Source organism: Thalia democratica, chromosome 7, assembly GCF_965202585.1.
Source record: "Thalia democratica chromosome 7, ktThaDemo2.hap1.1, whole genome shotgun sequence".
Taxonomy (NCBI): Eukaryota; Metazoa; Chordata; class Thaliacea; order Salpida; family Salpidae; genus Thalia; species Thalia democratica.
In genome coordinates this window covers 10,886,033-10,958,121 of record NC_139171.1, presented here as the reverse complement: position 1 = coordinate 10,958,121, position 72,089 = coordinate 10,886,033, and the positions used below count along the sequence as shown (strand labels likewise).

At 23.5% G+C, this 72,089-nt stretch overlaps 1 protein-coding gene across 1 annotated transcript; it reads right to left on the bottom strand.

The window, feature by feature from the left end:
* Positions 1–54,656: 54,656 nt before the first annotated feature.
* Positions 54,657–55,070, bottom strand: LOC145841111 (uncharacterized). Its single transcript, XM_082948482.1, has one exon. It carries the CDS (start codon positions 55,068–55,070, stop codon positions 54,657–54,659), a length of 414 nt encoding a protein of 137 aa, XP_082804608.1.
* Between the last annotated feature and the right edge of the window lie 17,019 nt (positions 55,071–72,089).

The following is a 72,089-nucleotide window of genomic DNA, read 5'->3' as shown; positions in this document are numbered from 1 at the left end:
TTAGTTTTATACAAAAGCTATATGTGTATATAAACAGTATTTAGCAAGGGTATGATAAATTGGCAAAACTAGAGTGTTATTTAAATAGTTGTTTTGCTTGCTTTACATTTCTACTTTTATTACTTTAGCTTTAACTAACTAACTAAATAAAAACTTTTAGAACAACTAAGTTTAAAAAAGCTTATTTATAACAGCCGATCTTTAATGATTAATAATTATAAGGCGTTACGACCATGTCAAAAACAGCAAACATGCTTTAACGAAAAAACAGAGTTTTTAAATATTCACAACATCGCCCTTTAATGGGAAAATTTTAGTTGAAAACTGTTTTAAATCATTTTAAAAAGAAAATCTAAAGCTGGATAATGTAGTTTTATTATGTGGTGTATAAAATTAAGAAAATCTTTTTTCGTCAGCGATTGCTGGTTATTAAATTTTTATTTTAAATAGCTTTATTATATTGAGAAGGGTAAAATCGAATTACCTGTAAATACAATAAGTAAACGTTCACTAAAAGTATTATTCACTAAAGAGACCCCTAAACATCGGAGAGCAAATAAAAGTTGCTTAAATCCTTTTAGAGATCGATTATATTTAACAGCTACTAGAAAGCTGTTTGAAACTAATTACAAATTTAGGCTCATTACATTCTAAACATACTCGAAAAATAAATTTAAAGTCTAAATTACATGTTGCTGTTTAATAGTGTAACGTAGACAATTGAGAAACGTCATTTGCGTTAGTGATTAGTAAGAAGAGAAATTATATTATTATATTTTTAAAATGTTTTCTTCATGAGTATGTAAGTAGTAATGTTTGTAAATAGAAATAATTTTTAAAGTTTTGACAACCATGCCATGTTGTTTTACTAACATGTTTATTATATTAATCTTTTCAAAACACCTAATTTTAAATTTTAATGTTTAATTCAATTAATCTATGGCTTAATTTCAGTTGAACAATTTAATTTTTTTTTTAAGTTTTTTCATTTTCTCATTACATAAAATAACTTATATTTTAAGTATCTATAGAATAAACTTGTTAAAAATGTGTTTTTTGTAATATTAGTAGGTATAAGATTGTTTTTTTTGTTATTTTCATGAACACATCAATTAATTTTTTTATAAAATAAGTAAATTTCTTAGAACTAGTTACTTTCAATAAACATCTACTAGCAGAGCTTGTTCGTTTAGAGTATTTCTCAGACTTTTTTAATAGTTTCCAAGTTTATTTGTAAAATATTAAGCAAGACCGGACCAGCAACAATTATGCTTTTTAACAAATAATTAACAAACAACTTAAAAGGTTATTATAATTTATTTGTTTATTCCAGGTTAGGTAAATTCGTACTTGACTGTATATAAGCCTGCTAAAAAATGGCGCTGAGCACAATTCTATTTCAGTGGATTACAGCTACTAGAAAGCTGTATCAAATTTTGGAAACAGAATACTAACATCACTGAGTTCATCATCTTAGTTTATATACTTTTTGTTGTAGCTACATGTTATGGTTTTAAAAATGTTACGTAAGCAACTGATAGATAATTTTTATACATTAATTTAATGAGCTAACTAGCATTTAATTTATAAAAAAAAACTTAATTTTTAGATTTAATTTAAATAAAATTAACACAAATTATAAAAGTTGTTAGAATCGGAAAGAATGTTGTTTTCGATTCGTTTATTACTGTTTGTTTCATTAATACTTCTAAAATAGTATTAAGCTTCAGTCAAAATGGCAACCAAAATGATTTTGTTTTAGTAAATAACAGCTGTTAAAAGGCTGTTTAATGTTATTAAACTAGCTTGGAAAGCGTATTTTATTAATAAAATTGATTTATATGAAAAATATTCAAACTACATATTATACTTTTGTATTGTTATGTTAGCATAAGAGAGGTGTAATGGTTACTTTTACTAGAAAGTGTAGTGAGAAAAACACATTTGTTGTTAGTTTTCCTGTAGAAATATTTTATGATTAGAAGTGGGTACAGACATATACTTGTGTGAAAAAAAATAATATTTTAAAGTTTTTTCTTTGAAAAAAACCTAAAAAATAAAAGCTATTAACATTTAAAAAGTGTTATCATTAAGAAGTTAATATAATTGAAATTTGAAATCTAAAAGGTAGATTACATTCTTTAAAAATAGTTCGTAACAGCTAATAGAAAGCAGTTTCAAGTTTAGTTGAAAATAAAATGAATACGCTTTACGAAAGAAACTCGTTTTTGAATAATTCTTCAAAGTAACATTTTGTAGTACTATAATGTGACGTAGGTAATTAAGAGATATCAATTAAGGTATATGAAGTTTATATAAAATAGAAACTGCTGGATATAGAAACTATTTTTTTATTATTATTTTTTTTTTTTAATTATAAGTTTTAAATAAAAACCTAAACTTGTATAGAAATACTTAGTATTTACGCAAATAATTAATTTTAACAATATTTAATACTTAAAAGTTTTATTTAAATACATATCAAAAATCAATCAAAGATTGATCCTGAAGTTAAAATTTGTATTTATTTTAAACAAGTTAAACTTGAAACTTTTAATAGTAAAATTGTCAGTATAAACACACTGTGAATATAAGCATAAATATTGTTTATTTATAGTTTATATACTCATATAATTCTATATTCTTTTAAATATTTACAACATATTTTAGGTTGAGTTGAATTTAATACAATAATATATATTTAAATATATATAAACATAAAAAATTAGGTTTCTTTTAAGTAACATGTTTTACGTTTTTTATATAGGAAGTATGTTACATACAGCTCGTACATTATTTGTTATGTTAACTACTTTTTTTAACATCGATTTGTAAGGTTAAAACTATGAAGTTTTATGTTTATGCTTTTCAAAGACTTAAACACAAAATTAAGATTTTATACTAATTTCAAAGAAGTCTTTCTCAGTAAGTGTAAGTTGGTTTCATTTTATGTTTATCTATTAAATGAAAGACATTTTACTAGTGGATTTGTAAAAAGTTCAAAATAAATTATTGTGTTTTTCGTCAGCAATACCTTATCAAAGTAACAGTTATTATAATTTTAGAACAAAAAAATAAGAGAAAAAAATGACTAAATGTAATGAAAAAAATTGTTGCATTTAAATATGTACAGTATGGCAACTAGGTACGCACTTTAAACACGGAACAAAAAGGCGTACTCAGCCGGTAATGCGTACAAAGGAAATCTCAGTCTTTAGTTTGTTATATTGAGCCTAATATAAATTGTTAAAATCCATTAAAGCTTATAATGAGTGCAAAATCCCTTAAACAGAAAACTTTCATAATCATAAAAAAATACTTATCGGAAGAATGTTAGTAGTCTTAAGTATTTATTTTACACATGTATTTATGTATGAGTATCTATCAATGTATATAATTTTTAAGTAACTTACAACATACATCATTAACTATACAACTTATTTCAGTATACCTTACACAGTAATTTACTAAGGAATTAAAAAAATAATAGAAAAATACCTAATCTATTAAGTTTGATGCATATTAAGAAAATTGATCTAACTCAATAATCGAATGACTTTAAAACTATACTTTCATTAAACGGGGTACAAAATTAGAAAATAGTTAAAAAACATTTGAAACAATTTTGACTGCTTGATTTAACCACAGGTAATATTTTTTACGTTTACTTTTTTATATAAATTTTTCATTTATTTATCTTTAATAAAATTATCTATAGTATGAACATATAAGAAATAATAGTAAATTTAAACTTATATAAGCAAATTTGCACCAACATTCTTTTTCAATGTTTTGATAATTCTAGGTTATTGCTAAAAGTTGAACATTAAATTCACTAAAATTTACACTCTTAAGAAGGACGAACTTTAAGAAAACTAACAAAAAAAGTATTATTTAGTTTAATACGTTACGACACATTGTAGGTTTTCTATAATCGCACTTCTTTATTTAGCCTGTCTTTATTAGCAAGTAGGATTAATTCTGTTTGGTTATTTACAGCTTTTAGAAAACCGTTTAATATAAAAAAGTAAAGAAATAAAGTGAATAAAAACTAACAAACAAATTTTATATCCTACACATATAAAACTTACATGAAGTGACCTAACCATGTGATAGAAATTTTAATTACACCAGTAACTGCTGGTGACAAAATATATTTTATTGGTTGTCAGTTGACAAAATTATTAAGTACCTTATCCAAAATATTTTAAGTATGTACTGATTAGCAGCAACTATTTCTTTAAATATTTTTTTAAATAAAACATTAAATTAAAAAATTATAAGTATAGATGAAAGTTTTGTTTTATGCGTTGATTATTATTAGTTTTGTATTTGTTGTAATAGTAGTTTTGGATATGAGCCTGCGTCAAAATTGCAGTTGTTATATTTTATTTGTACAACTTGTTTTAACTACTAAAAAACTTATTGAAATTATAAAGTATTTGAGTTTGATAATTTAAATGATTTACAGTTATATTTATTCTAAACGTTCAAGCTACATCTTGTGAATTTAGAAAAAATTAAATAGATCAGTGAATTCCGCAGAACACAACTCTATTTTTAGCATATCACTGAAAATTGTTTTACAATTTGAAAAATTTAAGATTAACAAAACATGCGTGCGACACTGATTGAAACGTTGTTGTAAATTTAAATAAATTTGTTAAAATTACATTTAGTTAATTTGTGTAAGAAAAAAGATTATTTATTTCTGAAAATTCGAGTAAAAAAATGGTATTTTAAAAATGATAGCATGTTGATTTTGTTTACTCTACTAACAATTAAGTAATCTGCCAAATGAGTTTAGTTATTTAATTTTTAAATTTTTAAAGTTAGTTGGTCGATAAGTTTTAATAACTTAAAATCTCGTGGTACTATACACACTTTTCGTTTAAGTATATTATTTTAAGTATAAATTAAAAAAATAAATATAATCAAATAAATACTATATTGATTTTTTGTTTATTTATATACATACATATATCAAAATATGTATAAAATACTCAAAATCAAACCTGCTAATTTTAAATTAATGCAAAGATTTTCTATCTCATGTAAATTCTGTCTTTGAAAATAACAGTTTTCATCCTTTAAAAACATAATATTTTATAAATTTAAATTTGTTTTGACTGGGTACAATAGATTTTCTTTATTTTTTTAAAGTAGGTAGAGATTTTTAACATTTAAATCTCATTAAAAACAAGTTATCGATTTAACAGTTATATCATTTTCGTATGCGAAGTAAATCTCGTGATACAATGAACTAGCATTAACAACTTTTTGTTGGTTTTCATTGCTAGCTTGATTAGTTTTTTATTATGTTTTTAATTTACTAATTTTTTAGAAACTTTAAAATATGTATGTAATTTATGCTAAACCTAACTAAATTTTAACTATAAAAGTAATTAAGTTAATAAAAAAAATTTAACAACTGAAATTCATATTTATTAATTATTAAATTCATATTGTATAACCTACTGATTAGAAATTAAAAGGCTGTAATAGTTTATAAACATTATCGACCATATTGAAATTATAAAATTCTATTTGTACAAATTTGTATAAAGTTCTATTTATACAAAATAGTTTATATGTAAAAAATAATAGTTAGCTATAACATAGAGTTTAATCGTCTTACATGCCTGATAAAGTTAACTGTTTTTTTAATTAGTTTACTACTTTCTTAAACACTATTAAAATGTAAGTTAAGAAAAATTTTTATATTTATTGTATAGCTTAACTGGTTTAAACAAAAGACAAAATACTTCAAAAAGAAACTTACTTTTTAAAGAAACTTTTATTTTGTAATTAGCTTTCTGATTAGAACGTACTAATTTACATAACTAATAATTTTATTAAAAGCTTAGTTTCTTAAATACACATCCATAAATCAGCGTGAATACATACTAATACAAAGTGTACTTGAAATTTTAGAAGAATCATTTAAGTAGGTAAAGTTTCCTGTTGTCACACTTCCAATATGATTTAATTATTCTTTAAACTTGTTTTCATCACTAAATACAAGATAATAGTAAAAAAACAATTGATTTTCTATTCCTACTTGTTGGATTTTCTACTTGCAGAATGTTTATCTAATTAATATACAGTTAACAGCAACTACTCACACTAATTTAATTTTATTTCAAAAATTATAGTTACTGCATTAAAAAAGGTAAAACCGTCTTTTTCTAACAAAAAAAATTGTTGTAGTTTTAATATTTTAATTCCATTGCTAACTTTTATGTTTAAACATTTATGTATAATAATACAAAGTACATTTTATAAAGGTTTGATACTTCTATTTGTAAATTACTAGGTTTGTTGTAAAGTATATTTTGAATAATAAATAATTCTATTCAGCAATATTTATATTTATGTAATGTTTTTACCTTTTAGTTGTCTTTGTCAAGATTTAAGTCAACCTGTTGTAATAAAACCAGATTAAAAAGTTTATGAGATTTAATGCTAATAAGTTTCTTTTATAGAATAAATTTAAACAATTGAAAAGGACATGTTATTTAACTTAATTTGCTAATGGATTTTTTTTTCTTTGAGTTTTAGTGAAATTTGTACAAATTAAAAAAATTATTAAGAGAAGAACTTTAAAAACTTTATTAATAATTTAAGATAATGAAATTTAATGCACATACTTTGTAGTTAAATCAAAATAGAATAAATTTCATAAAGGTATGGTTGTTCTTAATTTGAATATATAAATTTTAATAAAACCTTTAAAAGTTAACTTTACTTACATTCGAAAAAGAAATAAATGGTTTTAATTTTTTTAAGGCTGGTTTAAATGATAAAGTTAAATTTTCGGAGAAGTTTTAACATGATTAAATAAAACTACAGCTTCTAGAAGGCTGTTTGAAATTAATCATAAAATAAAATTAGTTGAATTATTAAAAGATAATCGGTTTATTTACACAATTTTGTAGCTGGTTATTATGTTTTTAAAAAGTGAAGTAAAATAGTTTTTACTGATCACAAACTACTGAGAAAAACTATAATTTTTTTTTTATACTTATTTTGAAAGTTTTCAAAGACATGTGAATATCAAATTGTTTTATTTACTTCATAACTTTTTGTCGAACTTAAAAGTTTAATTAATTAAGAACACTGATGGTAAAAACAATACTAAAATCTTAAAATAAACTACTATTTATTCGTCATATCATGAAAGTTTCATTTCTAAAAATTCGAATAATGAAATCAACAAAAATTGTATAAAATATTTTGTGTAGTTGTTGTTTTTCGTTTAACGATTTAACATAAGTTGTCTGCAAATTAAACTCATCAAAAAATCTGAGCATATTTTTTATCTTTTTGCACTGAGTAAATGATGAAAATCAACTTCAAAATACATTTTACAGTTTTGAATAAATTAAAAAAGCTGAGTTCGAAAAAATGCTAATAACTGAGGCTGTTATACTTTAAATAACTTGAAAAATACTTAAAAAACTCTATGATATTTTTCAAAATATTTATGAGGATTAATTAATTTCAAGATATGCATTTTTACAACTTTTTAGTTAATTTTTAAATAAAATACAGCTACGAAAAATTCTTAAATAATATTAATAAGCTTTTATTTCAAAAACTCCACCCTAACCAATCAAACAGATCGTGACTCCTTATATAGTAAAATAAATACGAAGAAATTCAAAAGACCAGATTCTTTACTAGTTTGCATTGTATAAAGACTGCTTCAAGGTTTGTAATAAAGCAGCATAGCATATACATTCAAGCAAGATTGAGTAAAATAAAAATATTTGAAAGCTGATGTAGATTATAGAAAGTTTTTCATATTCAAGTTTAATGAATAAAACTCAACTTGTATTCTACACGTTGAAGCTACATACTGTAATTCTAATACATGATTTTAACTTTTTTAATTGAGATTAGGAAAGTGTTTTTAATAAAAAGTTTCTAGCTAACAATTAATAAGTTTCCATTCTGAAATTATTAACCAAAATTGACTAAAAAAAGATATCATATATATTTTAAGTTTCTTAGTGTTACAATGTAAATAATAATAAATAAAAGTATTCCACCTTGTTGTCAAGTATTAGTGGTATATTGTGTGTGAAAACTATTGGATGCAGTTTGAGATAAAATTTAATAAAAATTCAACTATGAGTAAAATACTTGTCTGTCAATTTTTTACTAAAAGTCACTTGTTTAGTAAATTCTTAGAAAATTCTTGTTTATTAGTTTTAAAAGTATCTGTCTTATATCAAAACTTGTTAAATTTTAAAATCCACTTAACGAATTTTATTTAGTAGCTTAGCCGACTTCGCTAAGTCTTAAATTTAAAAACGTAAGTATTAAACACTGATTTTATTTATAAATTGAACAAAAAAATCGAAAATCAAGTGAGTCGTTTCTTTAATTAAATGAGTAAATCGACAGCTAATAAAAAACTGTTTGAAACTAAAAGCAAAATAAACAACTTATGTTGTGAGTCATAACCGGTTTATATATAAAACGTAAAAGTTACATGTTGTGATTTGTACAATGATGTAGGCATCTACAGATACACTTTGAGATTACAATAGGTTTAATAAAAAAAGAAACTTAAGTGATATTTAGATGGTTTTTAATGTGACGTAAACTATTGAGAAATGTCAAGTTTATATAATATATTAGTTTCTGCTGAAGAGAAAGGCTATATGCTTTTTAATTGCTATCAAGTATACTAGGCCGAGTAACATTGTAAAAAGATTTTTTTTTAAATAAATCTTGTTTAATCATTTTGTCAAACTCTAAAAAATTATCTTTTTTTTAAGTTTTTACTTTAGAATTATAACACTTCTCACATGTAAATTTTACTACTCCTTCTAAAAATTTATACAAAGTTTTTAAACAATTTATGTTAGTTAATTGATAAATAAAATTTTTTAAAGTATATACCTACCTTCATTCAACCATTAAAGTTTGTTCAGTAAAATATTTTCAAGATAAATGTGTTGAAATCATTTTTTATGAAGTATAAAATGTTATATACATTATAAAAAAATTCGAAAATAAACCTCATATATATACAATTTTATTAACCTTGATGAAAATAAAACAAAATTAAATTTATTAAACAAAACTGTAAATGGTATTTTTTAATATCATTTTTTGATGAAATTAATACACATGTTTGTTTTGAAACTTGACAAGTATACAAATTTTAAAAATATAGCTACTAAGTTAATTAAAGTATTGACACTTTATGCGTAATTTTGTTTAATAAATGAATGGGAGTTCTTATACAACTTTAACAAAAAAAAATTTAAACTTAAGAATACAGATTCTTGATATATTTTGAATACAGAGAATATTCTGATAAAATAGGTGACTACACTATCTTAAAGTTTGCAAACTAACTTACAATTTAGAAAAAAGCATCATTTTTTAATGCACTTATAGTTTTAGTGAATAATCAACTATCATAAACAAATTATTATTTGATACTTATAAATACGTACACAGATATAAATTAATATCTATTTAATAGTAAATATTAAGAGCTTTAAGTAGAAATCCTTTGTAATTTTTTAGTAAACCAAGTTTTCGTTAATTTTTAACCTCATATAATTTTTTTTTTAATTCTTAGGATCACAGTTAGTTCGATTTTCTTTTACGATCTTATTATAAAATAAATTGGTATTGTTGACTTATTTTGTGTCTACATTTGCTGTTTACTGAGTATTTTTTTTGGTTAAGCTGCGCTTATCAGTTGCATTTTATGTACGAAACTGATATAAATTACAATTTTTAATCAATGTTAAAGTTTACTCGGTTCATCTACTACCCATTGAGGGTAGCTGTCAAATTTTACGAGCGTAAAAAATTGCATGAGGGGATGAAACTTTCTGGCGTAATCAAATGAAATCGTTTTGAAACAAACTAAGTAAACAACCTTACTTACAAAAACTAATGTTTTAAGCATAAGTGTTCTTTAACTTTAACTTTTATCTTTAAAACGTTATACACGTCTAGTTATTCCAAAAATTTTGTTGATAATAAATTAAATATTATTAACTTAAATAGAACAGTCTAACAAACAACAAAAAAAACTTTATACCCATTAAGCTTTTTTATTTTAATTCATCTAATTAAGCTCGGACTCAAAACATGAAACAAACAATTCAAAACCATATTTTATTGTGTGAAACAAAGGCTGTTATTTATATACACATATAGTATAATATTATTTCAAAATATTAAATTTTTTTAATTACAAATTTTAGTGTTATTTTTACACATTTATACGTAGCTATAGACTAATGTGTTTATTAAGTTTTATATATCAGGTTTTATACAAAAACATCTTAGTTTGTGCTACTAAATCAAATTTTTGAGATAAAGCATTCGTTGAATCAAAATCACGTCTTAGTTTTGTAATAAGCTACAACTAGTTTTCTTTATGGCTTGAATTTAACAGTTTAAGTGTAAAAGTATAATACTTTGTTTGTCATACACTTCTGTTATAAATATAGTTTCAGTGAATACTTTTTTCTGATTTATTTATTATACAGAGTATCAGCTCTAGCAAAGCTGTTTCAAATTACCAACTGTTTACAAGGATAGTTTAAAAATGTAGAGTATATATATTTCTGTTTGCAACTAGTTTTTTACGATTTTACAAAGTAACGTAGTCAATTAAGAAATTTTGATAGTTCTTAATTGATATAATAAACTTAATTGCTTTGTTAGTTGTAATTAGCTGCAGTTGTTGTATTTCTAAATTAAACATTAACCAAACTGGCACTAATTGAAAAGTTATTAGAATCGAGGATAGTGTTGTTTAATGTGTAAATTATTGTAGGTTATTGGTAGAAGGTAATAAATAATTCACACATAATTATAACTTTTAGAAAGATCGGATTTATATAAAGTATAATATAGAAATTTTATCAAAATTATAACATTACAAAACTTTGTTTGCCTGCTGATCTCATACTTCTGTTAGCATTAAATTACAGATAATAGTAAGTTATCTAAGATTATGAAGAACAGTATCAAAATATTACTGTGAGTTTTACAAATTTTAAGTTCTCACATCAAATCTACATGTTGTAGTTTAGAAAAGTGACAAAAAATTTGAGAAACTATGTTTGATTCAGTAAATAATGTAGAAAAAGTTAGGTAAGACTTTGTTAACACAGTCTTTTGCAATACTTGTATTCGAATAGATTAAAGCTACCAGAATGCTATTTGAAATTACCATGAATAGAGCCCCGGATAATAAGAATCATACATAAGAATATATACTACATATTGAAGCTACATGTTGTAATTTTAACAAATTACGTAAGCATTTGAAATAAAGTTCAAATACATCAGTAACTCAGGTTAACAAAAAAAAAAGATTTTAAATCGGTTTTTCCTGAATTTTTTCCAGGATTTTAAATCATTAAATTTTTCGGTTTTATTTTTAGTATATATAACATTTTAGGGAAAAATAGTCCAGTATAAAAATGTAAGCTTATATTATTTTCATAAATCTAGTTGAACATAGAATGTAAGCATACACGAACAACTTTGACAATATTTGATTGTGTAAAACAAGGAATGGAATTTATTTATACAAATAATATAATATCATTTTTAAATTTTCAGTTTTGTAAATAACATTTTTTGGTTTTTCCTTAATCATAATTTTACTTAAAGAGATTGGTAAGTCAGTACATGTTAATAAAGTTTATTTTTTTAGTATTTTAAGCTTGTGCTACTAGACCTAATTTTAAAAATATAAAATTTATTTGACTAAAAAATAAACATTGACTTTAAATGATTAACGTACAACTCGATTTCAATATGGTTTGACTTTAACTGTTAAAGTGAACATATTTAATATTTTGTTTACTCTTCTACCATGAATATACTTTGAGCGAATAATTCTATCCAACTGGTAATACTTTTGAAAGAAAGTAACGGCTTTAGAAAGCTGTTTCAAATTATTAACTATTGCGGTCACGGTTATAATTAGTAAAATAATCCAGTATATACATTGCTGATTGTAGCTACTTATTTAAAGATTCGGATGTTAAATAATCATTTTTTAAATATTGGTTAGTCTCAAGTAAAATTTTAAAACAAAATATCATTATTAATGTTTTATTATTATAAATATACTTGATATTTTTTTTTTACTTCAACAAGTTTGTGTTTATGTCTGAGTAAATAATTTTAAAGTTTTTTAGGTTTATTCAACAAAAACAAAAAAAAAAGCTCAAAACCCATTCGTTAAATCAAAAGAACGTGTTAATTTTAAATAATTCAAGCTAATTTACTATATGGGTTAAGTTTAAAAGTTTTAATATAAAAGTATAACTTTTAGTATTTGTCATAGAGTTCTACTATAAAAAAACTTCAGCGAATACTTGTTTCCATCTTGTATCATTTTTCGATAGCATATTAGTTGAAATAAAAACTCCAACAAAGCTGTTTCAAATTGGTAACCTTTAAACAGAAATAATTTAAAATCTTTTAGAATATATATTGCTGGTTGCAGCTAATTTTACTAATTTTACGACATGAAGAAGTCTTTTAAGAAACGTTTATTTTACTTAAATGGAATAATAAAATTAACGGATTTATTAGTTATATATAGCCCGGTAATTATATTACTTAATTAAATATTAACTAAACTAGCACCATTTAAAATTTTATTAGAATCGAGGAGAGTGTTGTTGAATGTGTTAATTATTGTAGGTTGTTGTTAAAGGGTAACAAATAAAATCAGACAGAGTTATACATTTTAGAAGAGAAGAGAAATATACAAATTATAGAGTTATTTATTACAATTATTTACCTTACAAAACTTGTTGGTTTGCTGAATTCTACTATTTTAAGCCTGCTGTTTATTAGCAATTAGCATTAAATTTTTTGAGTAGATTACAGCTACTAGAAAGCTGTTTGAAATTAGCATGTATCCAGTGTCAGATGGTAAACCTCGTTGATTAGAACAAGATTATATTCAACACATTGAAGCTACAAGCTGTGATTTTAACAAGTGACGTAATCAGTTGATATAATTTTTAAATACATCAGTAACTCAGGTTTCCAAAAAGTTAAAATGAATATCTCAAGTTTGTGCTACTAAACCTAGGTTTAAAAAAATGAATTCAATTAACCAAATGAATAAAGATTTTTTTCAAAAAATTAACTTACAGCTAGAATATGGTATGGCTTGACTTTAACTGTTAAAGTATATAAATTTAATATTTTGTTAACTATTGTATATATTGTTTCTGTTTTTAATTATTTGTATGTAATTGAAAGTATGATACTTGATCATATCTTGCTAAATTTGTACTTTTAAACTTCATCCGAAGTTTGAAGTCATGATAAAGTTTAACATAAATGAAATATAACAACTACTCGAAAGCTGTTACAAACTGCATGAAACCCATACAACAATACTTACGTTTACTAAACACAATTTGTATATTGCAATTTGAACTACATCTTGTTGTTTCGTTATCTAGCGTAGGCAACGTAAAAATATTTTATATTTATAACTGCTAATAAAAAGCCGTGAACTTCAAATCTTTACATTAATATAGTTTTTGTTTATTTTTCAAGTATAAAAGGAAACATTAAGTTATAAATGTTATAGCATTTTTAGTGAAGAAAAAACATTTAAGGGAACATTTTGCAAAAGATACTAAAAGTTAAAATAGCTCTATTAATAGTTAGCATTATTATATTTTTTACTCAAAAGGAAATAAATATTACTAAAGTTTTTAGATTCAAGTATTGGTTGACTTTTATTGTAATTCACCACTTGAACTTTTATTATGCAAATAGTTAATTTTTCGTCGTAAATAGTTTATAAAAGTATTGTTGATATGCAATTTATATGTATTTACTAATACAAAACCTCGTTATGCTAGTTAGTTTCTTCTAAAAAACTTAGTTAAACAGGTATAACAAAAATAGAATTTTAAGTAAAAACTGCTTGTTGAGTTTGTCCTTATGTTTTAAAGAAAATTAATATTACTAAGTAAAAAAATAAAACTGTTATTTGAGCTTTAACTGTTATTTAATTCTATTACGTAGGTTAACTTACGACAAATCAATTAGTTTTTAATACTAACAAACACTATCTTCTATTGTATTCATAATCAACACAAATAATAAAACAGATAAACATTAAAACTACATGTGTTTTATATTGTAACGCAAGCAGTTGAGAATGTTTATTTGAATTTTTTAATGCTAGTTGGAAATTTATATTTTTGTACTTTTCATTTATAAAGTTTTATAACAGAAATATTATCTTATAAAGTTAATACAAATGTCTAAAGTAATTTTACCAACATGCTTGTTTATGCATTTTTCGAAAACAAATTTTAATGAGTTTATAAATGTTAAATGTTGGTTAGTTGATGAATTTTAAGAATTTAAAATCTCGTGGTACTATACATACTTTTCCATTAAGCAAAATGACATGTTAGTATGTTATCTTAGTTATGCATTTTAAAAAAAGTTTTAGATACAATTACTAAATATACTCAACGGATTCTTTGTTCATATGTTTATACATATAAACAAACTTGTATATAATGGTTAACGTAAAACCTGTTTTTGTTTTTGATAACTTTATCAACATTAATGATTCAAATAAGATTTATCTCTAGTATTTTTGTCTTTGGAAAAAAAGTATTCATTCTTTAAGATTCTAACGCTTTATAAACTAGTATATGTTTTATAGTTAATACAAAAGACTATTTGTAATTTTTTAAAAAAAGAAGATATTTAATAACATTTAATAACATTTTATTAAGTTTTTAAATCAGTTTATTTTCTCTTCTGAAAAGTATTTCGTAATAATATGAACCGGAATAAAAATTTATTGTGTGTTATTATTGCTGGTTTAGTATATATTAGTTACAATTAGTTTTTAATTGTATATTAATATAAACAAACTACAGCTACGATAGCTGTTTGAAATTTTTGTAGAATTAAAGCAGGCTATGTATATAGTTAACTCAATTATTTTGAGCTATTAGTTGTGTATTTTTAAGCTGGCTTTGGTCTGTTAACTTAATAGGTAAGTCTGTTCAAAATCTGCTACTTTGATAAGCTAGTAATTTATGACCATTACTACTATTAAATCTTGGTAAGAAAAAATTTGTGTTTAAAGACCTTGTTAAATGGTTATAGTTGGCAATTTTACTCAATATTTCTATTTAAAATGTTTAAGTAACAACTGAACAAGCAGTAATTACATTTTTTTATTCAATATTAAAAATGCTCGCAGTAATTAAATAGATTATTAAAGTCTAGGAGAATATTATTAAATGCTTTGATTATTTTACAGCTAAATATGTACTTTGGTATATATGATTTCAAGAAAAAGCTATTAGTAATTTTATAAAGATGAATACTTTAATAGCTACTAACTAGCTTAAAATAAAAATTTTGATGCATAGTAAATAAAAATTGAATTCACACAAACTTTCTATTCTAAACATTGAAACAACTTATTGTGGTTTCGATAAATGACGTATTTTATTAAGAGTTTACAACATAAACTGACATAAATTAAGAAGTGCTGTCGACAAAACTTCTGTTTACGTTTAAAATTATTATAGGTTTATAGTTATATAACTGGTTTAGCTAAAAAGTTTTTAGTTTAAATATCGTTAAGCTAGATTAGTTCAGGCGTGTAAGTAAGAGATAAAAAAAGGGTCGAAAAATATTGAGGTTCACGTGCCTTTGTAGAAAAATTTATTTTACTATGAAAATGAAAAAAATAGTTTTTTTATAACATAAACTAAGATACATTCTAAATAAAACGACCACTGCACATAAACAAGCAAGACTAAAATTATAATCCGTATATTAGCTATATTTAAACATAAGAACATGTATGTAAGAACTGATGAGTTAGAGCTGCTTGCAAATAACCGCTTTAATGAAGATCTACTGTACTCAAAAGACTGAAAAGACTGAAAGTTAATTTTAGAAACCAAGAAAGTTAATAAATGTGAATATTTTTGTTGTATTTACTTGTAATTTTTACTTTTATCAGTATGTTTTGTTTATTGCATAACAGTGTTTTTTAATTCATTACTATAATTTATTTTTATTCTCGCACAATTGCGCATAGCCGATCCCGGCCCATAGCAGACCTTTTATTTTATTGTAAAACATAAAAATAAACGACAAATAACTAAAACAATAACTGAAAATAAAATCTACCACATAATAACTTTGTTGTAGCTAGTGTTAAAATGAAGATCATAGGGAATTTATGTGTTATTATTTAAAGTTTTAGTAAAAAACATTTTATCTACCAAAGCTAATTTTGAGGAAATCTTAATTAATTAAAAAAAATGCTATTTTTTAGTTAATTAAAACAATTAGTAAGGAGGTTTTGAAAAAGACGGGATCTGCTACAAACTGTACAGTCATGAAGCCTTGATAAGAGTTTGAATGAATTTACAGCTACTAGAAAACTGTTTTAAATTGTCTTTCTATATTAAAAAGATCGGCTCTAACCATATTCAGTTTATATACAAAACTTTGAAGCTACGTATTGTGTTGTGATAATTTGACATCGATAATTTAGAGAATTTAATTGCGTCAAAAGCTGCAGTTAACTGCAGTTTAAAGAAACCAATAAATTTAAAATAATTGTAATAAGTTGAGGATGATATAAAAATAGTATTTGTGAACAAAAAATGTTATTTTAAACATTGTTAATTTTAACTGAATAATAACAAAACTGATTTAAAAAACACTAACGGCAAAAGTAATATTACTAGCATGAATATTTCATTAAAACTTCAAAAATACTTACTAAAATTAAGCGTTTAGTTTTTATACAACTTAATTTTTTTTGATACTTTGTTTCATCTTTACCAGGTATATCAACTAAGTCATTGAAGTATTTTTAATCTAAACTTCTAGAAAAAAACACAAAAAAATAAATAGGAATATTGTAAATATATAAAGCATTGTATTCCATAATCTAATGAACACATAAGAAGGTTTTAATTTTAAAACGTAACTTTTTTCAAACAAATTTTCTAGCCTTTACAACAGGTTTCAATTAATACTACAAATAAGTAAGAAATAACCCTTATACTTAAAACTTGTTAATTTAAACTATGGTAAAAAATACATATATTTTTATTTTGATATAATTAAATTTACAAATTGAAAAAAATTTATTGATAATTTAAGGTTTTATTTTTTTAAGCAGAAGTATAGCAAATTTTAAATTTAAGTTTTAATTTTTAATTACTTTTTATACAGGCATTGTTTCTTAAAATCAAATAGTTTTACTACAAAGTTTATTTACAAATAAATCTTTTGTTATACTAATTATTGCGGCATCTTCTTCATAGTAATTTATTTTGAAACCAGACAATTCATGATTAATTTTTCACACTCTTAAGCTTGATGCAAATAAATAAATATTTAAACTCAATAGTTATTAAAATTCTTAAAAATACTTTGATTTAAAAAGAGCTGAGAACTAAAAAATAATCGAAAAAATTTAAAAAAAATTTTGTTTTCAACATTTTTTACAATTTTCACATCTTTTTGTTTGTTTCTTAAACAAATTATATAATAATTTTTCTATTTCTACAATTTTCTACAAAAAACTTTTTTTTAAACTGGTTGGCTAAGTTTTTATAAAAACAAAGAAGAAGTTTAAAATATTTTTTTTAGTTGCTTAAAATAAATCAAATAAGTATGCATACTTCTATCGGAAAGTATTTTTTAAATAAAACTACTAGAAAGCAGTTTAAAACATTTAATTTTTCGAGTATTTCTTTTATAAAAACACTCTGTTTATATATATTATACTGAAACTATATGTTATTTGTTTTATAATGTGATGTGAGCTATTGAAACATGTCAGTTTTTTATTGATAACTATTGGTAAACTATTTCTTTATACTTTTTTTTCTATTTTTTATGTAGATTTAAAAAGCATAAAAAAATTTATACCTTGTTGTTAGTACAGAGATAAACTTACAACTTGATGCTTTTTATAAAAATTTTTTAGCAGAACTTTTTAGTTTAGATTTCGCATGTTTTTTACGGTAATTAACAAGTTTTTAACAATTGAATCAGCAGTAACTACATTTTAAAATCAATCATTAACATCACTGGCATTAATTAGAAAATTATTTGAGTCGAGAAGAATATACTTCAATGTTTTCATTGCTGTGCTGAACACGAATTCCATGTATAAGCCTGCTTTAAAAGAGCAATTAAACAATTTTCATAATATATTGCAGCTACTTAAAAGCTCTTATAAATTTGAAGCTGAATCAAAGACTATTTTAGTAAGACATTATCAATTTATACATAATATTTTGAAGCTACTTGTTGTGATTTTTAAAATAATCATAAGCAAGTAAAAAATATATCAAAACAATTTTTTTCTTTCAAGAATAATATAATAATTTTACAATATGAAAACTGTAAATTAAGCCAGTTAAAATTATAACTTAGATTATAAATTTTATATTTTAGTAAATAGCTTTAATAGTATTTTAGTATATTCTAAAAAGAAGAAATCTTTAAAAACTAAATTCCAACTTTTTTTATACTAAACCTTAAAACTATGTTGATTGATTAAAACTAAAAATTTTTAATTGTTGAACTAGCAGTCATGATGGTACATCTACTTTGAAACTTCTTTGAAGTTACTGTAACTTTAAAACTTACAAACCAACATAGAGAATGAATATTGGAGTCTAATTCACACTCTACTTTAATATTACGTTTGAACAGTATTTTGTAACTTTTTGTCGATAAGTTTTCAAACAATTTTATAATTATTATTAGTATTGTTATTGTTTATTGTGTAATGTCGAATTCATTATAATACAATCACTTTCCTATACAATTAAAGAAAAATATTTTTAACAAATTTGAATAGTGTTGATGGGAATAAAAACTTAAAATCAAGACAAAAAAGTTTCATTTAGTAGAACTTTGAATTTTTTTCTTTTTGTTTTTAAACTTAATCGTTTAGATACAATTTAGTTTGTTCTAGATATATAGTTTTGTTATATAAAAATAATGTATTTATCTAAAAATTTTACAATAAAAATAATGTCTCAATCAGGCACATTGACCAAGCTTTTAATAGATAATTTCATTTAATAAAAATTGATAGTTAAATATTAGTTAATAATAAATAAAAGTCAAGTCTTTCACATGTTCCCATCGAAATAGTTGAAGTTTTATACCTCTTGTATGAGTTTGTGTAAACTAAGAGCTTTTAAAAGGGTGTTTTAAATTTTTCGAACACAGTTTAAATTAATTAATTTCTATTCCACAACTATGATATGATAAGTTCATTTCAGGTAGGTTTGTAGCTGTTAATCTATTTTATCTGATAAACAGCTCTCATTTTCATTGTAATCAGCAAAATATAAAAAATAAATGTACAGCTAAAGGAGCATTATTAAATAAAATCGTACGAAATTATCAACAAAAAAACACCACTGTTTACTAAAATTGGAATTAAGTTGTTATATTTTTCTTGTGCATAAAAAAGAGTAAGATTTTATTTTTCCATTTTATTAGTTATTTATCCTACTTTCCCCGTCTCAGTACTTTGAAAGCACATATATGATTTGTACTCAGTTATATGTTTAAATTAATCTGTTTGTGTTAGATAATAGTTATTATGTTTAAACTATAGTTTTATGTTAGTTCATCAAACATACAACAAGTTGTTTAAATTTAAATTTAATATTGTTGTTTAAAAGTTGTTCAAATGTGTTTTGCTGATTTTATATTTCTAGCCTGCATTGAAAGCGCAAGCTTAAGTAGAGGTTTGGCGTTAATAAGATATTACAGCTACTAAAAAGCTGTTTGAAATTTCGATGAAAACTACTACCACTTTTCGAAGTCACATGCGGTTCGTAAATAAAACATTAAAGTTATAGGTTCTAATTTTTTCTAATGTGTAGTAAGCAATTAAAATATATCAAGTTTATTAACATCATTAACTGCTGATAAAAAACTTTGATATTTACACTTATTATGAATTTATCTAATATTTTTTTAAGTAGAAAGGAAACTTTTAATACATTATTGTAACGTTTTTGGAGAATAAATAACAAAACTGCCTCTTAGAAAAGAAAACTAAAGACTAAAGTAGTTTTATTAAATTTCAATGTTATTGATATTTTTGCTTTAAAAAAAATAATATCTGAATTTAGTTTTATAGCTTTGAATTTTGATTGGTTAATACATATAAAACATTAATTAATTTCATGTATATTGAAATTTTTTGTTAGATATAACTATTTTTTTTATTTTAACTTTTTTTTGATATGTTGTTGTTTGGAATAATCATATCTTTATAATAAAATAACCAAGATTAGAAAATTCTTCGGAAAATTATATTTTGAAGTACATATAAAGTAAAGATGTTAGTAAAAATACTTAAGTCGTTAGTATCTTTTTAAGATATAATTCTAGTTACAATTCTTAATATTTAATCTTTGTACATTTGTAAATGACTGTGTATATTGTAGTTTATTAGATTCAATACTCTTCGCCATTCATAAATAGTTAAAAAAAGATAACTGTTTTCACAAACATTTACTGACACCACTAGAATTGATAAATCGCATTATAAAATTACATCATGTAGCCTAAATATGTAGTTTATTAATCAAGTATAATTCCTACAACTATTTTTCGAAAACTGTAAACGTTTAAACAGCTATTTTGGAGCTATAATTTATTTGCTTAAAAACAACAACAAACTTTAATAAAAGAAAATAATACCAAAAAGTTACAACAAAACTAGAATTAAATTAAATTGTCCTAAACTCTCAAACTGTGAACATTAATTCAAAGTAATTTAGTAATTGAATTCAGAGTAACATAAACTTTTCATGATAAAGTTTGCAGTATTAAACTAAATACTATACTTTTCAAGTAAACATACCAGTTTTTTTTTTTTAATTTATAAAGCTTATATTAGTTGTTTTACAGTTGAAGTTGTATCATTTTACTATATAAGTTACAACTACAACTTTTTAAGCACTCAATTTATTGCTTAGATTAGGATGCATATTGTGTCTATAATTGTAGCAACTATTTTTTTTATAAATTGGTGGAATTTTTTTCATCCAAATATTTTAATGACGTTATCATGAAAAAAAGATTAAAAACTTTCTTAAGGAAAACGATAAAAAGATACTTAAAAAAACTAACTAGATTATTATTAGATGTCACAGTTGTATATAAACTCTCTCGCAATCGCTTACATCACAAAATAAAAATAAAACATGAAGCTTTAAAGTAGTTTAATTAATCCAAGGTTGATATCAACCAATACTTCCATTGTGATTCTTTGATTTAAAATAGATCTGTAGCAGCTGTGATATATTTTTATTGTCAAATTTCTATTTAAATTCACATTCTGAATGCAGGCCAGAAATGGACACTAAACACCTTTGATTTATTTATCCTTTGAATGGAAAAGGTAGACAGATTCGCTCGATTAAGATTTTATACAAAAACTTGAGGATCAAACTTCTTATTATTTGTTTGTTTGTTTTGTAGTTTATAAATAAAGTCTAGTTTAAACCGTTAATAATTTCCTGTAAATATTATACCATGGTACTTTGTTCAATCTATAAAAGCTTTTGTGAAAAAATACTATAGTAACAAAGACTAATTGATTTAAAAAACAAATGTATAAAAAAGTAACACCACTTACATAAATTTCTGCAATGTTTTGCGCAAAATATTTTTTAAAATTAATACTATATTACTTTTAAGTTTTCTGATTAATTTGCTGCAAAACACATAGATGTACAAACTTTATAAGTTATTATATTTACATGTTTTATTTTTAATGTTTTTTTTAATACCATTAATTTGTTTTTATTTGAAACTTATTGGCATCAATGTCGGCAGAGTAGTTAATATTTATATGTGTTTGATTTACAGCTATATTATATATTTGTATTAATAACATTACTAGTAAGTAAACATGCAGTGCTAAAGATATGTTACGTATTATATAAAACACAATTTTAATAACTATAATTTAAAGAAACTCAAATAAGTTGTTGTATTTAGTAAGAAACTACTAACATCGCAAAAATGTGTCAAAATGCTTAAATGCTTGAATTAGACAAAGTAAACAGTAAAAATAAAAAAAAAGACTTTTTGAAGTGTTAAGAAAATAATCATGCTAATAAATTAAATTTAAGTTTGTTACGTTTTAGAAAAATAACTGTACGTTTGCAATTATATGTGTTATTGTTTCTATACTCATCAGCTTAATAAAACTAATTTTAAAAAATTAATCAATTTTCCTTTGCTGCAGTCACTGACGCCAATAGCAGTGGCTAATTTTTGTAAATTTTATATTTTTCAAATGCTAACGTTACACTAAAAATCACAACATTTAGGTTAAATATTCTTCATATTAACTAAGTTAGCGTTAAGTTAATCGTTTAATATTATTCAAATAGTTTAAAACAGCTTTCTATTAGCTGTAGAATCTACTTGAACTCCTTTAAAGCTTTAAGCCGGTTTTATTGGCTGACTTTAAATTTCAAGGTAAACCAAGTCTCTAAGACTTTCTTTGTTAATTTTACTAAAGAATACAATTCTCTCCAAACTAACTCGGTCTAAGTAGGACATTTTATACATAAACTTTAAGGTAAAAAAAGTATTGATTTCCTAAATTTTAGATTTTGTGGCTTATAGATTAAGCTTCGCTAGTTCTTATAAGGTATTCATTTGATTAATTAAGATTTTATTACTTTTTGTCTTTTCTTATTTAAACCAAAACATGTAGCTTTGATGTGATAAAAATTGATTGTTAGATTGTTCCTAATTTCAAATAGCTTTTTAGTAGCTGTCACCTTCTTATACAAAACTGTTGTTTTAAACGCTTATGTGCGTATATACTTATTTAGCTTACTTGTAATAATTAAAATATTTACCAAAACTCTCCTCGACTCTTTTTTTTTGCCAGTTTGGTTGGTGTTTTCGTAACATAATTACTAGTTTTTTGGTCATACTTGAAAACTTTAAATAACTGTTTTGAATAAACTAGTCAACTATCAAACAAAAAATCCGCGAAATCTAAAAGAACTATCTCTTAATACAAAAATTTATTTAGAGCAATAATTCTCATCAAAATCTCTATTTATTATAAGTGATTTTGTCAAACAGATATTTCAATATAGAATTCACTTAAAGATTAAGGTTATTTAAATCATGGTGTATTCAAAGTGGACATATTTTTAATTTGTTAAACAACTTACTATGATGTTTATCACTTTTGTACTATTTATTTATAGTTCTTGATTGTATACATATTTATTATTCTATATCTGAAGTTTATTAAGAGCAATAAGTTTTAAGAAAACCTCAATTTTAGTCATACTATAATTTGTTATAAGTAATATGTTAAACAACTTATTATGATGTTAGTAAGTATTTTACTATTTTTTTATTCTTCTTGATTGTATACATATCTGTGATTCTAATTCGGTTTTAAAACTGACTTACTCAAAAAAAGATAATAAAAATAACAGACCTACAACATAGCTAGACATACTTATAGACGCAGTTTTGTTTGCTTAATAAGACACACTAGTTATCTTGATTCGTTATAAGAAACATAACAACAATCATAATAGTTAAGGGAAAAACAGCAACTACGCGTAAAAATAAAGCAAGTACAGGTTTTTTTTTCTACTGAAATCTGAATCAATAAAACTGTGTTTGTCTAACCAAAGCAAACATATCAGTATTATTTAATAAAAATTGACTTAAAATATTTTGAAAACTGAAGGTATGATAAGAAATAGCTCCTATCATTAGCAGTCAGTGATGAAAAAATAATATTTTAAATGTCTATATCTCTTTAAAAAATCACAACATGTAGCACTAACACCTTATATATAAACCGAGTTCATTCCAAAAATATCAGTTTTGATTATTTGACACTTTCGCGCAGCTTTCTAGTAGTTGTAATTTTACTCAAACTTACTTGGAGATGTATTTGTCTTTCTTTTAACTAGCCTCTCATTTATGCAAAGCCATTAAAACACTAGTATTTTGTAACTTCTAATTTTTTTGAAGTATATTATGGCCAAAAGTTTAAAACTAAATATTAAAAATTAGTATAAGGTTAATTTAGTTATTTACAAAATAATCATATTAATAAACTAAATTTAGTTGTTTACAGAATGTTTATACTCGTTTTTTATTCATTTAGCAAACTTTTTTAAATATATTTTTGAGTACAATAAATATTCCTTATAGTCAGCCAAAAAGAATATTTGAAGGTAAAACTATTAGTATTTCTAACTACTAATTCACTGACAAAAATATACCTAAATAGTTGCATCAAATCATTAAATCTCAATATAAAGCTTCAACATTTTGTACACAAACCGAGTAAGACTCGCTGTTAATGTCAGTAAACCGCAGAGCAATTTTAAACAGCTTTCTAGTAGTTGTAATTCACTAAAATCTCATTAGAGTTTGAAAACACTTTGCTCATTTATCTTCAAACTTTGTAGCAAAACCCGGATCTCAAAGGTTAACAAACTTAAAGAAATGAATTAAAAAGTTCAACAAGTTAGCTAGATAAGGGTAGGATATTTTATACAAAAGCTTTATGATGTAAAAATTATTAAATCATTATGGTTTTTGTTTTAGCTTTGACAACAAAAAGTGATTACTTTTTACTTAATTGTTATATTGTTATTGGTAAATATTACTTACTTTTACAACACAATCAAGGTGTGTTTTGAAAATGTATTTTAGTAAGTTTGTTTTTAACTGTAAGTCAATTCATTGCTTCAATTTATAATCAAGCTTATTTGTTTAAAAGTGCTCGTTTTATCGAGTAACTTTTTTTTGATCTTTTGTTGTTATAACAATTATTTTATTTTATTTTAATTATATAAACTAAATATTTTAAACAAAAACACGCCTATCACAACATTTTCTTATACCATTTATCTATCTATTACACACATAGTGTTTGCAAGTATATATACCTAGAGTTTTGAGATTAAATAGTTTAAAATGTCAAAAACGGGCTTCAAAGTTTATAATTTTATCATAATCTGTTTGTTTTTCAAATGACTTCACAGTTTATTATTGTTTTATAATAAAAAATATTGCAAATAAAGTTTATAGTATCAAAGACTAAATGATTTTTTTATAAATTACATATGAAAGTTAATAATAAAATTTCTTATACAATTTTTTTTTTAAATTTTACTCGTTGGTTTTCTTTAAAACAACTATATAAAATCCTACATTACTTGATAATAATAAACAAGTATAGATTTAAGTTAATATTAATTTTTTTAGGTAAAATGCTTTAGCTTTTTTTAATGGATCTTATTAGCATCAAGTTTGATAATTTTTTTTAAGGTAGATAGGTTGTAAGAACTACCATTGTATGCATTAACTTTATCAACTTAATATTTAAGGTGCTTTTGAAATTCAAAACATATAATTAATAATAAATCAAGAAGAGATAAACAAGTTTTATTAATGAGCAACAAACAAATACAGTAAGAATTACACATTAGTTTTTTTTTTAAATACTCTTAGTGCAAATAAAGCGTAATAGTCTATATAAATGATTATAAACAAATTTAGTTAGTAACAAAATCTAATAATTTTTATAAAAATACGTGAATATAAAGAACAATAGTACTTACATGTAGAATTTTTAATGCTTTCGATTGCAATACTTAAAGTTATTTATTATTTCATTTCAAGTTTAAGCTGTAATTTTTGACAATTTAATAAACCTATATAAAACTTAACCATTTTTTGATACTAACAATTTTTCATTTAAAATTTAACCTTATTTATTGTTTCGTAAATAAAACTCTTTTAAAGGTTTGTTAAACTTTCAATGCTTTAGCACTTCAGTTGTATTAACATGTTCAGTTTAAATATGACAAACAATGTTATTCCTACATGTATTTAAGTATTACTATGAACTTGTTTTTAAAAAGCTTTAATTAAAGATACTCAGAAAAGCATGTTGTTAAATTAATCAAGAAAATACCAACATAGCTAAAATATAAATCCACGACATTTACCTTCAACATTTTGTATATATTTCGATTGTGATTTTTTTGTAATGTTCTGTTTATCAATAATAATTGTTTAACAAAAAAAAAACTATTAAGAAGCAGTAAAATTCACTCTAACTCATTCAACATTTTATGAAGCTTCTAATATCTACTTACTGTAAAGTTTCTAGTTACACTAGTTTATTATATTTATAAACTTATTGTTTACTTTTACGATTAATAAAAAAATATTTAGGCGTAGAATACACTAACTCCATATGGTCTTTGAGTCAATCTTGACAAATAAAAATATAGTTATTTATACTTCAATATTATTTTTTTACTTTTAAAATCGAAGTTTTTATTTAAAGTTGTCGTTTATTTTTATGTGTAAATGATTGATATATAACAGTTTTAATTTTAATTATTTCTTGTGTGGTGCTTATTTTATCTAATACAATCTTTGTAATTGTATAAAATAAAGTGCTTATTTCATTTTGTTTTACTAAAATATGTTGATTGTTTTAACAAAATTTACGCAGAGCAACATACTTTTTACAAACTTATCTATTACTCGCAAGTACCCATAATACTTAAAATTACTTACACTTAAAATTTTGATATTAACTACTTTTTAACTATAATTTTCAAATTTTATAATTTGTTCCTACTGTAAATTAACTAAAGACAATTTCTCAGCACCAGTTACTGAATTATTTAAAATTTCTCTTAAATGCACATTTTACCTTATAAAATCACAAAATGTATCATTTACGTTTTTTATACAAACAAAATGTGTTTAATATGAGTCTTTTAGATTTTAATATCTATAGTTTGAAACAGCTTTATAATAGCTGTAATAAAAGCTTACTGTTGTTTTTTGCACGATTATATACAGAAGTAAGAATTCAGCAAAACTACAATATTCAACACATCAACCACACTCTCTTTAATTATAACAAGTTTTTTATAAACATTGAAACACTGAGTAAAAGTTATTTTAAAATAATTGAATTAAATATTTCAAGAAAATTAAGTTTAGTCGTTTATTTATTTTTAAATGAAACTTTATATTGTTTATTGAATTAAGATTTGTATTAAAACAAGCAAATCTTAAACAAAATTTATTATAACTACTTTAATTGTTACTTAGAAAATAATCCATGACCAGCACTCACTGATGCAAGTGTAAATACGTTTAAACTAAGAATTTATAAAATGTAACGTAAATAAAAGAATGAAACAGCTTTGTAAGCGCTTATACGATTTTTCAAAAAGAAATTTAATTACATAAAAAAATTGCTGTATGTATTTTATAATAAAAGTTTATGTTAAACAACGCATTCGCATATCATATTTTTACATTTGAACTGTTAACTCAAGTCATATAGCTGTGAATTAATTGTTTAAATAACAAATTCATTAAGTTTAACAAGTTCCATGTGTAAATTATGGTATATAAGTTTCTAATGAAAATTAAATAAATTTAATAATTAAATTTTTTGAAATATTTTTTACTTATAATTATATTTTTTTTAAGAATCATCTATTCAAAATTGTTTATAAAATAACTTTGATTTTTAAAATAAAAATTTTCTATATTGTTTATGTGTGTGATGTACTAAAAAAAGATTTAGATATTGGGTTTGATATACAGTTGGTAGGTTTTTTTATTAACTTATTTTCTAGTCACTTTAGTTTTTAATTGTTTTAGTTTTTAACAATATAATTTTTTTTAAAACACATTTTTAGTTAAGTTGTTTAAGGTTTTTTTCTTATTTTAAGGAATTAAAAAGTTTTTTTAATACCAACAGTTTCTTAAGCTAAAAGTTACTTAAGTAATTTTAATATAACACATCAATTTTTTCAAATAATTCATTTGTCTCACAGTTCATAGCTGCAACCAACGAAATAAATAAAAGCGATTTAACAATGGGTTTTCTAGAGACTGCAATTCTTAATAGACACAGCTTTGTTAGAGGTAAAATACTTACTTTATAATTACTGTAATATTATTTTCATTTGAATAGAGTGAATAGCTGAAAGTATGTTTATACTAGAGGTTCAAAACAAACTAAGTCTTACATCTTAAATTAAAACTGTTAACGTCAAACAATATAATAACCTTTTTAGAACTTAATTTAAATAAGTTAATTTTTTTTTTAGATTCAACGAATGTTATTTTCGAAAAATTGGCATTAATAATAAAAACTTAAAACATTTTGTTAAAAAAAGCAATAATCTGACACTATTTATACTAGTTTACAATTCCGTATTGCTGTGCAAAAAAATATGTACAATTCACAGAATTAATCGTTTTGAAATTCTAATTTATTTAATATTAAATTAAATTACAACTATAGTATCACAAAAATTAAGTATTATTTAAAAATTTTCTATAGTTATAAATTTTGAATTTAACTAGTTGTGTTAGGAAACATATAGCTTAACAAAGAAATAGTTTGTTGTTTGTTTGGTTATTTAATTTTAATTACTGGTTTAACACTAGATAGTGACATAAATTGTCGTGAAAGGTAATGAGTGAATATATATACATATATAGAACAGTACATCAGTAAAAAATTTACAATATAGTTTACAGTTTAGTTTCTTACACTGACAAAAATTACAGTTCAAAATTTCAAGCTTAGTTTGATTAAAACAAAAATAGTTGTAAACTTTCGAAATTAAGACCTATCTGTTTTTTTTTATTTTAATTCTGTTTAAAAAAAACATTTAAGTATTTATAGAATTGTTAAAGTAAATAAAGTAAATATTATGTACTTATATTAGGTGGAAACAATGTTTGTTTAGGAAATAAAAAAAAACATTATCTACATTTTATACTTTATATCAATTTTTTTTAATATTAATACATCAGTAGTAACATAAGTAAACTCACTAATGTTTTTTTTTTAAGTTTATATAAATATTCATTAAAATTTTACTAGTCGCTATTAGCTTTAAAAAAGTTTATTTATCTTTTATTTTAACTAAATTTTTTAACAAAGCTTGTTTATACTAATTTACGTCTTTAGTTTTTTAAGATTAGTTTTTATTAAAGGAAAAGTAACAAAAAGAACAGTTTCTCTCATCAGTAGTTACTATTTTAAATATACTTTATATCTCTAAATTGCTTATGTCAAATTATAGTACTACAACATGTTGCTTTAAAATTTTATTTTAAAACCGAGTTTAATTTTCATAATGCATTCTTTTTTATTAATTTCAATTTTAAGCAGATTTTTAGTAGCTATTAATAACTAATATGAAATATTGTTCTGTTTAGAGTCACGTTTTAAACTAAATATAACTAAAATATAAATAAATATATAATTAAAACTTCTAGTTAAAAATACTTTAGTCATTACTAGCTTTTCAAATTTTGCGGTATTGTTTAATGGCAAAAATTTTAAAATAATATTTAAATACACAGTGTATCCGCTTGTAATTATAAATTTTGTTTACAGGGAAAAATACTATAAAAAATGTATTGCTAACGTACGATTTCACATCTATGACATGTAGTTTTAATATTTTGTGTTCAAAAAAAAAATATTATTTAAATATTTTCTTAAAACTATTTAAATTATTTTTAACAGTTATTTTGAAGCTGTTATATATTTAAACAAAATTATTTTATTTTTAGTTTTGATTAACGCTTAATTATGTTTTAAAAGTACGAGATCAGCTAACAATAATAAAAAATTAATAATATTATCCTTGATTTTAATACCTTTTTTAATACCTTTTTAAATTTTTGTCAGTTTTCTTGAATTTTAATCTAAAACTGTAATTACTTATAAAAGATAAATTTAAGTAAGCTCCTTAAAGTGATGTAAATATGAGCAGATACTTTTGAACAAAAAATATCTTTCGTTTGGATATGTAACACTTTAAAACAACAACATGTAAATACAAAGAAAAGTACATAAACTGAGGTAATGTTCAAAATTAAACAATTGGATATTCAAACAATTTGAAACAGCTTTCTAGTCGCTGTAGTCTACTCAAACAAAATTAATTCCATATGTTGTTCTGAAGCCGGCTTATATACAGTCAAGTACGAATTTCGCTAATCTACAATTATCAAATCAATTCTAATAATTTTTTAGCTTGGTGCCAGTTAGTATATCGATTAAGAAATATGATTACTAATAATTTTTTTAAAATGAATTTAATAAACTTTAAAATTACTGAAGAGAGTCTGACAAATCTAAACGAGCAATTTATACTAACAGATGTGTGTAAAAGGTAATTAGTCATAAGAAACATCAATTCTTTTCTTTTTTTTTGTCAAACGATCAAAGTTTTATTTGTTTTTTTTTTATAAACCTTACAATTAAAATTTTTTGAGTTGCTGTAAGTTTACTCAAATTCATACGCACGGTATAAAACTTCAGTACATTAGTAGTACATAGTCGGCAAAACATCTCTTTTTTTTTGCACTAACATTTTGCAGTAACTGCTTCCTGAGGCAGTAATATTTACATTAATTTTGACAGATGTACATCTACTAGAAAGCTGTTAAAAATTATAATTAAAGACGAATCTTTCAATTATTAATTACAAACGGCTTATAAAAAAAAATTTCAAGCTATATTTTGTGGGTACTAAAAAGCTGTTTGAAATAAGACTTTTGAAAATACTAGCAATACTAGGATTTAAAAATCATCATCTTGAAGATACATGATGTGATTATTTATTCTGAGGGATACCCTTCAGAGGCTTTTAATAAATCAATTTTTCTTATTGTCATTGCAAGTCGCATAATTATATAAATTCATATTTAAGCAAACTATTTAAAGCAAAAGAAAATGTGACTATTTTAAAGTAAACACTACTTTTTACTTAAAATCAAGTTCAAGGTATTTAAATGTTTTCCTTTAATTTTAAAAAGTTTAATTTTCTAGGATAAATGGTATTTATCAGCTTAAAATTCAATGTATGAACACAGGAAAAATAATGTTTTAAATTAAAATGCTTAATTCAAGCTACTAAAGTTTTGTACTAAATTTGATGTTTATTCAAAAACTTTAATAAATTACACAAAAAATACAACATATTTTAGTTACTTATTGTGATTTTAAAATGTTACGTAGGTATTTCAGAAATATAAAGTTCTATTTAGATAAAAAATTCAACGGAAAATATTTACTTTTATATCGTAAGTTGCTTAAACTTTGAAAATTATGTTCAAATAAAGTTCTTTATAAGCAAAATTGAAATAAAATTTAATTCTGAAACAAACACTAATGTGTACTGAACTCAAATTAAACGTATACTTTGAAACACGATGATATAAAAATCAACTTTAGTTGTTTTCAACCAAAGTGTTTTACTGCTTCATTTATAATAAGTTAACATCAGTAGAATGCCAGTTTGGTTCGCAACTTTACACCGAAAGTTTTGTTTTTAAAATGATATTTTTCCGGCTCTTAACATTTTATCAAATAATGAGGACAAAATATGTTTTTGAAAGAAATTACTTTAAGTCTCTTGTACATAAAATTAAAGTTTTATTAAGCTCATTGAAATGGTGTATTTTAAAAGCATTTCTTTGTGTATAAAAACTATCTCTCAGTTGCTTACGTAATACTTAAAAACCACAACATGTAGCTACAACAAATAGTATATAAATTATGGTGATGTAAATAGTAATGATTTAGTTTTACCTTCAAATTATAAAACAGCTTTCTAGTAGCTGTAATAAACTCAATTAAATAAATGTTAAATACCGTTTTGAAGCAGGTTCATATACAGTAAAGTACTAATTTAGCTAATATTAAATAAACAAACTAATTCCGATAACAAAGTTATGATGTCTTTTTAAAAGTGTTTAAACAAAAATGTTGAACAAACTTGTAAAATACTAAAAAGTTTGAGAAATCGGAACGAACGATTTCTAATAACAGATGTTTAATAAATGTCCTAAAAGAGTAATAATTCACTTTTAGTAATGTATTCCGACGACTAAAGTTTTTATGTCTACTTTTATGATCCAAATTACAATTGAAAAGCTCTTTTTTGCCGTTAAATTACTCATTTAGTTTAAATTCATACGAATAGTAAAATAAAACTTCAGTACTTTTTTTAAATTCATAGTCAGCAAAACACTTGTTTTTTTTTATTTGTACTAACATCTTGCAATATTTGTAATAAATATAAATTAAAAGCTTGGCCTATAAGCTTGATTGAGATACTATTTGTATTATACAAATTAACTAAAAGTATTCAAGTTTAATCTTTAGTTGGTAAAAAATAAAAATGTGAATTACTATTTTTTTCATCAAAAAGCTGCATTAATGTATAAACAATGATTGTGATAAAAAAATATTATGCAACATCCTAATGATAGATACTAAAGTATTTATAGCCTTAAAGCGAAATTATAAAATTAAAGAATTTAAGTTAAAACGTTGTTTAAAAGTAGTTTTGCTTGTTAAGTAAATACATTATTTAATAAATTTTATTTTTAAAGTGTTTATAAAAAGCGATAATTATTATAAGCCACAATTACTCGTCTATACAAGCTATATATGTCTAAGTTGATTATGAGAAATTATTATACAATAACATGAAGCTTTAATAATTTGTATATAAGAGAAAACCATTGTAAATATTAGACATCAAGGTCAATTTTCAAAAAGCTTTTTGTTAGCTGTTATATTATTCAAAGTAGTTGACTATAAGTGTGGCAGTTTCAGAGATGAAAAATACTTGGTGTTTTTTTGTACCCCTTGTTATTTTTCTATATTTTACAAATAACAGCTCAATTGTGATATGTATATTTTTAAGCAAAGTTTTTAAATTATAATACGTTTTTTTCTATAATATTTTTAAAATAAGCTTACATATTTGACAACAAAAAAAGTACTTACAAAAAAAGTAAGGAAAAAATTAAAGTATTTGTTAATTACTTTTTAGTTTTACACTCTTCAACCACACAATCATATAAAGTGCAAAGTTATTATTTTACTAGAAATTTTTAAAGCTTGTTCTTTTCATAAGTAAGGAAATAAAACTTTATATAAAAAAGTATTATATTATAATTAGCTGTTCCAAATAAGCTAATATGTTGTATAACTAATAGATAGTTTTTCTAACAAAGTTTGACAACAACTAAGACTAATTGGTTTTAAAAAAAAGTATATAAATCAAAGTTATTGTTAAAATAAACATGAAATGTTGTGTTAAAAGGTTGCAATGCTTCTGTTAAAAACACTTTTTTGAAGTATTTATAAAATAAGAGGTTAAGGAAAATACTTAAGTCGTTTGTACTTTTTTAAAAATCAGCTTGTTTTAATACTATAAGAATAATTTAAAATTTAGAACTTTTAAACATATATTGTATTTAAGTTAATAAAACTACTTACAGTGAAACCTGTTAAAAGAGTACTATACTTTGACATTTTTCTTACAAATACTTGGTTAAAATGTATTTCATTCAATATGTAATGAAACTAACATTTCATTTTAGTATTTTAAAGCTTGTGAATAAATATGGAATTTTTTGTAACAATAAAATATTTTTCATTATTCTCAAAACAAGCTTTTCCAAATTTATTTAAAAGCGGATGTTGTAAACTGTTTTACGCAGACTTCGTGACGTACTTCCAGTATTGAAAACAAAAACATTTTTTATTGTTAGGAGTTACATTTGTTTCAGTGCTTATAAAACGGAATTTTACTTGCACTAGCAGTAGCAGTTTCGGCAGAGCATTCGGCAAGTGTGCTTTAAGTTAAAATGCATTTTAAACACGTGAGATTTAAGAACTAATGTTTTCTTGTGTGTTTAACTTTAGTTCTCGTATAGAGTGATGTAACTGTATCTTTGTGTTGTTTAGTTTATGTAAATAAAATGTAAGTGTTGTTTTGATTGTTGTACTAATCTACTTTAATAATCTTATTACCCCCTTTAACATCTGTGTATCGAGACAAATAGATAAACATAAACTGAAAAAATAATTTAGAAAGACCCTTTGTAGTTAGTATTAAGGCAAAATTTATTTTTTTTAAAGTCTTTGAATAGCGTAAACATAAAACTTCAAAAATTTACACCTTACAAATTGATGTTGAAAAAAACACTTCACATAATATCAAGTACATGAGCTGTATGAATATTTACTCGGTAGAAAATAGTAACGTGTTACCTTTTTATTAATGTGTTTATAAACTTATTGAATTTATATTCAATCCACAAATTGTTTAAATCTATTTTGTATTTTTCGGTACCTTTAAAGTTTACACAGTACATAAAATTATATAAATACTGATTTTAAATAAATGTTTATAAAAATGTCGATCATTCTTTCCTATCATGGACATGACATTGAACTATATTTTGGTGTATGACTCGATATCAGAAAGGTCTTTTAGAACACCAGGTCCTTGGACCAAGTATTTGAGTGATTTTTTTTCGTTCAATATACAGTCTTTTATTTAGTTGTGTTTATTCTGTAACACAACTTAACATCTTACAATCAAGTGTGTCCAGATGTTATATTTTTTTAAAAAGCTTAATTAAAAGTGCAATTGAAGAACGCGATACCAGGCCGAGACAAAAGTTGTATAGTGTACAAGTTTAAATGCTCTTGCGAAAAGAGCTATATCAGTCAGACTTCAAGGCACTTAAAACCAAGGGTTAAAGAACATCTACCTGCTTGTGTTTTGAAATTTATTGAAATTTCAACTTTCATACAACTTTCAAGTGCTGTATTTTTACTTAAATACTTTTTTAGTTCCTTATTTCTAGAGCAGCCATCAAAATCTGATACTTTTCCAATATCGCTTTTATTTTTCATTTTATTATAACGATCCTCCGACAAACATGATAAAAAGGTGAATTTTATGCAAAAACGTAAACTTATTAAAAATTTAGATTATGAAATGTGTGTTAATATCAGCCCCATAAGCTGAAAGGAACGACTTAAAAGTTTTTTAGAATTGATGAGAAGTTGTTCAATATGCTGACTATTGTTAGTGTACTAGATTCATACTTTCAGACTGTGTTTAACTCTGAGCTAAAGCAGCCTGAGCTAAAGCTGTGATGTACTCATTTAAGTTGATCACAGCTACTAGAAAGCTGTTTAAAATACCAAGGCTTTAAAGAAATAATGATCTAGTTCACGCACGTTTAATATTCTACACATCGAAGTTACATATTAAGATTTAAACAAAACCATAAGCAATTGGCATCAAATTTTGATAGATAAGTAACTGCTGCAAAGAATATTGCTTTTGTTAGTTTATGATTTAAAATATTCTACAGTTTGGAATGTATTACTATATATAAACTTTTTTTTGGTACTATTTGAAACCTAGTTGTTAGCAAGTTAGTTTAAATGAGTTAACTGAGATTACACATAATTATCTTTCGTCGCAAAGGCATAATCATCATCTTTGCAAAAACTTTAACTGTTCTACTGTTACGGTATTTTTAATTTAATTACTATTTTATCTAAAACTATTTTCAAATAAACACAACGGGCAACAAAGAGATATTAGAATTTTTTTTAAAGTGCACATCTACATAATAATAGTGTGACTCACAAAAAGTTTTTAAAATACATGTTGATGCTAAATATTGTAGTTTTATAACTTGACGCAAGCAATAAAAAGAAAATTCAAGTAAATTACAAATAATTCAATAAAAGCTGATACCAATAAATTAATCTATTTTGTCAGTTTTTGAGTAGACCAGTTAAGAAATAATAAATAAAACTTTTTGACCTAAAACTCAAAGTATAAATATGTTCAAGCACTATGGGGATATAAAAATAAATTAGATAACAAATTAAGCTTATAACCTGAAGTTAACTCCAATTTTTATTTTGAAGCAAATTAAGTTTAACAATTAAATAATTACATTGTTAGTTTTTGAAAACTGATAATTTAAGCACAAGTATTGGTTTTTGCTAATTTAGATGCATTTATAACTATGTATTCAGACTATCAAAAGTATAAAAATGTTTCACTCCTATTGTAAACTATAGGAGAATTTTAGTTGTTAAATAATTCTGAAAAAATTGTTTAACAAACAAATGGAAGTCATTGTAATCAATTATATATAGATACATAATTGAAAAAAAAAAATTTAATCTTAAGAACATTCTAAAAACTTAAAACTAATTATTTTAAAAGAAATGAACACTACACCATCAATAAGCAAAACTAAAATTATAAACAATAATTATTGACATTTTAACATAAACGACAAAATATTAAAAATTTATTTTTAAGTTACATTTTTAATGTGCCTTAGAAGTAAGTAATATAAAATAATAATTATCAAAAAGTTGGCAGGTTTTGGTTATAAAGTTTGAAACAAAAACTATAGATAATTAATGTTTTCAACATCTTAAAGTTTTTGTATATATAAAGGATTGTATATTTGTGCTTGCTAGGCAAACTAATTCTTTATTTTTTTAACGAAAACTTTTTTAGTATATTGATACTAAAAAATCTTTTAAATAAAGTATCGTTAAACAAACTGAACGTATTAATTTTAAGTAATTAAGTTACAGCTAGTTGAGCATATGATTTGATTAAACAGTTAAAGTATAATATACTTTTTTTTTGCCAAAGAATTCTATTATAAATCATTGTGTCTAGTTGTAGTAACTTATAACAAACATTAATAACTCTAATTGAGCTATTTTAAGTTCTCAAATTTGGTATTTGATTAAATTAGGGTTAGGTCGCACATTGTTTATATTGCTGATTGAAACTATTTGTTGTGGTTTTACGGTGTGACGTAAACATTTGAGAAGTATGTATAAATCTTTATTGAAATTTCAAAGCTAATTGTTATAAGTAGTATATATTTTTTATTATTATATATTCTACTAAGCAGTAATATTTGAATATTTTTTCGTGACACTGAAACAATGGAAAAGTAAGTTTAAACTAAATTTTATAACATCTTTTAAACAAAAATCCATTAATATCACATAAAACAGTAAAACAGTTTAAAAATAATAAACACTTGTTTTTGATTTTTTATGACAAACTTGTTCAAATTCTTATTTTTTTAACTATGACTTAGCTAGGAGTAATTATGTTTTTATATTAAACAATAGTCAAACTGCCAATAATTTGAAAACGTCATTATATTCAAAGATATCTGTTTGTAGTATGTAGGTTTTTATAAGTTTACTAAAACTGATAATTTTGTTATAAGCTTAAGTTGAAACATCAGATATTGGTAATTTTAACTTGAGGAGACTACAGCTACTAAAAAGCTGTTTTAAATTACAAACTCATTGATCAACTGTAGATTTGATTTATACATAATTTTTATTTTTGACAATGAAGCAACATGTTGTGGTTTTAAAATATGACGTAGTATTTGAAAGTAGCATTCTAAATCTATTTGGAATAATTTTAAACTTTAAAGTCTATGCTTGATAATATTAATCTTGTTTCAAATTATCAAAACGTTGCAACATTTAAAAATGTTTGTTGACTAGATGTGAATAAAAACATAATGAAAACATGAATTTATGATTACTTTTTAGATATAATCAAATTTATTTTATAAGTCAATGTTTTGTTATTTAAATCTAAAAAATACTATTTTTTTTTACATAAGCATTCGTAAATTACAAATATCTTTAACTTTTTTAACATACTTTTATATTTTAAGCTTAATAAGTGTGTAAATGATATTTAGTTTGTCTAAAAACAACTAAAAAGTTTCTTTTTTTTAGAAAACAAGCTATTAAATGGTTAAATATATTACCTATTATTTTGCAAATTATACTTACATTAAAAAAAGTATTATAGTTTATAAATGTAGCTATAGTATTTTTAAATACCTGATATTTACAATAACTATTTTAAGATGTTTATTTATGCAGGGTAAACAAAGTTATAAACAGGTATCTGTTGTTGGTTTCGAAATCCACCCCATCAAAATGATTTTGATAGTGTTTTAGAAAGTTTTAAACTGACATAAATAGGAAGATAAAATATAATTTATTTTATTAAGCATGTGAGACGATTAAATTTCATGCTATAAGTAACTGTTATTATTTTTCACCTAAACAGGTAAGTTTAACTTTAACCTTAATATAGCAAATCAGACAGACTTTTTATTTAAGTTAAAAACAGATTGAAAAATTCCAAGACACCTTTCATGCTGAGTTTTCGTTTCAGGCTTGCTATTTAAGTGCAAACTTTTGTAAAAGCTTGGTAATAATATGATACTACAGCGGCTAGAAAGTTAAAAAGGTTGTAGTTTCATATTTTTTGAAAACACGCAGCAGAGAAAAAAAAAACAGTAATTACTAACAGTAAAAAAACATCTTTTATTTACATATAAAGTATACCTTTTATAACTTTTAAACTAAAAAATCTCATATATACAAATTTTGTAACATTTTTGCAGAATCAACAATAGAGTAAAAACCGCTACTGGAAAGCTGTTTCAAATTCAAAAATGAAAAATAATCAGCCAGCATAAATTCGGTACACTATTAAAATCCATACGCGTTCAAAATCCATCCGATTTTTTTTCATTGAATTTTACAATGTTTCTTTACTATCACTGTTACTCCTAACCCTTACCGTCGATTGGTATGGGGTTCTCGAATTTGACTAGTTAGATTTTGATCTTGGGTGGATTTTGAGCGTGTTTCATAAAATCACAATCTATTAATGCAGTATGTTTAAGCTACGTTTGGGGCTTAAGTATTTGACGTAATCGATTAAGAGATATAGTTTTTATAAATTAGTAACTGCTGGTGAAAAGTAACTTTTAATTTTAATTGGTTTTCTTTAGATATATCTGTAATTAGAATAAGGTACCTCCGTATACTTGTGTATGCAACTAAAATTTATAATTATTGATTAATAAAACAACAGTTAGTTTTGAAAAAACTACTGTAGACTAAAGAAATTCTAATCAGCGGTTTATTCGCACTTCAAAATATTTTTATTGAGTTTTGTTATGTTGTATATTAATAGAGTGATAAAATCATTTTAGTTCAATAGTATTTTGAGTAAAACTGATGTTTTTGCATTATTTGGATAGATATTAAAATTAATATTCTAAAAGTACGTAAAATTTCATAATTAAGCTTTAAAATTCTTATATCACTAAGTTTTACTTAAAAAAAATTAAAATAACTAATAAAAAGACAACGTTTTTAAATTTATTTGTATTCTATCAAGTATAAAATTATAATAATTAATAAAAACAAATCGTTTGATCCGATTAGCTTTTAAATGAATAATACTAAGATACCTTTAGTCGAAGTTTTTTTATATAATATATATCTATGAAAATTCAAAGCGGAATGAACTCATTAATTAGTTACAAAGGGTTTCACAAGCTTCATCCTATCAAACATCAAAAAAAACTAAAACCTTCTATTCTGATAAGACCATTTAAATATTCGTTTGTTAATTTATACTAATTTAAAGGAATGGAAAATATTATTTTGAACACAGAATTTTTCTACTCGTACGTGTGTCACATACCGGTTATTCGTACCTAGCAAATGTGTACCTAGTTGGCAGGTTACTGTATGTGAGACACAAATATCAATTTTTTAATTGATAAAACGGTTTAATTTAAGACATATAGATATTTTTAATAAAAAATAGATAAAATCGAAAAAAATATCTATCAATAATAAACATTTTTTTCAAGTAGTATAATCTATAATTAATTAGAATTTCAATAAAAAAATGTTTAGATATATAAAGCTAAATCAAAAAATTTTAAATCATATTTAAATGTTTACCTAATAGCGCAGGGATTCTAATGATGAATTTTGAGTTGAAAATTGTGAAAAAGTCAAGAATCAGCTTTGTGGCCAACAATATACAAAAATAAAATAACTTAAATAAAAATAAATTTTCATCAAAGTGGTCTAAAGATGATTTTGAAAACTCTCTGAACTGAACTTTTCAAGGTTTAAAAGCTTCACAAAACATTATTATATACAATCAACAAAGTTAAATAAAAGTTTAGTGATTATATTGGACATATTTAAAATAAAATCGTACTTACTAGTTGAAAAATAAAACTTAATCAAAATTTTTTTACACTAAGTAACCATTTATAACGGGAACTAAAAGCATCTTAGGAAAAAATTTCCCTGAAAAATATTCTACTTTAAAACTTTTACCTATTACTACGTCTAAGTTGAAATTTTAGTTGAAATCTATTTCAGATGGGCAATAACGAGCATTTGTTGTTACGTTACTCATAATCTTTCAGTGTTATAAACTCAACATTCATTATTCAAAGTTTATCAAACAAACAAAACAAAGTCAATAAACAATAATTTTAGTGATGTTCTAAGATTCTTTTTTTTCTAATATTTATTGTTTTTTCAGGGGGTTTACAGGAAACAGGAAACCAGTCAAAACACGCCCTTGGTGCCACTTCTAAATGTAATTACTTTTTAAAGGAAAATTAACAAATTTAATATTTTTCTCACCATAGTTACTAGTATTTGTAACTTTTACACATCTCATTTGCTTAGCAACAATACACAATTAGAATATGGAGTTTAAAATATTTTTTTAAGCCGAGTTTCAACAGATACTTTAAACAGCTTTTTAGCAGCTGTTATTTACTAAAACAAGATCATTTTTCCGAATTTTGATTGACACTTGATACTATTTTAGATGTACAAGTTCAGCTAGCAATATTAAACAAATCGTAAACACGACTCTACTAGATTCTAATAACATTACAAATTGGTACCCTTTTTTGCCGAAATTTAATCTAAAAAGATAGTTACAGTAACCTCTTTCATCTTTACTCACTCGTGACGTTACGCACTCTCGTTTAGTATCGCATTTTAAAATTCTTAAAATTCAAAAAATTAAAATTTTAATTTTTTTATTATTGCACAAATTAAGCTTATTCTATATTTTTATTTTAAAATATGTTTTTAAAAGACAATTCACCTCTCAATATCTTTAGACTTTGTAAACTTTTGTTCCCTGACTGAATAATAAATATTTAGCTATAACTCAGTATATCAGAAATTTTGTCAACAATAAGAGATTAAATCAAAATTCTGAAAGAAATAAAGCTTTGTTAAAAAATGAAAGTACAATGAAATTATAAGAGTTTAATAAAACATTAAAATAATACAGCACTCTTGATTTATATATGAACTAACGTCTAAAAAAATCTAATGAAACTTCCTAGTAAAAAGTAGCAGTGATATTTAATTAATATAGAGCTTACACTTAACACAAATCTCAACTGTGTTTTTTAATAATTATATCATTAATTTTCATTTAACGTTTTATACAATTCATATGTTTTGTATAAATTTAAATCCTTTTTGATTTAAATATATGTGTAGTTTTTATCTTTTGATTTCATATTTATAAAAAACGTAAACAAATTATTAAAATTGGGAAAGTCCCCAGTCTGAATTTAGCTCGAAGCATTATCAAAAATAAGCCATTATAGTAAGTATATTTGGTACCTCTCGTATCTTTACGATCTCTTGTATCTTTAAGCATTTTTTCTGTGGACCCAATGTGCGTAAATAAGCGAGATGTTACTGTACTTATAAAAGTTGAATTTTAGTTTGCTCGTTAAAATAATGTATCTTTTGATCAGTTAATTTTGTATAATAATTTCTCTCGTTTGTTGATGTAACATTTTCAAAACACAGCATGTAGCTACAACGAGTAGTATATAAACTGAGTTAATGTACACAACTTAGACCCTTGTTTGTGCTTAGAATTTAAAACAGCTTTCTAGTAGCTGTAATCTACCAAAATATAATTGATGCTAACTGCTATTTTGAAGCAGGCTAATATACAGTCAACTACGAATTAAGCTAACCTACAATAATCAAATCAATTCAAGTAACTTTTTAAATTGGTACCAGTTTGGTTAATTAACTATTAAAAATATTATTCCTACTTAAAAAAGTTTTAATAATTTTTATGAATAAACTATTGTAAAATTTCTGCTAAATCTAAACGAACAACTGTGCTAACAGAGGTATATTAAAGGTATTTAGTTCTAAATTATATCTATTCTCTTTTAATTATTATTTAAAACAACAAAAGTTTTTTTTGTCTATTTATGTTGGAGTTTTAATTGACATGTATATTTTTGTACGAGAATCAACATACATATATATTTTAATGTAATCCAACTTATAATTTAAATAAATTTATTCAAACTAATACGCAATAAAACTACAGTACTTTATTTGAATGCATAGCCAGTAAAACACTTGAAAATAATCAGTAAAACAATATAAAACAAATAATCAGTAAATAATAAACAGTAAAATTCTATACTAACAATTTTGCAGTATTTGTATTTTGCAGTATAAAGTTTAAATTAAAAAATTAGCCTATGTGCTTGATTGAGATGTTATTATTTCACACAAATATCTAAAGTAAATCCGTAACTGATATGTAATGTAAATACGTATTACTATTTAATTTTCACACAAAGCGCTTTATTATCGTATAAACGGTTGAATTGAAAACATATAAAAGTAACTTGCGACATCCTACTAACTAAAATACTACTACATGATACTTTGCAAACTAAAACATCCACAGTATTTATGCAAGGTTTTAGTATTAATTAATTTAAAAAATATTTCATTTTTAAACTTTTTTTTACTTGTTCAGTAAATTGATTATTCGACTAATATTATTTTTAAGGTGTTTAAAAACAGCGGTAGTTCTTTTTAATCACCAATTACTGATCTATACAAACTAGATATTTCGTAATTGCTTATGTGATATTATAACAATATAGCATGTAGCGTTAATGTACTACGAATGTAGTTCAAAGATATATGTACCAATTATTCAAGCAGCCATCTATTAGCTGTAGTATTAGTCAAAGTTATTTATTGCAAATCTGACAGTTTAGAAATACGAAAAAGTTAGTATTTTTCAAACACCTCGTTTTATTTTTATGTATTTATGAGTTGAAAAGCACGATCCAGAGCTCTATTTTTGTAAAGCTTTTCATACAAAAACGTCAAAAAAACATTTATAATTTGATTTTTAATCAGCCTCAGGCTTGATAATTAATTAATTCTAATTGTTAACTGTTTTAAAATATTCTTACAAAATAAGACCCTTCCTGCAAAAGTTCCTTTTGTGCATGTTTAGCATATATCCAATTTTAGCAGTTAAACTTCAAATCACTTATTTTTTATCTGGGTTCAATTGAACTTAATACTTTACTACGAGTAATTACTTTAACAACAAGGTTTATTAATTAGTAATTTAATAATACAGGAAGCAGGAAACTTTCATGTCTTATATCTCAAATAAATTTACAAATATACAGCATGCAGCTTTAATATGTAGTACATAAACCAGATTGATTAAGGACGACCGAGTAGTTCTCTTGGAAAAAGTTTGAAATAGCATCTTATAGCTGTAATTTCTTACGATATACTTAAGATAGTCTTTGTAATGAAGTATAGTAGTTTATATAATTAATTTAGCAGAAATATAATTAATTAGAGCGATCTGGTATATAGAACACAAAAAAAATGCACGATCTACCTGACACTAAAATTCATTATTTACATAATATTTTGTTATTTATTGTGCAGGTTATAATGTTACAGTTTGTTTTAATAATGGATAATATTGTGATTCAGTTTGATAGTAACAGAAACTAATTGGTATATAAAACTCAAATACGTTTAAGATTTACAATGCGTATACTTAAAATACAATTTTTTTAACATGTTGAGTTTTGTTTTTTTTTTTGAATTTGTTAACTTGGTTTTTGTCTAACAAATTCTTATAAACTCCAACAATGTTTATAAATTAAAAGTATTCTTTTAAACTTAATGTTGTAGTTAATCTGTTCATGTATATTACAACAAATCACTTTGAGGTTAAGCTACTTTTATGAATTTATAATTAAGTGTATATAAAACATGCAAGAAGCATCATATATTTAATATGGTACTTTATAGTGTAGAATAGTTTATACAAGTTTATATTGAAGATACTCTAAAATATTATGCCTATTATAAAGTTATGTATATATTTTAAACCTTTTGAATATATCAATTAACTGATGTAAATTATAATTTATAAGTTTAATTTTTTTGATTCATAAAGTAAATAAAAAAGTTTTTTGAGTTAAATGATCCTTGTTTTATTTCAAAAAATTTTTAAAACTAAAAACAAGCACTTAACAACATCTGAGTTTTTGAAACTTCTAGTTTTTTTATAGAAAAATTATAAGATACTCACAATTTTAGAACATTCTGTTTTTCAATTACTTTGTAAGCTTAACTACAAAAATTTATTAAATATTTGCTGGTTGTTTAAATTTAACCCACTTTTTTATCTTGATCAAAGTACACTTTTAGAGTTATTAAACTTTTAAGTAAAATTAGTTCTATTATCAAGCGAAAACAATTACCAGCTGTTAAACTTTTATATCAGTTGTTTGTTTTTTTTGTAGTTTATAGATAAAGTATGATATAAACCGTAAATAATTTACTGCAAATATTATAATATAATAATTTTTATTTGTACAATAAACAATAACTTTTCTAAAAAACATGTTTTATTGACAAAAACTAATTGATTTAATAAACACATGTATATGAAAAAAAAGCACTCACATTTAGATTTTGCACTGTTATGCGTAAAATATTTCATAAAACTAGTTATATATTATTTCAAAGATGTTTGATTAATTTGCTGCAAAACACACATATGTATAAATTTAGCCAATAATTTTTATTGACATGTATTAAGTTTAGATTTTTTATCTTTTTATCAGCTTTAATTTATTTTTAATCGAAAATTATTGACACTAATATCAATGGAGAAGTTGTCAAAATCTTTTTGATTTATTTCAATGTTATATATTCTATTAAATAATAATTAATTAAAAATTAAATATACATTACTAAAGATATTTTCATATTGTAAAAACACAATTTAAACAACTATAAATTAAAGAAACTTAAATAAATAATTAGATGTATTTAGTAAGAAAATACAAACACTACCAAACGGTTTTAAATTGCTTAAATGCATAAGTTAGTCAAACTGAACACTAAAGTTTACAGTAAGGAGTTTTCTGAAGTGTTGAAAATAACCATGGTAGTAAAATTAAACTTTAGTTGGACAAGTTTTCAGAAAAACTGTTGTAGGTTTGTAGTTGTACGTGATATTGTTTATATACTCATCAACTTAATAAAACTATTTTGAAAATTTAATCAGTTTCTCTTTCAGCAGCAGTTACTGACGCCGATAGCAGTGAGTAATTTTTATTTATTTATTTTTTTATTTTCAAATGTTTTCGTAACAATATAAAATCACAACAACTAGGTTTAATGTTTTGTAAAAAAACCGATTATGAATTAAATTAATTAGATTATTCCTTTATCGAAAATTTAAAGCAGCTTTCTAGTAGCTGTTATATTTATATTAATACTTTCAAAGCTCTAACAAGGTTTTCTTGGCTGACCTTTAAGTTTATGCAAAACTAAAGACTCTCAATTCTCTTTGTTTGTTTTTTCAATGAATACAACTCTTCTCAAATTAACACGGTTCAAGTAATATATGTTATACATTAAGTTTAAAATAAAAATGTATTAATTTCCTATAATCTTGGTTTAAAATTTGTCAATAAAATTTTAATCCGTGTTCGTTTATTATCGTTTCAATATTACTTATTATTACTACACTACAAAAATTTAGTTTCAATCACAGTAAGTTTTTAGTTTTTTCTTCGTTCATTTTCATGTTAACAAGTTTTACAGTTCACAGTATTAGTCTTATTTATTTTTATAAAGTTTTCATTTGATTTGTTAAGACCTTATATTTGTTTGCATTTACAAAAAGTTTATGTCTTATCATTTAAATAAAATAATAATTAAAAATATACAATAAAAGTATATTTTGTATATTTGTAGCTATAATGTTTTGTATATACTATAACTTCAGATCAATGTAACCTATTTCTTCAAATATGAAATTTTGAACACATGTTTAAAAGCTAAAATAATTATGTTTACTGAAGTCTGTATCTAACGTTCGTGTTTTGATTGCAACTCAAAAGCTCGAGGTGTACTTATATTTACATTAATAAAATATTATCAGAGTAATATAATTAATACTAAATTTGTTTTCAAAGCACTCATTTTCAAGCTAATGATTTTATTAAAAGGATCGGCTACATTTAGAACATTTAACATTTGTATTTTAAGAAAACTTTATGCAAATACAGTTAAATATTTTTTTTATAAATTATATAAAATTCATACAAAGCTTCGTGTACAAAAGTATAATTAAAATAGGTTGTGAGAAATACAAATCAACTGTAGTGAAAATACTTTATATTCAAGTGAGTATTATGTTGTAGTATTAATTTTAACAATTAATTTAGTTTTTTCACTAAAACATCGTAATTTAATAACTAGTAGCTGTAACCTAATGTATTAGAGTGGTTTTATATAAAATTTAACTTTTTACTTTGGTTGAGAGTTAGAAACAGCCTCGTTATAGCTCATACAAAATTAAAACTGGCTTGATAGAGTTATTTGCTGTAAATATATATATTATAGAATTTAAAAAATTTAAAATAGTTTGTAGGAGCATGAACTTAAAAAAAAATTTAATTAAAAAAAAAGAAAACCTTAATTTTTTTAAATTGTTAGCGTTTAAATATTTTAAATGAAATAAAATTAAATTCAATAAAAATAGAATATTTATTTTTGTTTCTTATTTGTAATGCAAAAATAATTCTATAACAAAATAAATGTTTTCGTATTGAAGCATAATCTATTCCCTTAAATTTGTATAGCACAGAAGCTTTTAATTTGTTTTTCTTTTATTTAATGCCATAAAATTGTGTGCTTGGTTTTCGTTTATATGATTGTTAACTGTATAAACAAAGTTTTGTTTTGTTTATTTTTTGTCAAATTAAATTGTTATGATAGTTGACAAAAAAATAAGTTAACGTTAACAGAAAGTTTGTTATTTTTTAATATGCACTGTACAATAAAAAAGAGTTATATTAAAACAAATGATTTTTTGTTCTCTTCCGGCCAAAAAAAAAATCCGTCAATGATTACAAAAAAACTTGCCCAACATTGCGGGTTAGCGAGGTAGCACTGAATGTACAATTTTTTTTAAAGTCATATGCTATGCATTTCCGGATCTCTACTTTAAATAATCTAGGATTTTTTACTCAAAAAAAAACATATTTTTTAAATTTTATTGATTTTTTACTGAGCAAATTATTTGACAGAATAGCTTGAGTATAAGAAAAGTTAAGACAAAAAAAAAAAACGAATTCATAATTTTAAACAGCTTTCTAGTAGCTGTAATACTCGGTCGTTCTTAGTTTTCAAACTTTTTCGAAGAAAAATACTCGGCTTCCTTAATCAATCTGGATTATGTACTATACTTTAAAGCTGCATGAAGTATATTTGTAAAGTGACTTGAAATATAAGACATAAAAGTTTATACATTACTTCAGTAACTACTGGGGTAAATATTATTTTGTAATCTTTTTCTTTAAAATTGTTGTTACTGAAAGCGTATGGATATATTTATACTTATAAAATAAAAATACTATCTTAAAAAAACATTTTGTTTATTTGAAGTTTGTAAGTTACTCATTCAGTTAAGTATTATAACATAAATATGTATAAAAAATTTATATATAATACATTAGGTGTATAGTTATAATTCTTATTTCAATATATACTAATTAAACATTATATTAAAATGTAAGATCGAAAAAATTATAAGTTTAAATTAAAAATTAAGTCAAGCGAATAATAAATAAGTATATTTAATAGTAAATAACAATAATAATAAATAATAGATTACTAATAGAATCTGTTATTACCAAGAACTAGTAATTTTCGTACATATGTTTGTTTCAAAAGAAACTAAACAACTAATTCTAAATAGTAAAACGAATAATTCAAGATATTGATAATTTCGACAACAGTATTGTTAAACTAATTTCTTGTATAATTATTCTTATATTTGAATATTTTATTATAATATGAAAATAATGATTATTTTCCATTAAAATTTGTTATTTTGAAAATAAAACTTTTTGTAATTTTGAAAAGGTTAATGGTATAAAAATAAATGAAAGAAAATTATCAACCATATATATACTTAGGTGCAAATAACACATAAATACGTTTTATCAATATTTCTACAATAAGAAAAGTATATTTAAAGGTCAGTCTGACTTTCTTTTTTGCTGAGTCGGCACTTTTTTTAAAGTATCTTTTTGTTTTTTTTTTTTTCCTTTGTTTTTACCCAAATAATTTAAAAGTTTAATCACAACATTAAGTTTTAATTTAAACATTTAATAACTAGGATTATAAATAACATGAAATAGCTTTCTTGCTGATTCATTAAATATGCAAATCAAACTTACTTTTAAGTATATTAACATTAAAATATAAAATTTAATAACATTTAGTTGCTTGTTTTAAAACTATTTTAAATGTTAAAAACTAAAAATTAAACGAAGATTTTGACTCAACGGAAAATTAAGATAAGAAACACCATAGTTTATCTTTAATCTATTATATTCACGATGTGAATTTTGTTTTGAAGTTCTTGAATGTTGGTCGTTAGATAAAATAAACTAAAACTGAGATTTAAATTTCTAGTAATTAGTAAAAAAAGGAAAACTCTTAGTAGTAATAGTAGTAAATAGTAATAGTAGTAATAGCATATGTACACAGTATACCAAAAAAAGTAAAAACTCTTAATAGTTTGATTTATTTACCATTTCAAAAGTTGTGTTTACGTGTTTAATGTAAGCTTGTAAGACAATGTTATACCTACACTAATATTATATCATAAAAAATAAATCTTTCAGTAACGTTAATTAAAAACACTTATTTTATCGTGTTTTAATAATAAACTACTATTAAAGCCAAAAAATTAGAATTGTTAAAGTGTATCAATTAGACTAAACACTATAATCTTTTAATATAGCAATTTTTGGATTAATCATAAATAAAAAAAATTACTTTTTAATTAAAATTAGTCGTTATTGAAGTAAAGTAAAGACTCAGTTTTGTTTTCAGTTCAGAAAAAGTAATGATATAGTATTTGTACCTTCACGTATTACTACTTTTAAACTCCTCAACTTAATAAGATTAATAAAAAAAATATATTTTACTAGTTCTTTTCACAACTAGTCCTTCATTAGTCAATTAGTTATATAACATTATTAAGTCACTACATTTAGATTAAGTATACTGTAAATGAACTGAGTACCCTTTAAATTATGTGTTACAAACTTAAGTAGATATTTAAAACAGCTTAATTTTAGCTGTAAAATTTACTTAAAATCTTTAAAGCGACGTATGACTTTTGTTGGCTCGCTGTCCTTGAAGTTTTTAGCAAAAGCCAGTTTGTTTTGGAAAGAAAAACTTGATAACTCTCAATAACCTACGTCACTTTATAAACCGCAAAATATAGTTTCAAATTGTTGTTTATAAACCGACAGTAATCTCTATAAAACAATGAACATTTTGATCTAAAATTTTAAACAGCTTTCTAGTAGCTGTAATCTTATTGAATAAATAAATTTAAGTAAAAATTAAAAATGCTAATTTTCTTAAAAAGCAGCTTTTGTATTCAAGGTCAGAAAAACCTTTATTTTTACAAATTTGTTAAGTTTATACGTTGATAAATAAATTCCATGTAAATTATTTCTTAATTTTACACTTAATAGTGTTATTGAAGATTCAGTCTTTAATAAGTTATTTTATAAAGCTCTAAGCGGAAAATTTGTCGTTAAAAAAACTTGTCGTTTGTCTGTTTAAAAATCTTGTTGTCAAACTGTATGTCAAGTTGTCTGTTTCATACTGTATTTTTATAACCTATAAATTTTTACAAAACAATAAGTGACAAAAATCTTTGTTTAAGTTAAACGGCTTATTAAAAACTATATAAACGAGAAATATTAATAAGTTTTATTAATATATTAAAGAACAGCAAAGTAAATTTTTCAACGTACTTAATACATAAGAAACAAAATAAAATTTAATATAATTGAGAAAAATTGATCAATGAAATTAATTTTTTCAAAGCTATAAGCGCCAAAAATTTCTATTAGAAAATTTTGTTGTTTAAGATTTGCAGAATGATCTTCTTTAAACAACTATATTTGTAATCACTTATAAAATCTCATTTTTAAGTATTTAACTTTCAAAAAAATGTTATTCTTAAAAAAGGGCTTAAATATAAATTACGTATTGTGTATACTTTATTTTAATGTTTTTATCAGTAAGATTTTGAATTCACTAAAGCCTCAATCGTTTAGATATTAATGAAGCACATGGATTAGACAAAGTGTATAAAATAATTGTTTTGTTTTAATTTAATTCCGACGGCATTTGTCTTTTTTTGCTATATCTACGATATACCCTTTTCCTCTTTCGGAATAGTTCTAGAATAACTATTTTCTGTCAATTTTATATTTAAACGTAAATATTAAAACAATAGTGATATTGTTAATTTTTATAGCACTATGTTTTTTTTTTGTTGTACTACATCGTGTATTACTTTTTATGCTAAGCTATTGTCATATAATTAGAAAGTTATTGTTTACTTTCTTATAAATTAAGATATGTAATTTGCCAATTGAGTTTATTCACAAAGTTTAAATCTTTTACTTTTCTAAACAAAATGATTTCTATTCATACAAGCTGACATTAAGTGGTAAAAAACCAAATCGAATGAAAATGAATACAAGCAAAATTTAAAAAAAATAGTACAAAAGTAATGAATATCAAAATAGTTTTTCATTATAAAAAATACCATATGACTGACAATGTCAATATTAAAAACTTGATAATCTTGATAAGAATTAAATAAATAAACAGCATTAATCTAAATCTAGTTGTTTAATAAAATAAAAAATATAAACTGAAATATTCATATAGATTGTTCTTTTACATTTTACATACTTTTTTTTAGGCTAGTTGAAAAATTTAATACACAATTTGTTTATAACATTAAAATAATTATAAACCAACAGTTTAGCCTTTTAAAAAAATAGGCTCAAATTCAAAAGATATTTTAGAATGTCAAGTCTATTGTTTAATGTATTAATCATTATTCTAAATAAAGACATTTATTCTCAAATGTTTAACTGACAACAATATTATATTTGATTAAACTACAGCTGGCATAGAGCTGTTTTTAAATTAAACTATCATTATTATGAATCAAAATTTTTCACAGTGGGTTGATATATATATCACGTTAAATCAACTTGTTGTGATTTTATGATATGAGGTAAGCAAGTGAAAAATTTCAAGTTTACAATGATTGGTAATATATAGATTAAAAAAGTTTTTTTTCTACTAAAATTAATATTTTGTAACTTAAATCAAGTACAGACGTATTATGTACAAACAAATGTATTTAAACATTTTGCCTAGCAATTAAGTATTTTTAAACATAAAAGAAAAATTAACAGATTTTTTTTATTGTAAATAGTATTTGATTGTAATGCATATATGTTTTTATGTTTTTTTTAACAGCTAATAAAAGTATTACTTTTATAATTCTAAGATCAACTATCAATACATCTTTAAACAAAATACTTAGCATCTATCAAGTATTTTTAAGTATTTTAATAGTACTAATAAGTTTTATATACAAAACAAATAATAAAACTTATTACTTTCTCAAGATTTTTCAAAGAAATCATTTTCACTATTGCTTGAAAACAAAACTTAGACTTTCAAAGACTCAGAGCTGTTTAATGAGCAAGAACAAAATTAAAGTGCATATATCTTTTACTAACTTTGATTATTTCCAGCATACAAATTTTATTAATATTTTTACATTTTTCTAAAACAAACTAACAATTAAAATAATTAAAAAACTCTTTTATTAATTCTATATATAAAAAAAACTTAAACAAAGTTATTAATAGTTTTATGTCGGATTATTTATACATTCAAACGAGTTAATTTAAATACGTTAACTTATATTAAGCATACTATTTTGTAAAGTAAAGTATCTTCAACATAAACTTGTAAATATTGTTATACAGTATATATTACCATATTAACTATTTGCTTCTTATATGTTTTGTATACACATAAATATAAATTTACATAAATAGCTTAACCCTAAACTGAATTATTTTATTAATTTATGAACAGATTAACTACAGCAATTAAGATCAAAGAGTAACTTTTATTTCTAAATATCGTTGGAGTTTATACACATCTATGAAAAAATAACCCAAGTATAGGAATTTAAATAAAAACTAAAATTTTGCGAAAATGGCATTATAAGCATAAGAATTGTAAATGCAAAACGTTAACGTAAGTTTGTTTTTTATAAACCAATTATAATTTGTTACTAAAAAACTTAATCACAATGTTATCCAATATTAAAACAAACTGTAATATTATAGTCCACACTGTGAATAAGAAAAAAATTATGTAAATAATAATATTAAATGTCAGGTAGATCAATCTAATACTTTTTTGTGTTCTAGATCCCGAGTCGTTTTAATTAATAATAGTCCTAATTAATTATTTATATCCACTACTGTACTGCGTTACAAAGATCATCCATATACCAAAATGTATCGTAAGAAATTACAACTACTAGATGCTGCTTGATACTAATATCCATTTAAAGTAAATAATAAATGCCTTACAATAAACAAACATACATAAAAAAATTTTTTAATAAATAAAGACTTCTTTTATATATTCTAAATTGATTAAGTCTGTTGCTTGTTAGTTAAAGTTTTTTATCTAAAAATCAAAATTAATTATAAATGTTGGTATGAAACAATACTTTGACTTTGATGTAATGACTTATTGAACTAATGAATAGTTAAAAAAAAATTTTATTCAAACTTATAGGGCTGATTATATTACAGGTTGTAAGTAACTAATATATTTTATACATTAAAGTTTTTGTAGAATTTAAAAAAAATAAAAGTTATGACTTGCATCCTAAGTGTTTATCCAAGTGAATGTTTAAAATATATTACAGCTACTAGCAAACTGTTTAAAATTGTGAACATTAAAGATTTAAATATTATTACATATCATACTAACTTTATATAGAAAATGTTGAAACTATATGTTGCGATTTTATGCTATTACGTAAAATTTAAAAAATTTGAAAATTTTGTTATCTACAGGCAAATAGAGCTATCTATAATACAAAAAACTTACTATTGATATAAAGTTTATAATTTTTGAAGTATGAAGAAACTTATTATGTACAAATATCTTACATGTTAAATTCTAAATAAACAACAAAACTTAAACTACTGTTATAAAATTAGTACCATATTCTTGATTAGACTTTAAAAATTGCTATAATAAAAGTTATAATGTTTAATTTAATTGATAATTCCAAACAACTTTAAAAATTTCGGCTTTATAGGTAGTTCATTAGAAAAAAAAGTGTTTACTTTCTTTAATTTTATATAGAATCCTATTAATACAGGTAGAATATTGTTTTAAAAACTAACTAAGTAAAAATCTTACAAATTGATTTATAATAAGTATACTTTACATATTAATAAACATTTGAGATGTATGTAAGATATTTTTAGATAAAAAGGATTAAACATGTTTAATAATTTAAACATCAGACTTTATTTTGTAATTTTTTAATGAAAAAAAGAACACTCAAAATTTTTCATTCCAATATATTTCGTCAAGTTCTCTTCAGGGAAACTACAATTAAAACAATAAAATAAAACACAACACGTATATATACAAAATGATATTTTTTTTTTTTACAAACTAATTAACTGATCAATTAAGTAAACATAAATGTAATCAACGAAAATGTAATCAACAAAGCTTTAAAAATCAACACAAAGTGGTCTTAACTAAATAAGGCTAGGGTGTAATCAAATTCTTTCTTTTTGCATAAATTTGGTTTGTTTAAGTGTATTAAAATGGCTTCAAGTCTGATTAATTCCAATGTATTTGAAAATTGTCGCATTACACTGAAATTAGATAATGCAAACTTTATTTCACAACTTGGATTATTCACAAGGTGTTCTGCTATCGCAGATTTTTTTATTGCATTTTTGACTGCAATACTCTTTTCGTCTTTTTGATCTTTAATATATGAAGTGATACACTAAGGAACATGTTCTTTTATTCTAGTTGTGAGGTGTCGAGAAGTTTGACCAATGTAGCTGCTGTCACAGCAGCATTTAAACTTGTAAACTACAAGGCTCTTTTCTTGAGGTGTCATTAGGTCTTTTCCCGAACGTTGAAGTATTGGTTTTGACATGAGCAGAACCCTAGGGTTTACCGCATGGTATGTTTTACTTGTTATATCCACTATTTTCTTCTCAATTAGTTTCGATTCGACACCAATATATGGAAGTTTTAACAAAATTGGGCATTTATCCGGTCCATAAGGTTTGGCTATATTTGAATTGGTAGATTGTGACTTAATTACTCGGTTTACCAGCATTTCGGGATAACCATTGAGTTTAAGAATTGACTTTATATTGTTAACTTCATCGGATAAGTATTCTGGTGAGCAGATTTTTTGTGCTCTACTGTATAGAGTCTTAATCAAACCAATTTTTCTACGTTAACTACAAAATGATTGGAAGTTTAAGTAGTTGTTGTTGAAGGTAGGCTTTCTGTACACTTTAGTTGTGAATTTTCTATCTTTCTTAACAATCAAAACATCGAGAAAAGCTAATTGGTTACTTGTTTCAGATTCTTTGGTAAACTTAATGGATTGATGTGCTTTGTTTAGTTCTAGGAATAAAATATTGTTTTCTTCTTCACTGGTTGTTATTATGAAACAGTCATCAACGTACCTCATATATTTGGTGTTTGGGTGCTTAGTTATGAATTTGGGTATCACTTTATACTCAATATATCCCATTAGGATATTTGCTAATGTCGGTCCTAGAGGGGATCCCATTGCAACTCCATCAATTTGAGAGAACATTATGTTATTGAAACTGAACTCGACTTCATTCGTGGCTATTTTCATAAGCAGAATGAAACTTTCTTTTCTAAGTGAAGGTTTATGAATTTCATATAATTTTTCCACACTGATTTCAATTATATCATTTAAAGCAGGGGTCGGCAAACTGCGGCCCGCGGGCCAAATGCGGCCCGCGAAGGGTAAATCTGCGGCCCGCGAGCATGTTATTTTTTTGAATGGAATGCGGCCCGCGAAAGAAAATTTTGCGGCCCGCGAGCATGTAAATGTGACCCGCTAAGCAAAAATATATTTAAAGTTAAATTTGTTTGATAAATTTAGTATTGAGTTCCTGTATAACATTTTAAAACAATTAAAAGACTTGAATGATTTCGCTTAAATAATGTGAAAAAGACAGGTTAGCATTCTACAAGGTTTTTCTTATCAATTTCATAATAACTTTCATCTTACAACAGCAAATTATTTTCTGAAAAAAGATTCTAAAAAGTGCTTTGAATTAGTAAGATAGTTATATAATATATCAGTAAATACTAAATGCAAATGTTTTCCGTTTTGTATATAAATCAATATAAACACCTTTTGTAATTATTTTTTAAGTAAACTATAGCTACTATAAAGATGTTAAAAATATTGTTTGAACAAAACGAACTTAAAAATAAATTATAATTGGTTTATAAACAACAAGTTTTAATAACACTTTGTTACTTTCATATTATGGCCTAAGTAACAGAGATATATAAAATATGTACTTATCAATTATATTTTCTGCAGTTGTAAGGTTTTGGAACTTTTTTTCATTTACGGCAATTCATTTCATTCACAGCACTATCTTCATGCATATGAGATAAGATAACTACATTAATACATTAACAACATCTTAATCCCTAACCTTTAGAACCTCAGCAAAACTTTATGTCAAAAAAAAGGAATATATATCAACTTAAAATTCTAACAAAGTAAATTAAAACTTTTCCAACTAGAAGCGCCTTGAATTTACAGCCGAACAATTGAAAACTCTTATGAAAAATGAAAAATTATAATTATTGCAGGCCGTATGACCTAGAAAAAATTCACTTAATAAGGCTCTGTAAATTAAACTTAAAATGATATTTAAATAAGCACCAATGTGTATTGAAATTAGAGTTAACAGCTATTTAAAATACAGTAATAAATCGTAATCAAATTTGTTTGTTATCCATCCAAATGTTATTACGGTCTATTTACTTTTTAAATAGTAAAGACAAGTTTTTTTCTGTTGTAGAGTTGGCAACCTTCAGCAAAAGTATTTATGTTTTTTACAAAACTTTCTTCTTGTTATAATACTTACATCAAAAATTAAGTATTTAACGACCATTTATTTAATACAAAATCATATATGTATATAAATAACTAGTACAAATAAAATAAACAAAATAAAAGTTTTCAATTATTAAATAAACAATAATTTAAACACATAGGTAATAAATAAATAAAACCAGGCTTTTAAACTTCCTTATTTGACAAAAATATGAACAAAGTAATTTATTATTTTTACAACTGAAACATTTTAAATACTTGCCGTGGAGGCTGGTTAGTCTATGTTTTTAAATGATATGTTTTTTAATACCTTTTTATAATTAATCGTGAAGTAGTCAATTAATTTAGTAAAACTTATGGTATAAGTCTGAATAAAATAAAGACTTTAGAGACTCTAGTTAAAACATTCAGTATGGCATAGAGAGTTTTTTTTTGAAACTTTGACCGTTTCTATATAATTAATATGTAAGAATTATCTTAATAAAATTTATTTTTAAAAACATAAGCCATATATTTAAAACAGTTTTAATGAAAACAATTTCTTAATCTATCACATTGACTAAGTTTTTATTCAAGAATAAATAAAACGAAAATGTTTTGCAAATTACCATACTACAGCTACTAATAAAAGTGTTCAATTTTTGTTCTTTATCTTAATGAAGCACATCGGCTAAGCTTAAATATAATAGAGTAAAAGAGAAACGTTTTGCCGAGATCGCTTTTATGATACGTTTTCCGAGAGAATCTGAAACTGCATTCTACTTATGTTAAAGAGTTAAAGTAAATTAAAGCTACCAGGTAGCTTTTTGAAACTGTGAATCATGAATTTGAGAAAAACGAAACTTACTTTCCAAATAAATAAGACATCTTGCAGCAACATGTTGTGGTTTTATAATGTGACGTAAGCAATTGAGATATACCACAGATGTTCTTGTGCTAAAACTTTATTTCAACTAACGGCGTTTCACTGCTCTCAAATAAATTTAAGAACAGATCTACGGAGTCTATAAAATATTAACACACATTAGAAAAAAAGCAGAAAAAGCATGTATAATTATGTATAGCGTTTATGTAGGTAGTAACTATAAATGAACTTTATGGTTTAAAAACAAAGTTTAGGATAAAAACATAAAATTATAAAATTGTCTTCAAAAAATACAAATTTAATAAAAGTAGACACTAACCTGAAAAAGCTCTAAGAATAGGCAAGTTTTTAAAATGAAAATTAAACTGAGCTGTGCAGAAATGTTACGTCATAATAAATTTAACAAATTTGTCAATGATTTATGCAGCTTAAAAACATGAAGTATTAAGCTTACAAGTATATGTGATTGTAATGTGAGTGTTGTGAAATAAATTAGTAAATAAGTAGACAGAGTTATTTAAAGTAGAATCGTCGGTTGTTGGGGCAAACGATACTTTAGCACAGTGTAATTTTTGCACTAGGAGACACTTTTGCACAACGACATTTTTTCACGATGACAATTTTTTACGACAGCATTGTTTTCTAAAGATACTTCTGCTCAACGTTACATTTTTACAATTAAATTTTAGTACAGCGACATTTTACCACTACGACTCTTTCGCACGTATAATAAATATTTATGCAGGCCGATTAAAAGTTTTTTAGCAAGTACCAAATCTGTAACATAAGGAAAAATGAAAACTAAAATTTTATAACATACCTATATTAAATGCAAAAATAAAAGGCTTAAAATTCTAAAGATTTAAAGTTAATGATAAAAACAAACTAAAGAAAAGATAAAATAAATTATTTATATAACATTTATACCAGGGACAAAAAATTTGACTTATTTAGAAATTAGGATAAAAAACTACTTCAAAAGTGTGAGTAAATTGTTTACATTTTGTTATGAATTTTCATATATTAATCAACAACTAAGCCTTTTTATATATTTTACTATACTTTTACAAGTTTATTGTCCCAATGATGAACCTAAGCATCAAAACCTAGACCACTTAAACTGAAAGGCACATAAAGAACTTAGTTTCATTTAGTACTAAGCATGCTTTAAAGTACCAAATAGCAATAATAATACTTGAGCAGATTACAGCTACTTGAATGATTCAAACAACAAATAATTGAGTGATTCTCTCTTTAAAATTTAAGCATCGAAGCTACATGTTGTGACTTCATTATGTAACGTAAGCCTTTGAGAGAAAAATTTTCGATGATAAAATCTCTTTTGTTAGTTTACCATTAGAAAAATTTTCATAGCTTGGAAAATAAAAACAAAACTTATTATATCCAGATTTATAGTTGAATATTTTATAAGCGCCAGAAAAATTGACAATATAAAATATTGTAATCTTTGTGCACTTGGTTAAAACAATTAATTTATTTCATGTACATAAAATGAGTTTTTGATTAACACAAAATAAATGTATTAACTGAAATGAGCACTACACAATAAGTAAGCTTGACTAAAGCTATATAACAGAAATGATTAACATTCAAATATAAAAATGAACAATAAAACTACTGGAATTCAACTTTAAAACCACAATTTAATTGTGAAGTAAAGAAAGTATCTAAAAAAATGTTGACCAGGTAGTGTTTATTTGTTTTCAAGATCAAAGCAAAGATCGTAGAAGGTTAATATGTTCAAAAACTTATGGTTTTAAAAAACAAAAATCGTAAAAGGTTAGTATTTTTAATAAATTAAAGTTCTCGTTTAAGTTTTTTTTACTATAATCGAGCTTTACAGGTGTCCTCATTAATTTATAAAAATTTAATTGACAAATGTCAAAGTTTTTGATAAAAAATCAAAAACTAATATTTATAATTATATTATTTTGTTTAACTTTATTTGTTTTATAATATTATAAAAGAAGACTTACATCGTTACCATACTGTAGTATCAACTTGTTAACCATAATATCAGAGCAATAATAAAGTTCATCAGAATCTTTTATTTGTAACAAATGTACACATTGTGAAGTGTCGAATAAATTCGAACAAACTTAAGTAGCTTATTTTGAAAACAAGTACTTAATAACTATTTCGTATGTAATTTTTATGTTGTTTGTTCTTACTTTTGTTTTGTTTCGTTGAAATTTATTGTTGTTGCTATATACATTTTGTTTCTTTTCAATTCAGTGTTTATTCACTTATCCAAAAATGTTGGGCAAGATTTTTCTGTAAACATGCCCGGTTAACCAAAACTCCGGATAAGTAAAAATAAATCGTGTTTTCCATATAATGATATAACTGCTGAATATAACGAAGTGCATAACAAAAGTGTTAAGGGTAAAAACAAGTACCTAGTAGTTTAAAGTAATACATAAAAAGTAATAAATAATAAAAGGTTAATTTTAGGTTAATTAATTTGTCTTTTCTAGGGTATAAATGCAGCAAACTTACTAGCCCTATGTAACCATATACTTTTTTTAAGTCAAGCAAGAAAAACTCATCATTTGTATTTCTACCTGTCGTAACTACTATTTAAAAAATTTAAAAAAGCTTAAAGAAAAAACATCGAATAGATTTATCTTTAAAAACAAAAAATAATGTAAACCTAACTTTCTAAATCAAAAAAAATTACAAAGCAAAAAATAAAACAGACATAAATAATAACGAAAAAGTTTGACTATTTTTTAAGTCAATTTAACGGAAGCATATTACTCCAGTTTATTAAAAATTTTACTAAAATAAGAAAGAATACAGTTTTGTTTAATAGCTTGTTTATTATTTGTTTCAATATGAAAACATTTGAATTTTCTTCTAACCGAAACTATTTGCATGAGTGAGCATTGGGTATATAAATAAGCACTGTACATATTTTGGTTATGAAGACAGGGTTGTTGTCATTCTTTTATGTATTTCAGCGAAGAGTCTCTTTTTAATATCTGAATGTCGAATTTTTCTGAGCCTATAGTTAAGAAGTTGTGTTTTATTTATATCAAACAATCGCTTAAAAAATAAATGAAAAACAGCATTTTTATTTCAAAATCTAAATATGTATTTAAGAAACAAATAAATAATAAAAATTAATGACAAAAAATAGCTAAAAAACTTAACAAAATTTAAGAATAAAAAAACAAGACAATTTTGACTTGTAAAGGAATTGTTTTTAAAATAAGCCAGCTAAATGTTTTTAAAATTATTTGACACTTTAGATTTTTAACTTTGATTTTTCTTTGAAAGTTTGCTAATAAGCGTTATTATTGTTCTGATGGTTACTAACACATTGAAACTGCAGTAAAAAAAACTCGAAAACTTGTTGTTTTTATGTTTTACAAATACAAATATGTATACAAACTAAAATAAGTAACTTTAAAGTTTAGAAAAATGAATAGGACACAGTAATCCATCCACAAGGGAGATTAATAATTAATAATTTATAATCTTGAGATAAAACAGTTACTCAGTTTCACCACAGAGCGGATTTTCAGATTGTAAATCTGTAGTAAATAATAATGGTAAAAATGACATAAAAATAAAAATTAATTTTGTAAATATTTTTTTTAAAGTTTTATAGCAAAATATTTCTTAAGCAAAAAACGAAATATTGAAATTTAAACCTTATAAGCTATTCTTAAAGTTATACTTTACTTATTAGTGTATATACAATATATAAGTAACTCAATTTATAAAAAAACAATGTTTAGTTGTTTCGTATAAAACAAGCAATAAAGTATTAGTTAGGTTTACAAAGCATTTTAAGTGTACTACAAGTTATTTTCAAACACATAAAAAATATAAATGTAAAAATTAGTTAAAAAACTTGCTTAATACAGCAGCAAAGAAAAATCTTCATAAAAACCTCACACGAAATAGGTTAAATAAATAAAAACAGTAAAATAAAATCAAAATAAGTGTAAAATTTTATCAAATACAATAAAGTATAATAACAAACAACAACTTGACACTAGTTAAATACAACAGCAAACTAAGTAAAGCACAAGAAAAAAATCGTTTTTAATGATTCTAAAAAAAAATGAAGTCATCGCTAATTTTAGCAGATTTTACTAAGCAATGATTTTATAACTACTTTCATGACACTAAAACAAATAATAGGCAAGTTTGTTTTTACATTAATCAAATAAATGTCCATTAATAAAACAACAGAACAGTTTAAAAATATTAATTAAATATGATTAGCGATGATCAGCATTATAAAATATATATTCAATTATAATAATTACTTAAAAGTAGTGATTAATTTAATATGATTAACTTTTAAATTTTTAACTTTTATTATAAATTATAACCGAGTCTGAAATAATTATATTCTTAAATTTAACAATAACCAAACTGGCAACAATTAAAAAAAAATATTATAATTTAATATATTTATTTTATAATGCTGATTGTTGTTGAGTATTTACTAAGTTGATAATTTTGATCTGACGCTAAAACACCAGATAGTTTTAACTTTAGAAGACTACAGCTATTAAAAAGCTGTCTTAAATTACAAACCCATTATTGAATTTTGCAATGATATACGCATTTCATTTATTTTTCACATTGAAGCTACATGTTGTGATTTTAAAATGTGACGTAGGCATTTGAAAGTAGCATTTTATCTCTATTCGGAATAATTTTAAACTCTTAAGTCTATGATTGTTAATATTAATCTTATTTTTAAATTATCAAAACGTTGCAACATTTAAAATATTTGGTTTACTGTATGTGAATGAAAAGATAAATTTATGATTACTTATTAGCTATAATCAGAGTTATATTATACGTCAAATTTTTTGCTACCTTGCGAAAATATCAAAGATCATAATGGTTTAAAAGATTTACTTAAAGCTTTTGTGTGAAACTCTAATGGAGCAAATTTGTCGATGTTTTCAATTCAATTGCAAAATTTAATGGCGTTTATTAACCTATGAGACTCGGGTTTTGCTACAAGTTTTAAGTTCGAAGAACAGAGTGCCTTACAACTTTAATGGAGTTTTAGTAAATTACAACTACTAAAAACTGTTTGAAATTGCACTGCCACATTTATATGAATCTTACCAAGTTTATATACAGAATGTTGAAGCTTTATATTGTAAGTTGGTGATGTGACGTAACTGTTATAGTTATATATGCGTCAGTCACTGATGGTGAGAAATACAATTGAGTTTTACTTTGAAATAACTGTATTTAGGGTTGATAAGGAATACCAATTTTACTCAAAAATATAATTTTAAAAGTTTGCTAAATAAACAACAAAACTGAGTTAAAACAATCTTCAAACAGCCAAAGTTAGTTTACTAATATGATTATTTTACTAATAACTAAAGAAGCACTCTATTAAGTTTTTTGTGTTTAGTTAAAATTTTCTGCCATGATGGACTTCGAAAAAATACTAGGATTAAAATGACTAAGCATTTATGAGAGGCTGCGTCTAACAAAGAAATCATACATACATACATTTACAAATAAGTTTGAGTAAAACTAAAACTATAAACAAGCTATTTAAAACTGTAAAATTATCCCCATTGCTAATTATTGAGCCGGATTCGGTTTTTTTACAAAACGTTCTACAGGTTGTGATCTTATAAAGTGACGTAGGCAATTGTAAGACTTTATTTGCGTCATTGACTACTGGTGAGAGAAAAAAAATCTTACTCTGGTTTTTAAAGGTATTTTAAATGAGTTTATACACAAGTAAACTTTTAAAATTACAACCAAAATGTTATTATCAGACTAGAAACATGTATATATGTAGAAAAACGAATATGATAATAAAGTAAAGGTTGTTTAATATTTAGTGTAGTTGTTGTTTCATGTTTCAGACCAATAAAAAAAAATAAATTAAACAGTAAAAGCTGCATTTAAACTTATTTTCCTAAAAATAGTAGATTAAAACCACTTTTTAAGCAAATCATTAAAATGTAAATAAGTAAGAAATATAAACTATTAGTACAAAAATTAAGCACATAAAAGTACAATTTTAAATATATTAACTATACTATGATTGATCATGTCTAAATTGAAAACCCTATAAATGATCGTTACGTGTATTAAAAACAAAATTAAGTTGTTTGACTAAATGACAAACATTAAATTTAAATTTTCTTTGAACTTAGAGCTTCAAATATTTCTATATTAAAAGAGATTGTTTGTATAGATTTCGCAGACATTTTTTAGTAGTTGACAAGTTTGTTCAACATTTATGTAATAAATTCGTTGATAGGATTGAACCAGCAATATAAAAAAAAGATTATTATCACTGTTTTTTTATATCTATGTTTGCTAAATTCCTATTTTTTTGTATAAGCCTGTGTTAAAACAGCCGTTAGTATCTATCTAACTTTAGTAGGTTACAGCTACTAGAAAGCTGTTTAAAAATTTGGTTTTAGCTAAAATATACTGACTTCGTATTTACGCACACTGTATATTTTACATATCGAAGCATAATATTGTGGTATTGAAAAGTTACATAACTAAATGAGGGCTAATTTGAGTATATGAGTAACTGCTGATAAGAAAATAAAAATTGTTAGTTTACCATTTAATAAGTTTTATTAAACTCAGAACTATAAATAAAACTAACTAAAATAAAATCTTTAAAATAGTATTGTTAAGCGGGAGCGGGTCAGCATAGCACAGCATCACTTTAACAAGGTGCGTCACTTTATAAGTGTTTTTAAAGTTTTTAATAAAGAAATCCCAGTAAAAACAAAAAATTATTTATAATGTATCTTTAAATAAACATTACTGTGTACTGAAAATAAAGTTAAGAGCATGTTTTCAAATAAAGGGTTAAAGTCAGCGTTATTCCAAGACCACCCTGAGTATAATAGTTGCTTACTTTATAACGAGTTAAAAAAGTAATTTGACGGTTAGTTTGCTATTTTGAGCAAATTATTTTTTTTCTTTTACAAGTTTAAGCTGTTTAAATTATTTACTTAATAAAACTTTAAAAAATTGTTTAACCAAAATTAAATTGTAAATAACAAAAAAATAAAGAATAGTTTTAAAAAACTAGAAATATTAAATGAGTACAAGAGAAAGGAATATATAATATAAAATAATAATTGTTTTTAAAGTATTAATAATTATTAAACTAGATCTAAAACATAACATAAAAACTTCTTTAATTGCCACAAATAAAAACAACAAATAGTTTAATAAGCTAATCTTAGATTTTAATGCTCTTAAAAATGTATGTTAGAAAAACTTGACGTTTAAGATTTCATGGCTTTTTTTTAATTGATAAGTTTTTAAAATTATAAAATATTTTTTAGAATAATTAGCTTATGCAACTGGGGTTATGCTTAATTAAGACATTTTCTTTGTACTAAATGTAACTAACTTTTTTATATACACTTGATTTAAGAAATCTATTAACCTTTACTTTAACAAGGCTTATTTTACAGTACTAAAAATTTATTGTACAAATTATTGTAAGTGTTTTTTACATAGTGTTGATTTTTTAAACCTATTAGATTTTGTTACTGATAAAACTTATATACAGTATTAATAGTTTATTTTAGAATTAAAAGCAGTATATTGTTCCAATTATATTAAGAAAGAACAAAAACATAAAAATTCATAAAAGCAATAGCTTAATAAAAACTTTAATCATTGAGTTATGATTTCATAATGTAATGAAAAAGGTTTTATAAGTTCTTTATAACTAAAGAATTGATTTAGAAATTAAAAAAAAATTTTTGTAGTCAAGCTATTGGACCTGGTTAAAATTGATTTGTATTTCTTAGACCTCAACGCTTTTGTAAAAATAAACTAAAACTTTTTCGATCAACTCGCAGATAAACTCAAATGCAAAATAAACAAGAGGTTTTAAATAACATAGGTTTTAATGGCTTCTTTGAAGGAAAAAACTAAAGCTGCATACATCTACAAGCAGGCTTGGGTTTAATTACAGCTACAAGTATACTGTATAAAATATTAAAAATATCTTAATGCAACCCTTTTAGCACCATATTAAAAACATTGTAGCTGCAAGTTGTAATTTTAAATTAATATCTTAAAAGATGAAGATATCAAGTATAAAAAATATCTAGGGCAAAAACCAATATGTGTCCCTATTTTTTTTTTTGTATAATATATGTGAGAAACTAGATATACAAAATGTTTGTAAAAAATAAAAAAAACCTCATATTAAATTTTTTATATAAAAACTACTAAATATTGAATATTTTTACATTTAAACGACATAATTTTATTAGTTTTATATTTGTGAAATTCATTAAGATTAAAACTGATTGAAAACACACTAACAATAAACCGAGATTTCTTTAAAATTTATTGCAGCTAAAATAGGACAGTAAAAAGAGTTTTTTTCTTAAATCTGCAGACATTTTTTGTAGTTAAGAAGTTTAATCAACACTACTATAATAATTTTTTAAAGAATGATCATACCAGTACTAGTTTTATTTTTGCTAAATAAACTAACTACAAATATTTTAAAGCAGATCAGATCTATAGCATTATTTATAAAGATCAAATTTTTACAGTTAGTACAAAAGTATAAAACTTAAAAGTACTTTTTTTATATATCGAATACCGCATGTTTGAACTTGTCCACATTGAATATACCATTATTTTAACTTTTGCTTTATGTATAAAAATACTCATCTAAATATAATTTTATGAGAGTAAATCTATCAACTAACTAAGTTTTTCTAAGATTTTTCAGATCTTTTTCTCTTTTTAAATTTATTTAGAAGAGCTATAGCATACTTGTTTGTTTAGCTGTAGCATAGTTTTGTGATAGTTAACAAGTTTACTCAACATTTCTAATTAAAATGTTTAAGCACGACTCAACAAGCATTAGTTACATTTTTCAATTAAACATTATTAATGCTCGCAGTAATTAAACAGGTTATTAAAGCCTAGGAGAATGTTGTTAAATGCTTTAACTGTTTTTTATCTGAATCCGTACTTCGGTTTTTATTATTTCAAAAACAGCTATAAGCATCAATTTTACAAAGATGAATACAGCTACTAAATAGCTGATTAAAATTTGAATTGCACAGTAAGTGAAATTTATATTCACACAAACTTTGTATTCTACTAATTATAACTTCATATTGTTGTTTTAATAAAGACGTATACAATTGAGAGTTTACAATACATTATTCAGTAAGTGCTATCGATAAAAGTTCTGTTTATGTTCAAATTTATTTTAGATTTCATAATAATAAAACTTTTTAAACTTAAAAATTTTCAGTTTAATTATTGTTAAGCTAATTTGGTACTGGCGTGTAAACAAGAGTTATATAAAAAGTTTTGAAAAATATCAAATATCGTCTTCCGTTGAAAAAAACAACTATTTTATTTTATAAAATGGAATAAAATAACTTTATATTAACATAAACTAAAGTATATTCTAAATAAAATGAGCACTGCACAAAAAGTAAGCAAGAAAATAATGACAATAAATTAGTAACATTTAAACATAAGATCATGAATATAAGAACTCATGAGTTAGAGTTGCTTGCAAATGATCGCGCCATGTGGACATCTACTGTTTAAAAAAAACTGAAAAAAAGAAAAAAAATAATTTTAGCAACAAAAGAAGATGAAGAAATGGGAAGAAATATGAATTCATTTGTTGTATTAATTTGTAGTTTTAACTATTATATATATGTTTTTTTTTATTGCATAAAAGTGCTTTATTATTCATTACAATTTTTTATTTGTAATCTTTATGTACAATTACGCATAGTCAATACCGGCCGATAGCGGACCTTTTATTTTATTTCTGAACATAAAAATAAACGACGAAATAACTAAAACACAATTTTGAACTATACATTGATAATTTTTTTGGAAGTATGGAATTTCGAAAATGAAAATTATCAGGTAGTAGTTTTTTTGTAGTTAGTGCTGAAATAAAGATCATAAGGAATTTATGTGTAATAACTTAAAAATTTAATACTAAAAATCTTCACTAACAAAGCTAATCGTGAGGAACTCTTAATTAATTTAAAATATTGCTTTTTCCTTGATTAAATGAAACAATGAGTGATGAGATTTTGAGAAACACGGGATTTATTTCGAACTGTCAGTGAGCCTTGTGATGAGTTTAAACAAATTAACAGCTAATAGAATGCTGTTTTTAATTGTCTATTTATGCCAAAGAGATTGACTATAATATTCAGTTTATTTACAAATCTTTGAAGCTATGTATTGTGTCGTGATAATTTGACGCAGCGACTTTAGAGCTTTTATTTGCATCAGTGACTGCTGTTAAAAAGAACCAATAAATTTATAATAAGTAGAGGAGTACAGAAATAAAGTTGTATTAGTAAATAAATAAAAATTAAATCACTGTTATCTTTTGCTGAATAAAAACAAAACTGATTTGAAAAATACTTAATGATAAAGTGATTCTACTAGCATAAACATTTTATAAAAACTTCATAAACATTTACTGCAAACTTAGTGTTTAAATTTTTTTACAATTTAAACGTTTTTGGCTATTTTATTTAATATTTACAATGGATATCAACTTATTCATCGAAGTATTTTAAATCTAAACTTGTAGAAAAAAAAAAAAACTTAATCGGAATAATGTAAATATATAAATCGTTGTGTTTCATATTTCTCATAAACAAATTATCTGACTTAAATTAAAATACCTTACTTTTTTTTAACAAATTGTTTAACCTTTACAATAAGTTTCATTTACTAAACAAATAAGTTAGAAAAAACTTTTATATTTTAAACTTGTTAAATTTAAAGTACGGTAAAAACTTCATACATTTTTATTTAGGTTTTGTTATTTAAAGTAGAACTAAGGCAAATTTTAAATTTTAGTGCTGAAATGTTGTATACAGGCATAATTTTTTAAAATCAGTTAATCTTCTTACAAAGTTAACTTAAAAAATATATCATTTGTTATACAATTAGTTACGGTATCTTTTACACAGTGAACTACATTAAAACTCAACAAGCCATTAACAATTTTTTAAACTCATAAGTTTGATGCAAATGATAAAAATATCCAAACTCAATAGTTATATAACTTCTAAATTATACCTTAATTTAAAAGAATTTAATGTTAAAAAATATTCGGAATCATTTAAAAAGTTTTTGTTGTCAACTTGCTTTTTGTTTCTTAAACAATTTAGTAATTTTTTTTTTTACTTTGACTTTTTTTTTAAACTTCTTAAAAAACTGGTTGGCAGAGTTTTTATATCATTAAATGATAAAAATAATAATTTAAAAATATTTAGTTGACTGCTTAAAAAAGAGAACTATGTATAATTTTATAGATAGGTATGTATTAAATGAAAGTTTAAAAAGCAATTCAAAATAAATTAATTATTCGAGTCTTTAATTATAGAACAATACTCTTTTTATTTACATTCTACTGAAGCTAGAAGTTCTTTGTTTTATAATGTGATGTGAGCTTCGAGACATGTCAAGTTTTTATTAGACATTTTGTTAGATATAGACTATTAACAAGCTACCCCTAAACCTACATTTCAAATAAAAGTTTCTTACAGTTTTTTGTACTTGCATAATATAAATTTAGTAACTTCAAATTATCATTAAACTGTATCAAACAAGCATAACAATCTTGAAGCTATCAAGATTTTACGACACTGCATTTCTTAACTGCTTACTGAGGAGGTCAAGTGAACATAAATCAATATCACACCTTCTAGATAGCTGTAGAATTTAATTTTAAAATTAATTATTTTCCCGTTAACTTTACTGGATTTGTATATTTAATGAAAAATTACATGTTTTTAATTTTATAACGTGACATAAGAAAATAAGATTTATATTCTTATCAGTGACTACTTGTGAGAGATTATTTTCCTAAGTAACCAGTTGTTTAGTTTTAATATTTCTAAATAAAAACAATTTTTTAACAGCAATAGACTAACGACTTAAGACTTTAGACTAACGTTTTTTTTCTACCATGCTTAGTTTAAGAACTTTCTAATGAGTTTTTCAATGTTTATAGCAGGGACGTAGCTAGCTCTAAAAAGTTACGAATCTGCAAAAAAAAATCAAGAATAAAGTATGATGACGTCATAACGGGAATAGAGTAGTTTTAACTACCTTTAATTTTATATGAAAGTGTGCAGTTTTTATAAAAGTTAAAAAATAAATAGAAAGTTGAAGTATAATGAATAACTAAATACAAGGCAAGTTGTATTGCTTTGACCCCCTATAATTCTTTATGTGTTGAAACTTTTATGAGCCTACAAAACCTTTCATTTATAATAAAAATATTAATTTAGAATTTAACTTTAATAGTATTACTGATAGGCCTAAAATATATAAATTTGAAAACAGTTTCCCTACTTCAGAAAATATTTGCAAAAGTTGTTGCTTTTATTAAAATAAAAATCATAAATTTTAGGAGTTGAATAAAAATCAAAAAGGATATAAATTAAAAAAGTTCACAACATTAGATAAAATTCAGATGTACAATTACTTCATTTTGTCTAAAATAATTCATAAAGAAAGGAAGAGTACACGTCTTTGTAAATCTTATTACTAGCTTTAGTAGCATAAAGATTTAAGCTGTAAAAAAGAATAAAACATTTCCTTATTAAAAAAAACATGTTAAATAAAAGCTGTAAAAAAGAATCAAACTTTTTTTTTTTACAAAACAAACTTGTTAAATAAAACAACCTAGTTAAATAACAACAAACCTTGAATGTTAAATATTAATATTTTTTATATACAACGTGAAACATATAAATAAATTCAAACTTAAAGATTTTTAAGCATAAAATATATTATTATTTTTTAAACTTGTTATAAATTTTTAATACAACTATACGCTTGTTAAAATAAATAATATTAAGTTATTCTTTTTAATCTTAGATTGAAAAAGTCATATAAAACTTATTTTAAAATTTTTTATCATTTATCAAACATAGATTAAAGAAATAAACTGATATATTTTTAATTTTAGTAAACCACTCTAAAATTTATAAACTTATTTTAAAACAACAGATACAATCCTTATTTTCGATACATTTAAAGAAAATAAAAAATACAAAAATCTTTATATTGTAAACAACAATGCTTGTAGAAAAATAAAATTTACAGTTATATTTAAAATTAAGTTGAAACAAACTTTATATTTTACATAGTTGTCAGAAAACATCATTCAAAGAGCTTTTTCTTGAAGTACTTATATCAGGGGTCGGCAGGCAGTTGGTGCTCGCGGGCCAAGTTTCAAGTTTCCAAATTCTTCGCGGGCCGCAGTTTTAGTTTTAGTGACATTTGAATAGTCTATTGATTTTAGTTATAGATACATATAAAAAAAGTTTTACTTTTATTCACTTTATTAATTTAATGATAATTAGCTACACATAGAATGCCTATTTTTATTATAAATATTTATTGGAGTAAAATTTACATTGACAAATATACCTATGTCTTATTTAACTGTGTACTTTTTTAACATACTTAATGCGCGAATATTCTAATAAAGTAACTTATTATTAATTAATTAGCTTTTAACATGATTTCCACTTTAAAAAAAGTGCAAAAACTTGTAATCAATTAAGCTTGGATACCTAACTAAAATATCATCAGTATAAAAAGTACACAATGTATAAGTAGACCAAAAAAAAATTACAATTAGTAAACTACACTACAGTCTTAAAAACTATTCTGAAAATTCGAAGATTTATTTAAAGTGTTTGAAATATAAGTTTACCAGAGTTTCTTATAAATGTCTCAACAGGTTTAAGCTGGTTTGAATTTTTTAAACTAGACTGTATGTTTGGCAACTATTTTTAAAATAAAGAAATAACGAAGTTTATTAACAGTGAAATAAATATATAGCAAAATTAAAACAATAAGTCAACTTGAATGGACAATTACGTTTCTTAAACACTTTAAAAAAATTAAGCACTTAATAGAGTAGAAAAAGTTAACTTATTATTGAACATTATAGCAATTCTTTCTCTGCAATATTGTTGTTGTACTTAAAGAGTAAATGTGAAATATATGACGAGCTAAAAAAAGTAAAAAAAACCTTAGTTAGCAGATATTGCGTGAAACAAAATAAAAACAAATAGCTATAGTCAGTTTCAACAAAACAAATTATTATATTTAGTAACTACAGACTGATCAGAAAAAAAAAAACTGTTAAGGTAAGTTATAAAATAACAAAAACAATTACTAAAAAGAAGATACCGTTTAGAATTAAAAACTTTTTTAAGAATTTATGTTTGCGGTAGTAAAATATTTTGTTTATTTCTTCAATGACAACACGAATCGTGTTTAGTAAATCTCTGAAGATTATAAAGCAGCATAAATCAAATAAGAACTTTGAACAACCTGTTAAGATGAGAGAACTTATACAACAAATATTGCTCATCTGAATGTTTTTATTAGAGGTGTTTTTACTGACTTTGATTTTTTAGAAAAGTTTGTAGGTTTAGTTCCAATGCACAACAATAGGTAAAGGCGTTTTAAAAGCAAAGATGCAATGCACTTACATAAAGTTTTTGAAAGTATAATTTTCTGCTTCTTTTTTTAGTATAAAATTAAACTACATGTAATAAAAAACTGTCTTTAGTAATATAGCAATACTAAATAGATACTGTTAGACTATTTTTAATGTGTTTAAAGAAAGTATCTATATAGTAAATTTTTTGTGTCAAATCGAATTTTCACTACTTTACACGTAAAAATTGTTAAAAATTTTAATTTTTTTAATAAGTTCTCAAATTCAAGGTTTTTCCAGAATTTTTAAGCATAAATTTTCAAACTCCAAGCTTTTCCGGGTATCAAATTTCTTAGCAACACTAATTGTTCACACCTATATGTTTACAATTATATTAATAATATTTCAAATT

Coding starts and splice junctions, on each gene's coding strand:
- LOC145841111 (XM_082948482.1), bottom strand. CDS start 55,070: ATGAAAATAGCCACGAATGAAGTCGAGTTCAGTTTCAATAACATAATG.